This window comes from Camellia sinensis, chromosome 2 (assembly GCF_055761805.1).
Source record: "Camellia sinensis isolate YWXY chromosome 2, ASM5576180v1, whole genome shotgun sequence".
Taxonomy (NCBI): Eukaryota; Viridiplantae; Streptophyta; class Magnoliopsida; order Ericales; family Theaceae; genus Camellia; species Camellia sinensis.
In genome coordinates, this window is record NC_138962.1 from 113,393,015 (window position 1) to 113,465,103 (window position 72,089).

The 72,089-nt window shown below is 36.4% G+C and overlaps 1 protein-coding gene and 1 pseudogene across 5 annotated transcripts; both read right to left on the minus strand.

The window, feature by feature from the left end:
• Nucleotides 1-14,580: 14,580 nt before the first annotated feature.
• PNG1 (peptide-N-glycanase 1) lies at nt 14,581-59,530 on the minus strand. 4 transcript variants are annotated; one of them, XR_014361542.1, is made up of 18 exons: nt 59,205-59,518; nt 59,062-59,115; nt 58,774-58,935; nt 58,578-58,676; nt 57,852-57,938; nt 57,034-57,116; nt 53,500-53,613; nt 46,339-46,393; nt 46,175-46,261; nt 43,124-43,179; nt 42,977-43,036; nt 42,766-42,853; nt 41,913-42,674; nt 41,713-41,773; nt 32,085-32,187; nt 21,978-22,581; nt 15,038-15,172; nt 14,581-14,941 (listed from the first exon to the last, which is right to left on the minus strand). XR_014361542.1 is itself a non-coding variant. In XM_028263342.2 (17 exons), exons 1-17 carry the CDS (start codon nt 59,280-59,282, stop codon nt 14,860-14,862), a joined length of 2,166 nt encoding a protein of 721 aa, XP_028119143.2. In that variant the 5' UTR covers nt 59,283-59,530; the 3' UTR covers nt 14,581-14,859. The 4 variants fall into 4 exon arrangements, 2 of the variants coding, with proteins under 2 accessions (XP_028119143.2, XP_082771571.1); XM_028263342.2 differs by lacking the exon at nt 21,978-22,581 and having other exon boundaries at nt 59,205-59,530; XR_014361543.1 differs by lacking the exons at nt 21,978-22,581; nt 32,085-32,187.
• On the minus strand, nt 35,159-35,807 carry LOC145820281 (cysteine protease RD19A pseudogene; annotated as a pseudogene). The gene has a single exon (XR_014361544.1). The product of XR_014361544.1 is annotated as a cysteine protease RD19A pseudogene (transcript).
• Nucleotides 59,531-72,089: the final 12,559 nt, after the last annotated feature.

Sequence of the window (72,089 nt, forward strand, 5' to 3'; positions counted from 1 at the left end):
AATTAAAAGAGGAAAAATTCGAATGGTAGTCAACTATAAACGGCTAAATGAAAATTTAGAATTTGATGAATATTTCATTCCAATAAAAAATGTTTTAATAACTTAACCAAAGGCTCAAAAATCTTTAACAAATTTGATTGTAATAGTGGATTTTAGCAAATTCAATTGACTGAAGAGTCAAAAAAATTAACAGCTTTCGATATACCTAGAGAACATTACCACTAGACTATTATGCCTTTTGGTTTAAAAATAGCACCACATGTGTTTTAATGATGGACGGATACAATCTTTAAAGATCTTAAGAATTGTAATGTAGTTTATATTGATGATATATTTATTTTTTCTAAAACCCCGGAGGAGCATAAGAAAAATTTAAATTACTTTGTGAAAAATTCTAAAAACATAGAATTATTTTGTCACCAAAAAAGATTGAACTAGAAAAAAAAAATCAATTGAATTTTTGGAAATAATTTTAGACCAAAAAGGTTTTAAATTATATGAACAGATTTTGTCCAAAGTACGAGATTTTTCTGATACTCTTGAAAATATAACACAATTACGGAGTTTATTAGGGATTTTAAATTATGGATGAAATTTTATCAAAAATCTTTCAAAAATAGAAATTCCTTTGTTAACCAAATTAAGGAAAAATGTTCTTTTTTTAATGAACAACAGAGGATGTTGCTTTAATTAAACAAATTCAAGAAAATGTTAAACTTTACCAAACATTTATCTTCCTAAAACATGTGATAAATTAATTTTAGAAATAGATGCCTCAGAATCATGTTGGGGATGTGTTCTTAAAACAATACCAAGTAAATTATGGCGTGATAAAGAGATATCTTTATCAGAGAATAGGATTAGACCAAGAAAAAATCTAATACCCATAAAATTACAAAAAGAAAAATTAATTTGTGGATATAATTCTGAAACATTTAAACCAAATGATCATAAATATATTATTTTTGAAAAAGAATTACTTACAATAAAGCTGGCAATAAAAAGTTTTCATATTTATTTAATCCTAGAAAATTTTATTGTACGCACTGATAAAAGGGCAGTAAGAGATTTCTTGATCAACAAAAAACCTATTGAGCAAAGAAGAAAATTAGCCTGGTATAATAAAATTTATGAATATACTTTTGAGGTAGAACATCTTAGAGGTACCAACAATTTTCTGGAAGATTTTCTTAGTAGGAATTGCTTTCAGAAAATTAAATTACTGAACAAGTAATTTTAATTTTTGCAGAAGACCTCTGGACCAAAAGGAAAAAATGAACAAGGGTAAACAACCGGCATAAGGAGATTAGGTGACAATTGCTAAAAAAGCAATCCCCCGACAAGAAAAAGTTTATGTTGTGCTTGTAGGAAGACAATCTCAAATTTACACATAATGGAATGATTGCAATAAGCAAGTTTGCTAATTTTCAAGAGCTAGTTATAAATCCTATGATAACATAACTAAAGCTAAAAAAAAGCTTTTCACAGTGCACCAACTATGCTTGATTATCAAAATAATTTTTGTCAAATGAGAACTAACCCAGTTCCAATTAATATTTAGACATTTAAACCAGATGAATCTGAAATAAATGATTTTTTCAACCTTAGTATATCCAGAGAAATTTATACAAAACTCAATGGAGTTTGGAAAACTCACATTGTAGAAAACAAAGTGAAATTTCGAAAACATTTGGGAGTTTTTGCCAACAAATTAGCTGAGCAGACAGCTAACTTAAAAGATTTACAAAAATTTTGTTTCAATATGCTTAAACAAATGAATTGGAATGAAGATTTTAATTTAAAAAAAATAAACAATTTTCTTCAGCTATCAGATCTTATATCAGATGAGTTTTTTGATCTAGTTTTTGAACAAATAAAAAGAATTTGTCTTTTTGAAAAAGTAAGAACTTTGCTTTCAAAATAAAATTTTCTTTTAATAAAAAATCAAGTTGAGGATCATCGTGATAAGATTAGACAAATCTTGGAACGATCCAATGATAAACCATGGCTCAACAAAGTTGTCATTCATAGTCACAGATAGTAGAATACTATTTGTAACTCATTTTCCCATAACATATCAAATGTCTCCTACATAAATTAATAAGACTCTTGACATGTTATTAAGTCTCAAAAAGAGAAATAATTTGGATCTTCCGTTGGAACTAGCCAAGGCCGCGAATGATATAGAACAATTTCGAAATGAGCAATACAACCAGGATCCTGATTACCCTCCATCAGAGACTGATGAAGAGTATCACAATCTCATAAACAGGCTAGAAGTATAGTGGACCCCACTATCACATGCAATTATCTCATAATCGACTCCAACCTTATCCGGGACACGTGGAGCAACCTGCATTATTAGGCGGAAAGTGGTCAGACAAATCCTATACACAACAAATAAGATCCACCAAATCTTATCAATATTAGTCTACCTCTTTGAACCACGGGGAGGGTAGATAGTAGCTTGTCAGAAGATGACAAATAATTGTAGCTTTTTATTTATGCTTCTAAAGACTTTTTTGTCTTTGTATTTATTAGCTTGTAGACTTTTTTGTTTATAGACTTCAAAGGTTGGGGAAAGCCTACGGTAGAAAACTTTTGCTTTTAGCTTTTTGTTTGTATCTACAAGATGTATTCAATAAATTGACATTCAAGCCAACAAATAAAGCAGTGTAAATTCTCACCACCACTTCTCTTCATTGCCTAACTTCTCTTCACTCCATAAAATAATAGAATCAAAATAGTAGAAAGGTCCTTTCTTCTCTCTCTCTCTCTTTTTTTTTTTTTTTTTTTTTTTGTAAATGGTATCAGAGCTTGGTGAAGAGCTTTTGAAAGCAAGATCAAGCTAGGTAAATATTTTTATCTATGTACTAAGTTTATGTATATATATATATATATATATAAGTGTATAGTATGCTTAATGATTTAAAGAAGTGTTTAGAATCAAATATATATATATATATATATATTATCCACTCTTACGATTGAATTTGCTAAAGATTGAAGGGTCATCAATGGAAAGGGAAGAGCAATTCAGACAAAACCTCTAAGCAGAGAGCTACAGAGAGGACATGGAAATCTTTTTTCATGTTAAGATGGATAAACACACACACACACACACACACATATAAATATCAAATCAAATGGGGTCCGACTATGGTACCCAAAAATGGTATTTGGGTACCATACATGAAAATAATTTTGAAACATTAGATTTGAATCTTTAAATCTTAGCCATCCAAAATCAAAACAAATTAGTTTAAAATAAAAAATAAAAAGCAACCGGTGGTGTACTGTTCATCTTGTACTCTCTTCTCTCTCTACTATGTTATTTTTGTTTACTCTCTTCTTCTCACTCTCTCTATCTACTGTGTTAGGACCCCTCTTCTCTCTCTACTGTGTTCTTTGTTTACTCTATTCTTCTCTCTCTCTATTGTGCGTTAGGGTTTCTATAAACCCTTCTCTCTCACACCCCACTAGCCTCTCACCGCCTCGATACCGTTGTTTTACCACCACCGGCGCAACCTCAGCATTGATTCTCGTCACTTATCGCCCTGAAGATCCTTGGCAAGACCAGAAGCTCTATTAATGGCTTCCTTTGATAGGAGAAAGAATTAAATGGTTTTCTTTCTAAACTTTTTTTTTTCCTTCTGATTTTTACACTCAGTCCATAATTGAGATGCAAACTTCTTTTCATTCAGTTTCATATTTGCCTAGAGTAGTATAATGAGTAGTGAATATGCATATCAAAAAATAAATAAATAAATAAATAATTGCACATACGACAGAGAGAAAGAAAGATAGAATGACTAATGATGGAGATCCTCACCTTCACAAGACCCTCACAAATTTGAACCATTCATGATGTGGACCCCACACTTACATGAAGGGCTAGGATCACTTTGGGGGCGTGGGGGTTATCTCCAAAACAAATCCCAAACATTTTTCGAGATAGAATGGGCATTTTGTATTTGTAGGCTCCACAAAACTACCTGCCTTGTTTCTTGGGTAGGGTTTGGAAATATCAACTTCAATCATGTGGAAAGTGTTCTTTTTTTTTTTTTTTTTGGTTCAAGACTAAAGACAAAAGTAGATGAGTAAATTGGTTTTTTTTTTTTTTTGGGGGGGGGGGGTTTCTCTGGTTTCTAAACCTTTTTTCTTTTCCCTAATTTTTTGTTCAAAATCAAAGGCAAAAGTAGATAGATAAGTTGGCTTTATTTTTTTGGGATGGGAGGGGAGGGGAGGGGGGGAGGGGTATCTCTGCTTTATAAAACCTTTTCTTCTTCTTCTTTTTTGATTTTTTTGTTCGACAAAAGTAGATGGGTTTAGCCCCTTCAAAATTGCAGATTTAGCCCCTTTAAATACTCTTGTCAAACATGAAACATCCTCCACATCCTACTACTAATAAACCAATAATCATATTTTTTTTTACAATTTTTTAAATATTTCACATGGCCTCTTAGATTTTTTTTTTCCAATTTTTTGTTTGTTTTAAACTGGTCTAACCAACTTAGTTTGATTACCAAAACAATATATAATATACTTATTATTATATTAACTTTTCAGAATTATTGAATCAAATCGAACCGAACCAAATCAATTTTTATGGTTCAGTTTTGATTTAGCATTTAATTACGATTTCAATTTTTCTGAAATCGTAGAAACCAGTTTAGTTATTAATTTATTCTAAATTTGAACTAATTTGACGTGTGAACACTCTGAAGCAAAGTGGTTTTTTTTTATTTTTTTTTATTTTTAGAAAATCTTGGATAGGGTAAAAAATCATATATATATATATATTGATTTTTTTAATATTTATGTATGGTATTTTTTTTGGATTTTTAGTATCTGGTTGGAGGTGGGATTTTTTCCCTCAATCCCCAAATCTTTCTAGATTACTAGGTATATGGTTGTCTCATATGCTTTGTTACTTATTTTTTTTAAGTAAGATGGTCCATGGTGGTCCCATTTGTGTTTTTTTTTTTTTCTTTTTTTTCTTTTATCATTTATGCTCTTGTTTGTTTTCAGAATGGAGGGACATGAATGGTTGACAAATTGTCTTATTGGTGGATAATGAGACTTTGACACTTTTTGTTAGACAATAAATAGTTGAGTTTTTTTATTAATTTCTCGTGGTTATGAATTTTTTGTATTGTCTCATGCTTTATTGTTTATATTTTTAAAAGTAATATAGTCTATGGTATTCCCATTTGTGTTTTTTTTTTTTTTTTTTTGGTCTTATTTCTATTATTTTATTTTGAAGTAAGATAGTCCATGGTGGTCACATATGTATTACTAGTTTGCTATGGAGATTGTCTATATGTGGCTATGAATTTTTTGTGTGGTCTCATATGCTTTATTGGTTTTATTTTTCAAAGCAAGATAGTTCATGTGGTCCCATTTGTGATTTTTTTTTTTTTTTTTTTTTTTTTTTTCAAAGCAAGATAGCCCATGATGGCCCCATTTTTATTATTGTTTTTGTTTATAGAAGAATGGAGGGATATGTAGGCTTGATTAATTGTCCTATTAGTGAGTAATTGGGACTTGGGTGCTTTTGCTAGACTTGGGTGAGTAATCTTAAAAGTATATATACCCAATATTTATAGAATGCAATGAAAGAACACTATTAAAAAAATTAATGATATTAATAGTATGGTTTAATTGTAGTGTTTTAATATAGGATTAAATTTTCATAGTATGTTTTGGAATTTAAATTTGGTCTAATGTATTTGTTGTTATTGTGTTTAGCTAACCATGACAACTCGGACAGCATTGAACTCAGTTTATAAGTTAATACAATTGTTTCAACCATTACAAAAAGAAGCTATCAAATCAATTGGTTGTGGAGGTTTATTAGAGCTCAAATGCACGAGATTGCCACGACAACTTTGTGAATGGTTGGTTGGTTGTTTTGATCCTACATCTCGGTGTTTATTCGTGCATGGTAAAAAATTAATGATAACACCATTTGATGTAAGCCACATATTAGGACTTCCTTGTGAGGGATCAATTATAAAAGTAAATGGGAACCACACTGATATTGAATAGTTGTCGAACAAGCATGGTGTTAAGAAGTATGGTTCTATTTCATTAAGCTCTTTAAGGAATAAGTTGTCTAATATGAAAGTAGACAGGGATAATTTTAAGGGAAGATTTGCATTGTACACTCTAGGTTCCCTTCTGTGCCCCACATCGGAGTTGTCAATAAATCGTTGTTTTCTCCATACCTTGAAAGATATGCATGCTTTACATAAGTTAAATTGGTCAAACTCATCTTAGACTTTTTAGTCAATGGTGTGCGAAAGTACAAGGACAACGGAGAAAGAAATGAGCAATGAGAAATTCGAGGTTGCTTGTTTTTTCTCATGATATGTTTCTAAATCACAGTAAACAAATGATTGTCTATTTAGTGCATTCTTGAACTTACTAATCATTACATAACCATATCATGTAGTTATTCTACGTTGAGCATGTGACACATGTTGTGGATTTTGTTAGTCCATGTGCAAGTAGACAAGCACCTCGTTTAGTACATTAGACAGATGATGTGATTAAAAAGAGAATCTCTATGTTGGAAAAACTTCAATACCACTCAAATAAGCCTCACTTACTACCACTCAAATAGACTCCACTTACTGCTTTATTACTCTTTGCTTACCATTTCATTCAACTATACTTACTAGTTAATGACACTCCACTCACCACTTAAATAAATCTCACTTACAACTCGACTTAACCCCACTTACTGATGAATGAGACTCATATAATTTAAATGTGACTACTGAAAATGATTGATCATGATATTAGCACATATGACTATTGACCATTCAAATGATTGAGCATGATTGAACATGACACTAGTACATATGACCATTCACATGTGACTACGAACAATGATTAAAATAATACTTCATTACTCTTAACTTACCATTTCATTCAATCATACTTACTTATCAATGAGATTCCACTTACCACTCTTTTACACTTCACTTACCATTCAAATAAACCTCACTTACTACCACTCAAATAGACTCCATTTACTACTCCATTACTCTTTGCTTACCATTTCATTAATCCACACTTACTAGTTAATGACACTCGACTTACCACTTAAATAAATCTCATTTGCAACTCAATTAAACCCCACTTAGTGCTGAATGAGGCTCATATAATTTACATGTGACTACTGAAAATGATTGATCATGACACTAGTACATATGACTATTCACCATTCAAATGATTGAACATGACACTAGTACATATGACTATTCACATGTGACTATTAACAATGATTAAAATAATACTAATAGATCACATGTGACACCCTTATTTAACCTCGCTTGTATACATCACACTTCACTACAAGCCTAAGTACTCGAAATGCCCAAACGAAAATCTGAAAATATTGCATTATCTAGCTCTACATTTAGTCATGGTAGCGATGATGATTTTCAAACACCTCCAACAATAGGTTCCTATACTGATCCATTAGGAAAGACGTGGTATGGAACCAAACGTCACTTCCATAATAAACCTCTTTTCATGCATGATCCATGGCAATCAGATGTGGGTCACATAATTGTCAGTCATGCATACGATCGCCCACCACACGGGGTCAATGTTGATATAAACAACTTGCAATGGAAAGACCTCTTCGAAAAACGTTGTGAACTTTTTTTTTTTTTTTTTGATCGACAAATGTTAGTTGTTAGTTGTTAGATTAGCACCTATGGGAGGAAATCTCCCCACCCTTGGCAAAGCACATAAGTACTTGCACTCCCTTAATTCAACCCCCCTAAGGGGAATTGAACCCATGACCTCCTTGGGACTAAACCCTAAGAAAGGTATGGTGGCCAACTAGGCTAAGCCTAGTGGGTTAAACGTTGTGAACTTAAGATATATTGTCGATGGCATGGGCTGCAAATTCTAAGGGCACGTTCAGCTGAACTATGCAAAAACAAATCATGCGATGATGCAACAGTCATATCAAGGCTACAGAGAGAGAATACACAGATGCAACGAAGATTGGATAGATTTCATTACATTGAATATGCCAAGAAAAAGTCTCATTTTCATTGTGACAGTGCTATCACAACAATCATTGAAAATCCATTGCTAGTTTCTGATCCAGACATTTCAGACTTCTCTAATGAATATGATGATGAATTTGTAAACTATTTGCCAAATAGTTCATATGTTCGTGGAAAACCATTATGTTGTTACGAACATGGTGAATAAAATCATAATGGTAATTATTGTATTGATGAATGGTAAGTAGCATAAGAACAAGTAGTAAGCATTGCCCTATAAATGTAAGTCATGCCACTTTTTTACATTTCACTTACTATTTAAATAAACCTTACTTACTACAACTCAAATAAACTCCACTTACTACTTCATTACTCTTGGTTGACCATTTTATTCAACCATACTTACTAGTCAAGAAGACTCTACTTACCAGTTTGTTGGGCTTAACTTACCACTCAAATAAACCTCACTTACTACCACTTAAAATAGACTCCACTTACTACATTACCTACTATTATGTTGTTATGAACATGGTGAATGAAATCGTAGTGGTAAGTATTGTGTTTGAGCATGGTAAAAGTCTTACACTATCATTTGTCTTATACATGTAAAAAGTCATATGCCTTATAAATATAAATGTCACAAAAAAAATTAAAATATAAGGTTGATTTCTTTGATTGTCTCGAAGATTGCTACAATCACTTTGACAAGTCAATTGTCCCTCCTACGACATGGCCATCAATGTTGTCAGGAGTTTCTGAGCATGTACATACCTACATAATGTAACCAATAATTAATAAATTCTCAAGCATAAATTTTGTAAATAAAAGTTAAATAAAAAATTATTACCACAAAGTTAGGATAGATATTGGAATCGCATCCCATTATATTGTGGTCAGTTTCAGCAAAAGTAGGGTGCCCACTGGAACCACATCCCATTATATTGTAGTCATTATTAGTAAAAATAAGGTCAACATTGAAACCACCTTCTTGGTGCAACATTCTTGCTCCTGATACATAAGTATCTTGTGTAGGAAAAGTATCAACATTCTCATTTTCTATAACCACCATTTTTTAACCTAGTTTGGGGCACTTATTCCTCATATGACCAGTACCTCTTTAACAAAACACATTACACTTAGTATATAAATTTAATTATAATTGAATACACTTACTAGATAAATTAAATTGTTAGATACCTGCAATGACCACATTTTCTTGGCTTTGAAAACTTATCCTTTGCAACAACATAACTCCCCTTCGTCTTTGCAAAGGGAGGATCACCAACACCAAAATGCAAACATGTCCCTTCAACATTACTTTTTCCTTTTGTTCCATTTCCTTCAACATGTTGGGCATACAAATCTTTCATTCGACATAAGTTTGTCACTACATCTCTAGCTTCTTCGTATCCATCGGTTAAGTGCGAAGCATAATAGCACATCTCAGTACATGCACTTCACAATGCACCAAACCGTGTTGTTTGCGTAACCCATTCTGGAAAAGGGGTCTTACCAAGTAAAGTGGAAGACTTGACATTTTTTGTCCACCTTTGTAATATACAGCTATAGGGAATTTCTTTCAAATGGTCCATGTTCATGATTGATACCATATGGGAACATGGTATTCCACATGATTCAAAATGCAAACAAGAACATTTCATGGCATTATCACTTGGCCGATATTGTACATTCCATGTGGATTCTGGATGTGTATACATAGACAAATAGTATACGTGAACATCTTCTACATCAGTCTTTCCCGACATAAATAACACTTGCTCAGATTTTATTTGTTCGCAAAATTTGAAAAATATGGCACGAGTAAATATATCAGCTGCATGTATTTCAATCCTCTTCATACCTGTAAAAAGAATATGAGTGGTATTCTCAGTTTTAGATTGTGCCTTAGCCTCATTATGGCGAAGTCTTGTAAGTGCTCTATCATATGCCCTTACAAGCTCAAAGAGCCTTAGGCTCACCTTTAGGAATCGATTCAAAAATGCATTCATACTCTCACAACGGTGTGTGCTTTTTGCACTAGCAAAGAAATGTCCATGGAGGTATGCATCAGCCCATAAAGTGGTTGCTCACACCTTGCAGTATCACAAAAGGTTTTTTGTACACATTTGTCCAATACGTAGTATCAAACATCAACACATCACCAAAACACAAATAATCTGTTCGAGATCCACCATCAGTCCAAAACAAATTATTTAATCGATTTTCTTCATCTACATCATATTTATAATAAAACATTGGATCTTGCTCTTCTTTACCACATAAGTAAGCCGAAGCACCTTTTGCGTCACCATCGACAACTTGAGCTCTACGCTCAGTCCCAAAAATGGTTGTACATGTCCATCTGTATGAACCCAACATTCTCATAGCCACCTGCTTGTTGTGTAGCAAAGTCCATAATGTGACTTATCCTTATACCAATATGATGCATTGCATTGCCTTGTGCCTCGTCGGAACTCGTAACATTTAGGTGTGAGCGAAGAAATTGAACACCAAGAGGCCCTATCATGGAATGATTGTGCTCTTTGAAAAATTCATTCACTTTATATTTGGAAGTACTCCGATTGTATTTGATACGAAAACAAGCATGACAACCAACTGTAGTTAATTGTTTTGGTTCCCTTTTACGTTCTTCAACCTCAAGGTATTTGGATTGTCTATGTCCTTCTTTTGAACATACCCAATTCCTTGATATAACCATATTATTCTTGTTCTTATACAACTGATCCCTTCGAATACTAAAGCCTTTCACCTTAGCATACGAATTATAAAATCTTTTTCTGTTTTCTTCCGAATCAAATGTCATTTTAAACACATCCGTTTCAGTTAATTCATCTAGACACTTAATATCTCTTTCAGTTAAAATATCATTAGAATTGACGATATCATCTTCATTATGAATTATACTCACCATCATTACTGTCGTCATCATCTAGTTCATATATAATGTTATTCTTGTTTTGCTCAGTGCTGTCTTCCATCTGTAATAAGCATAAACAAATTAATTAAGAAAAAGTAAGTAAAAAATGGTAAGTACAATACTAGGTGGTAAAATGGATGGTAAGTGGTAAGTTAAGTCACAAAGAGTTGCAAGTAGAATGAGAAGGAATGGTAAGTGTTGCAAGTAGAATAAGAAGGAATGGTAAGTGTTGTGTTTTTGAATGGTAATTAAACTCATTTAAACCACACTTACTACTCAATAAGATTGTGCTTGCTACTTTATCAGACTTGACTTATCACTCATTTGAATCACACTTACTACTCAATGAGACTCTACTTACTACTTTATCAAACTTAACTTATCAGTCATTTAAACAACACTTACTACTCAATAAGATTTTATTTACTATTTTATCAGACTTGACTTAACATTCATTTAAACCACATTTACTACTTAATGAAACTGTACTTACTACTTTATTATAATCACACTTACTACGCAATGAGACTCTACTTATTTCTTTATCAAACTTAACTTATTAGCCATTTAAACCACACTTACTAGTCAATGAGATTGTACTTACTATTTTATCATACTTGACTTATCACTCATTTAAACCACACTTACTACTCAATAAGATTGTACTTACTACTTTATCAGACTTGACTTACCACTTATTTGAATCACACTTACTATTCAATGAGACTCTACTTATTACTTTATCAAACTTGACTTGTCAATCATTTAAACAACACTTACTACTCAATAAGACTCTACTTACTATTTTATCATACTTGACTTAAAACTCATTTAAACCACACTTACTACTCAATGAGGTTGTACTGACTACTTTATCAGAATCACACTTGCTACTCAATGAGACTGTACTTACTACTTTATCAAACTTGACTTATCAGCCATTTAAACCACTCTTACTAGTCAATGAGATTGTACTTACTTTTTCATCAGACTTGACTTACTATTCACTTAAATCACACTTACTACTCAGTGAGACTCTCCTTACTACTTTATCAGACTTGACTTACCACTTATTTAAACCACACTTACTATTCAATAAGATTGTACTTGCTCTTTATCAAACATGACTTATCACTCATTTAAACAATACTTACTACTTAATGAGACTCTACTTACTACTTTATTAGACTTGACTTATCAATCATTTAAACTAAACTTAAGACTACATTTACTATTTCATCAAACTTTAATTTTTTTTTTTTCTTACCACTTGAATCTCATAATTTTTCTTTTAACTAGGTGAAATGTTGTTCCAACAAAACATAAAATTTATAAATTCAAAATATAATGGAAGTGAAAGTAAAGAGAGAGAGAGAGAGACTTACCTAAGGAGTTCCAGATCAACAACAATTCTATCTTAAAAATCTTCAAAAGTTTTAGAAATGAACATCAAATTTTGTTTATGGAATCTTCAAATGAATTTGAAATTTTCCTATATTTTGTTAATCAAATTTCTCATTAATTGCATTTATTGTGGTAGATGAAAAATATACTAGTTTCATTTATTCCCATTCATTGCCATTAAGTAGATAATAATAATAAAAAATCATATTCGATGAAATGTAAAAAAATTATAATACTCCCTCCGTCCCAAAATATTAATCCCTTATTCTATTTTTTATTGTCCCAAAATATTAGTCCCTCTTCGAAAATCAAGTACAAAAATAATATAGATTTCTTATTTTGCCATTCTTTTAAATTAATAAACAATATAAAAAATACAATTATGACATTGATATTCCCAAAAAATATACTATCAAAAGGGTAATTTTGGAAAATCAACTTTTTTAAAGTACGATAATTGTATTACTAAAAAAGTTGGATTCCCAAAAAGGACCATTATTTTGGGACAGAGGGAGTAAAATTTATAAATTTCATATTTATTTTGTACAATTTTTTTTTTTTTTTTTTGGTTTACATTTTATTTTATAAATTTTATATTTATTTTAGACGTTAGGTGCATTTTATTAATGTTTGAATGGTAAGTGTAGTTATGTGGAATAGTAAGTACAACCATATTAAGTAGTAAGTGTGTTTAGTTGTTACAGTAAGTTGGAAACCACTCCTTTAAACCATACTTACTATTTTATCATTTAAACTACACTTACTACTCAATGAGACTCTACTTACTACTTTATCAGACTTGACTCATCACTTAAACAATACTTACTACTCAATGGGACTCTACTTACTATTTTAGTAGACTTGATTAATCAATCATTTAAACTAAACTTAAGACTGCATTTACTATTTCATCAAACTTGATTTTTTTTTTTTTTTTCTTACCACTTAAATCTCATAATTTTTCTTTTAACTAGGTGAAATGTTGTTCCAACAAAACATTAAAATTTATAAATTCAAAATATCATGGGAAGTTAAAAAATTTTACATATTCAAAATTTTTAAACTTCAAAAAAAACATAAGATTATAATTAAAAATAAACATAAAATTTTGTTTATGGAATCCTCAAATAAATTTTAAATTTTCCTATATTTTAGTAATCACATCTTCATTAATTGCATTTATTATTTTCAAGTGTTGTAAATGGAAAGGAAACTAGGTTTCATTTATTGCCATTAAGTAGATAAATAAATTTTTAAAAAATTGTATTTCATAAAATGTAATAAATTATAATAAAATGTATAAAATTCACATTTATTTTGTGTATTTTTTTCTTAAATTCTATTTTATAAATTTTATATTTATTTTAGAGGTTTTGAAAATTTATTATAACTTAATTTTTTAAGTTTGCCTGTTACCTGAGTAGCCGGTTAAGTGTATTTTATTAATAATTGAATAGTAAGCATAGTTATTAAAAGTAGTAAGTATGATCATATCAAATAGTAAGTATACTTAGTTATTGTTATAAGTTAAAAACCATTTTTTAGTTTCAAAACCATTGAAAACTACCTTATCTTTTACAAAACAAACTAGATTTCTTAATCTGATTTTAATTATTACCAATCAATAGTTAAATTTATTTTACTTTCAGATCTAATAATCCAAATTATGTCTGGTACATGAAAATCACCTTCATGTATCATAGAAAAATCCAATCAAATGTACCGTATCTGCTTTTGGTTTCTTGCTAAAATAGACAAATAAACTAGAAAAATTAAACATGAAGGGATAAAAGTCAAAGGTTGACAAAAAACATGTCTCCCAAAGGCGGATTAGAGCGACAAGTCGGTTAGAGAAACACTTTGCAGATCCCAAACTGGGTAAAAACATTTGAGAATGTGCAAATAGTGACATGGACACGTGAAAAAAACTAAATGTAATAGAATAAAAAACCAAAATTTGAAATAAAAAAATTTGGACATTTGCATATGGGTAATTTGTGTTTTATATAATAGAATAGATATATAATACAATGTCAGAAGTTGACTACAGGATGCATAAGAAAGAAAAAAATGCTCCTATAAATTTTCGAAAAAAAATAAAAAAATCATATGCATGAGTTTTCAAAGCAGAGACCTTACATAAATTGTAATGTCTGGTCTGGAATCATACTTGCAGCTTGACAAGAATCAGAAATAAATAACCCATTTGAAAAGGAACCAAGAAATCTATTAGTGCATGGTCAGCCACAAGCTCAATACAAACTTAAATGGATATTCCATTGCTTAATTCACAACCTCAGTCCACACGTTCCAGTACCTATGGAATTGGTGAATAACTACTTAAAAAGGCTAATACAGACATTGAGTTATCGGTTCAGTTTAGTTGTTTTCTTTTCAAGTAGACAGGGAAATAATATTAGTGCACAACATAAACAATGGAAAATAATATTCGTTGGTTTTTGATAAACAGATAAACAGTCAACATTAACCGCTTGCATAGAGGTCAATGCTACCCAATTGAAACCGTGAAGTTGCTTGACGATCACGAACTGCCAGAAACCTGAACCTGCAATGGTAATTTTTTTACTTTATATTTTTATAAACTATCTGAAAAAACAAGATTACAAAAGAACGGTTGAGTTCATTCCAAGAGAAGACTTACCTGAATGCATTAGCTAGGAAACCCACTGATCTAATCTTAAATGTCTTCCGCTCGAAACGGTTTTTGAACATCTGAGAACTTTGTTTATCTAAAGCACGCCAACTGGAACCTCCATCATCACTTCCTTCCAAAACCCTGAAAGCATAATATTAATAAAATGTTGAAGATGGTGGCAGTATTTCAATGTAGGACAGTTTGGGAAAGTTTGCAGGGTTAGGTTCTATTATGAAAAATAAATAAATAAATAAAGAAAGAAAGAAGAAAAGAAGAGAGAGAGAGAGAGAGAGAGAGAGAGAGAGAGAGAGAATTGGTGATAAATCTAATTTAGAAAGTGTCTAAGGCATTAGATCCATTGGATTTTCTTAGGATAAATTAAAAATACACCCCTTGAGATTTGCATAAAATACAAATTACCTCTTGTAACGCCCCGACCCTTTACACGTCATCGATATTGTCCGCTTTGGTTCATGCCCGCACGGATTTGTTCTTCCCAGTGGGTCACCCATCCTAGAACTACTCCAGCCTAAGCACGCTTAACTGGGGAGTTCTAATAGGGATTTCACCACTTAGGAAAATGCCTCGATGCTATATAAGGGTCCAGGTTTTTACTTTTATAGCCCAGGAACTCCCCCTCCATTCCCGATGTGGGACACCGGGGCCTTACAATCCACCCCCCATAAGGCTGCACGTCCCCGTGCAGTAGCCTGCCAGCTCGCAAGCCCGCCCATATGCACCGAGAGACGCCAGGGGCCCACACTCGGTACCCCGGAGAGTCGGCTCTGATACCATTTTGTAACGCCCCGACCCTTTACACGTCATCGATATTGTCCGCTTTGGTTCATGCCCGCACAGATTTGTTCTTCCCAGTGGGTCACCCATCCTAGAACTACCCCAGCCTAAGCACGCTTAACTAGGGAGTTCTAATAGGGATTTCACCACTTAGGAAAAGGCCTCGATGCTATATAAGGGTCCAGGTTTTTACTTTTATAGCCCAGGAACTCCCCCTCCATTCCCGATGTGGGACACCGGGGCCTTACACCTCTTGTAGTTTAAAAAATTACAAATACTCCCTTGTTAAAAAAATTTATTTAACAGAATTAACTAAAAAAAAAAAATTTCATAATTACTCTCCTATACAATAATAAAATTACCTAAATTATTAACTGAAATATATTTATAATATCATTAAAAACTGTTAATTGACTTGATGATTTATTAATAAAATGGGAGATTTGTTATGAAATTAGAAACCTCAAGAGGTGGAATGTAATTTCCAGAACCACAGGAGGCAATTTGTATTTTAATCAAACCTCAGGGGATGTATTTGTAATTTACACATTTTTTTATTGGTGACAGGTCCACCTTTTGTAAAATAGTAAGATGAGAAGTCTTTTTGTTGGTTTTGAAGAACAATTTGTTTCCAATTTTACCCCTTGACTTTTTTTCTTTTTTTTTTTCTATTTGTTGACTTTTGTTGACTTTTTGTTCAAATTTTTTTCCTATCTGTTTAATTTTTTTCAATTTTATCTGTTCAATTTTATATCTATCTATTCAATTTTTTACCTAAATTCTATCTATCTGTTCAAATTTATATCTATCTAGTCAATTTTTTCTCCTAAATTCTATACATATGTTCAATTTTTTCTCTAAATTATATTTATATGTTCAATTTTTTTTTCGATATGTTGAAAATCTGTGTAACTTGTTTTTTTATCTGCTGCAATCATTATCAGCAACATCAATTTTTTTCTAGATTTGTCTCATACATGCACACACTCACAGATATACATACATACACTCATAGATATACATACACCAATACCTATCTGTTGCAATCCAAACCAAACCAAAGCACATCTATTCTAAACCCTATCATCATCATCATCATCATACCACAAATCAAGCACTATTTTTTTCTTTTTTGATCTGTTGTATTTTTTGAACCTATCTGTTCAATTTTTTTGAACAAATCTCAAATTTTATCTGTATAATTTTTAGCTGCAACAACAAACTACAGAAAAAAAAAATTATTTGTTCAACACAAAAACAAAAACGAAAACGAAAACGAAAACGAAAACAAAAACAAAAACAAAAACAAAAACAAAAACAAAAATTCTCCTAATCAAACAAAGAGAATCCCATATCTCCTAATTTTTTTTGAACAGATCTACCTTTTATATGTTCATTTTCATCATCTCTTCAAATCTCCCATAGTTACAGATCTAATTCTACAAATTCAAATACCATTGAAGCACCTACAGATCTATTTCATCATCATCAACAACAACATTTATCACCATCAACAACAAAAAACAAAAACAAGATCAACAATAACAACAAAATTCAAAGCCAAGATCTATTCAATCTTAATAGATCCGTTACAAGAAGGAAAAAAAAAAAATCAAAGCTAAAAGTATATAATCTATCAAGAGACCAGATCAGATATCGAAACCCTAGAGAAACGATGAAGAGAGAGAGAGAGAGAGAGAGAGAGAAATGATGGTTTGAGACATCAGTGCTCAACGTTGGCATACAGAGATATCTCTGATGGCTTTAAAACTGACAAAGATCTAGAAAACAACCTCACCAGCTCCAGATCTAAAACATGTTGTTAGAGATCTGCAACCGACGTACGGTTGAATGCGAAAAGTGGTAGAAGCGCCTCACCATCTATGAAGGTGAGAGGAGAATAAAGAGAGAAGCCGCGACAGAGGAGAGACACAGCAACGGAGTAAAGACGCAACGGCGGTCTGCGGCGGAGGAGAGAGAGAGAAAGGCGGTAGAGGGAGGCAAAGAAGAGAGTGAGTGAGAGGGAAGAGAAAGAGTGAGAGAGGCTTGTTAGGGTTTTGACCGTATGGAGAGATATACATAAGAAGGGTATTTTGGTCCTTTTGCTTCAGCTTGTCCTTATGAACAAACTATTTTTGCGCTTGGGCTTTTGGCCCCAGTGCCCCAAAAAAAACAAAAAAAAAAAAAACCCTTAAAGACGTTCTAGATGAGAAGGGTTGAAAGTAGCTTGAATTCACGAAAAGCTTGTTGATGGAGTCACCAGCAACTAATTTAGTGTTTTATTGATTAAATTGAATGTAATAGAGGAGGAAGAGTTTAGGGTTAATTAGGGCTTGATTGCACAGGGTACTGAAAACAAGGTTTGCAGCTAGAGAGAGAGAATGTTCAATATGGGTTGCTCTCTGCAAGAAAAAAGGGAAACAATATTGTTTCTGAGTTTAAATGCTAGTCCTTGAACTTAGCTTTACTTGCTATCTCTGACGCTTGAGGGGGAAAAAGGAACTGATTTAGCTATCAGATAATAAGTTCCCTAGTTATTTATTTGTCAAGGTTTCAAGGAAACAAAACAGAGAATGACAGTTTTATCAGCAAATAATGGGATAATTGTAGGAAAAATAGTCTGTAATTTCTTTTCTTCAAAGAAGTTATTGCAGAGATGGTGTTGATCCAGCAGTGGGAGAAGGCAATGACGGAAGGGAGAGAAAGGGAATTTGATTGAGAAAAAGAGACGTACAAATGAGATAGAAAGAGGGGTAATATGTGTGTGTGTGTGTGTGTGTGTGTGTGAGAGAGAGAGAGAGAGAGAGAATTGATGAGAGAAAAGAGGGATGATGTGGTGGGTTTATTAGATGCATCTTCCCAAGTTCAATCCATTTCAACATTTATGACAGTTACCAATCATAGTTGGGGATAGTCATCATCTCAATTTTTATTTTATTTTTTTTAGCATCAACAAAATTTTATTAAAAAAGAAAAGAGAGAGGACAAAAAGTCCTCACACAAAGAAAGAGAAAGAGCACAACAGAAGCACAAAACTCCTAAGCCTAGAGATGGCAAACATCCCTAGAGATCAAAAACAAAGGGACTCCTTTAAAAGGAGGTGATACAAATGCCCAAAATGAAGCCAAATATTCCACCCTATCCCACAAAGCCTCTACACTTGATTCCTTGCCATCAAAGATCCTTGCATTTCTCTTCAACCATCCTTGCATTTCTCTTCAACCATATAGCCTAGAATACAGCAAAAACAATGCATGTCCACATTATTTTGGCTCTCATGGTGCTCCCAAACCCTTTGAACCTAATAAGAAGCATACGAATGCAGTCCTGCGGAGCAATCCACTGATCATCACATAAGCCGAATTCCTCCGAATTCGGGCAATGAAGGAATAAATGATCCGCTACCTCCGAATTCTTCTTGTACATCACACACCATTGAGGACAAAGAGAGTGATTAGGCCTTCTCCTCTGAAAAACATCATATTAGTTGTGACAACCTTTTGAACCAAAGACCACATGAAGAACTTCATTTTATGAGGGACACCCGTTTTCCAAATTTTCTTATAAAAAGGAAACAAGGGAACAAATGGATTATCAATGAGCTTATCAAAAAAAGATTTACAGGAAAAGACCCCAGAAGAAACAAGATTCCAAACCCTAATGTCACGAGAGGAAGAAAGAGAAACCCCCTTGGATATATTCCCATTGGCAACCAAGCAACAAAATGGGAATGAGCATTCCATTCCACCTTGCATTCCATTCTCAGTTCATTCCTTTCCTGTGTACCAAACATAGCCTGAGGGTATTATTATTGAGTTAAAGAAATGCCTCACCTCTTATTACTGGAAGGCCATTATCATTTGCAAAAATATGTAAAGTATACCTATTACTTTTGTCAAACTCACCTCAACAAAGCCTTATTCTAACCATTTTCATTCAGTTTCTCTGACTTTACATGCCTTCATGTCATTTCTTACTGGATGACATTTTTCATATGCTACCTTCTCCTTATATTACATGTACTACATCAAATCTGAATCGTATGTAACCACTGGTCTTTGTTGCACTTCACTAGATCATCTCAACCAATTCTCTCATCTAGACCTCAAATAATGTTTTCCATAACTAACACATTCACTTTTTTATTAATTGTTATCTTGCCACTCATCAAATTCAAAACTGCTCATCAAATTCTACCTAGTTAAATAGAATAGAAAAATCCTTAGTATTACCATAAAGTGGCTTCATGACCTATCATAATCATAAATTCACAGGAATCCTGAATACTATAACAGTGCAGCTGTACATACAAACTCTACCCATTTCACAAACATAATTCTATAATTTATAACTCCTTGGTTTTAATTGTACCTTTCTAGAAGACTAAGTCCTTTCATCCAAACATTTCAATATAACATACTAGAAGATTATTACCCAACAATTATCCCCTTGTTTGCCTGCCCAATACTTTGCTCTTAATTGTCTTAGTTGTTTAGTTTGGTTATTGACAATTTCCACTTTTTTGCTTCCCAGCACCCTACTCCAAATTTTCTAACTAGTATAGCTTGATTATTACATGAATATTAACTACTGTGTTGTCTTGTCCCATTCACTCTCTCTCTCAATTAAAAATAGGAAAATTTGGCTATAAACCCCCTTTACCTTCCTTTCATTATTAAAAGGACTAAGAAAAAAATTATACTTTCTAAACCCTCTCATAATTATAAAATCTTGCATAAAGGACAAAATTTATTATTTAAATATTTTATTAGACTATTATACCCTCAACTAAATCTTCCCACCTTCTCCACCCACTCTCTCCCCACCTTTTCTGTCTCTCTCCTCCCCCTCTAAACACAGCTTCTCTTCTTTGTTCTTCAAATTCTGAATCGTTCAAATTACCAACACACTCACTGCCGGAGCCCCATTACAATAGCTCCTCTACCCCATGCCAAAGAGAAACAACCGCTGCCAGAACAAAGAAATAGAGTAGTTACAACGCTCTTCTTGATGGCGAGGAAAGTCTCCGGCGAGCTATCATGATCGAGAAATTGATGGAGAGTGAGAAATGGACTCGAACTGAAGTTGCTCGAAGTTCTAGATTGTACAATATGACTTCAAGCTCCTTCGATTCTAGCTATAGATGGCGGTTCTTGAGTTTCAAACTCAATTTTTCCTAGGGTTTCAAGTCCTAGGGTTTCGAGTCCTACGGTTTGGAGGTTTGTAGTTCAAATTTTGTTTTGTTTTTTTTTTGATTTTTTGAATTAGTAGTTTTATTTGGATTTGATGTTAGATCGATTGAATCAGTTGTCGGATTTGAAGATTCAACGATTTGGTGAGTAGTTTGATGTGTTGATTGCTTGATTTCTCTATTGATTTAATTATTTTATTGAGATGTTTTTGTTGAGTTTTTTATCTGTGTTTTGTGGTTATATATCCTTGTAATGTAGATTTGTGTTTTTACTGGTTTTTGAATTGATCTGTTCATACTCAGCTTGTTCAATGGATGATCGATCTATTAAAATGGATGATCTATTAAATTTCTCTCTCTCTCTCTCTCTCTCTCTCTCTCTCTCTGTGATAAGAATCTCTCTAATAAGAATTTCACACAGAAATTTTACTCTGAATCAAATAAAGTTTACTATGATTCAAAGTAAAATTTTACTCTGGTTAAAATGTTGATTTGCTTAGCAATATAAAATTTTACTTTGAATCATAGTAAACAGAGTAAAATTTTACTTTGAATCAGAGTAAACTATGATTCAAAGTAAAATTTTACTCTGAGATTTTACTTTAGTTAAAAACATGTTGATTTGCTTAACAATATAAAATTTTACTTTGAATCATAGTAAACTTTACTCTCTGAATTTTACTCTGAATCAGAGTAAAGTTTACTGTGATTCAAAGTAAAATTTTACTCTGAAATACACTGTGAAGATGACTTAATAAGAGAGCTGATAGATATGAGGATAATATAGTAAAAGAAACAAGTTTTAAAATATTAGGGGGTTTTGAAAGTATCTCTATAATTCTTGTTCTTTTGAAAGACAAATTAGAGAGTGAGGGGTCTATCACCAAATCCCCCTTAAAAATAAGATAGATGAGAGAGAGAGAGAGAGAGAGAGAGAGAGAGAGAGATGCAATATTTTACCTTTTTCAGGGTCTACAATTGCTCCAATGTTGAACAAACCTTGAAGCAAAGAGAGCTTGTCTGGTGAACAAACCTCAGTGGGAAGGGGTTGTTAACTGAATGTGGTAGTGATTTGGGCAAAAACACAAAAACAAAGAGATACAAAACATGACATGACAAGAAGGCTGCCTGCAATCAATTATCAGTGGGCTCTAGTTTCAGGTTCTAGAGTAATGAAACTGGTAGATTATGTTGTGGGCCACAAATGGAATGAATAATGATCAAGTTGGAAATGCTTTAGGTAAAATTGCCAAACAAATAAGACTAATAAACCAGATACCGACGCTAAAACGGAGTAGAAGTAAGGTTAGAGTTTACAATAAAAGGAGTAGGATATAAGGATGAAAATACAGTCAAATCATAGCTCATTATAGTCTAAAGATGTCTGCTCTGCACCAGCTCCGGAAAGAAAAGAAAGAAGAAGAACGACAAAAAGCCAATAACCTTTCAAAGCTCGACAGGGCCTTGTAGGTGGAAAAGCTTATGAATTACCACCGGTAGTGCCATAATGAGGCCTAATCTTTCATTGATTAGTTTTGTCAACTTGCCTCCAACAGGCTTGCTTCTACAGAGAAACAATTACTCAATTAAACTGGAATTTCTAGCAGATAAAGGCTCTCTAAATAGTAAAAACTAAACAAGATCAACAAATCCCCATTGTTTAACAAGACTAAGTAGTGATAACACTCAACAAAAACTCACCCTACTTGCACAAATAGAAATAAGCAAAACTCCTAAAAGTACTCTTACGAGAGCAACAGGTGTGTTTAGTTATGATACATTCAGTGGTTGTGTTAATTCTGACACACTTTTAACTTGAAACATGTATTGCAGATTAATCTCAAAACAAAGATATCCTCCAACAATTTCAGGTACAAATCTTCTTGTACTTGATGTGAATGGACTGCTTGCTTATATTGGTCCATTGGATGAAGCACTTAAAGGTTCTAAACCAGACACAATTATATCTCATAAAGCAGGTGAGACTGAGGAAATGATTCTAAGATATCTAATAATGTTAAAATTTTGTTGTATGCTCTCCAACAACTTTGCTCTAACTAGAAATAATACTGTTAAAATTTTGTTGTATGCTCTCCAACAACTTTGCTCTAACTAGACTATCATTTCTGTATTACTTTTTAAGAGGCCATTCTGCAATGATTTCTAAAGTTTTGCTTTAGCCGATTTCATGTTGCCGTTTGGTCATCAAGAGCAGAGTACTCTTCTAATTCTAGCTGACGAACTTTAGTTTTTCCTTCTTTCTTATTCGTTCGAATTGTTGTTCTTTCATATATCATTGTTTTATTATTATTATTATTATTATTATTATTATTATTGTCTCCTTTTGGAATTATTTAGTGATTGAATTGTTCATTTCTTGAATTGTTCATTGAAGAAATATTGAATCTCTCTTGTTGAAAAAGTGAAGAATTACAATGTACAGAGATAGTTATAGAAACTTATACAACCAACACAACTATCCTAACCGTCTCACTGTAACTAACTACCACTTGAACAGCTGTAACTAACTGACTTAGTTAGCACAATTAGGCTAGCATACTGCTGCAACATGTGAACCCAAATACACCTGCATTTGATCAATGATAAGCTTGAGATGAGCTGCTAGTCTAGCTACTGGAACTGTTAATTGCGTACACTTATCATTCCCCCCACAAGAAAATGGGGAAGGAAGACCCCGTTAGCTTGAATTTAAGAAACTGAAAACGAGAAGTGGAGAGAGGCTACGTAAAAATGTTTGCTAGCTGATCTGCAGTAGGAATGTACTGGAGGGTAAGCTTCTTAGCAGCAACTCTTTCCCTTACAAAATGACAATCTACTTCAATATATGCTTAGAACGACTATGAAAGACGGTCAGAAGCAAGAGAAATAGAGGAGAGGTTGTCACACCATAGAACGGGAAGAGAAGAAGAGGAAATACAAAGATCAGAGAGAAGCATCTGCAACCAGCCAAATGCAACAGCAGTATGAGCAAGAGAGAGAAACTCTGCATCAGTAGATGAACAAGAGACTGTGGGCTGCTTGTTAGCAGACCCAGGAAAGACACAGTGCAATGACCTAGGTTGGAGTTTATTAGAAGAATAAGGCCTAAGCCAGTGAAAACACTGACAACCAAAGACTTTAAGAAGAGTAATTAATAGGAGCACTGGGTAATCGATTAATAAGGTAAGTGGCTGCAGCTATAGCATCCAACCAACAGGCTAAAGGAATAGAAGTTTGATGGAGCAGAGTAATAGCAGTCTTAGTAATATGTCTGTGTTTTCTCTCTGCTACCTTATTCTGGGACGGAGAGATGCATTTTCTTATTGACATACTCAGTGCCACCATAAGTTGTAAGAGTTTTGAGATGAAAACCAAACTGCTTTGCTTCTCAGCAAATGCCTTAAAATCCAAGAACTTTGGAAAACCTCACTCTTATAATGCAATGGATACAAACCAAGTGCATTTGCAAAAATCATCAACAAAGAGAATATAAAATTCGATGAAACGGACTTGACTAGGGAACAATTGATCAGGCAATTGCAACATGGCTTGAAAGGCCTTTTGATGAAACGGAAATTTGAGAGGCACTCTTTGATTGTGAGAGAGATAACGCTCCAAGTCCGGATGGTTTTTCCATGGCTGTCTTTGAAGACTGTTGGGAGGTGGTGAAAGGGGATTTGTTGAGAGTGTTTTTGGAATTTCATGAGTCGAGAGTTGTTAATTTGAGCTCAAATGCCACATTCATCTGTTTAACTCCTAAGAAAGTGAATGCTGTAAGAATTGGAGATTTTAGGCCTATCAATTTGATAACATCACTCTATAAGATTTTGGAGAAGGTTTTATCAAAACGACTAAGGATGTCTTTGGGGGATACTGTGTGTAGGGTGCAAGGGGCTTTTGTGAAAGGAAGACAAATCTTAGATGTCGCCTTAGTGGCAAATGAAGTAGAGGAGGAATATAAAAGTTCAGGGAGGGAGGGACTTATTTTTAAGGTAGATTTTGAGAAGGCATATGACCATGTGGATTAGCAGTTTTGGATTTTGTAATGGACAAGAAGGGATATGGTGGGCAGTGGAGATCTTGGATTAGGGGATATTTGTCGACTTGCAATATGTCAGTCGTAGTTAATGGTAAACCAGGGCATTGCTTTAGGGCTTCGCAGGGGCTATGACAAGGGTACCCACTATCTCCTTTTCTTTTTATTTTGGTGGCTGATATACTGGGAAGGATGGTCGATAGAGCTAAACAAGCAGGCTTTTTTGTGGGGTTGGAGGTGGGGAGGGATAGAGATAGTGTGACACATTTATAATATGCAAATGATATCATACTTTTCTCTTCGGGTGATGAAAGTCAAATAGTTAATCTTCATTCGATTTTGAGACTTTTTGGGATTATCTCAGGGCTTAAGGTTAATTTGGGAAAAAGTAGTGTGGTGGGCATTAATATGCAACAAGATCAGCTTCAGAACAAGGCGACACTTTTAGGATGTGGTATGGAGTTACTTCCTTTTAAGTATTTGGGCCTTCCATTGGGAAGGTAATCCTAGGAGTGAAGTTATTTGGAATCCAGTTGTGGTAAAGATTGGCAAGAGATTGGACGTGTAGAGTAAGGCTTTATTATCACTTGAGGGTAGATACACTTTGGTTAAGACTATTTTGAGTGGTATTCCTATTTATTATTTATTATTTATCTTTGTTCAAGATTCCGGTTAAGGTGGCAAAGTCACTAGAAAAGTTGCTGATGGATTTTCTTTGGGAAGGCAAGGATGACGAGAAAAAGGATCACTTGGTGAATTGGGAGTTAGTGTCGCTACCTAAGGAGAAAGGGGGTTTGACTATCGGTGATATTTAGGCTAGGAACATGGCCCTTCTTGACAAGTGGTTATGGAAATTTCCACTTGAAACTGATTCACTATAGCATTCGGTTATAAGAAGCAAATATGGGACTCATGACAATGGTAGGGATTCACGGGTGGTTTTGAGGGGTAACTGTCGTGCTCCTTGGAAGTCAATTTCTCAAATTTTCACATGTTGGTCTCATCATCTTTTTGTAAGGATAGAACTTGTTCGATTTTGGAAGGATGTTTGGATGGGTCAATCTTCTTTTGCTGCTTATTTCCCACATCTATATAGAGTGGCTCGATCTCATAATTCTTTTTTTGCTTCCATGGCTTGTTCACTTTTGGCTCCAATTTCCAGAAATTTTGATTTTTCCAGGAATCTTAATGATAGGAAGGCTTCACAGTTGACTTCTTTATTATCCAGAATTGATCATTTTTCTTTATCTCCTCTTTTGGAGGACAAGAGGGTTTGGGCTCTTCATTCGTCCGGAATATTTTCTTGTAAGTCTTTTTTGGATTACATCGTTGATAATCCTCATGTTCCTCAGTTTCTTTTTTTGCAAAAAAATTTGGAAGGCTTATGCTCCCCTGAAGGTAAAGGTGTTCATGTGGGCCTTGGTTCATGGAGGCCTTTTGACAAATGATATATTGCAGAAACGGAGACCTAATCATTTTCTAAATCCTCAGTGGTGCATTCTGTGTTGTAAGAATAGGGAATCCGTGGATCATTTATTCTTGCATTGTCCAATCGCTTTGAATTTATGGCACAGATTGTTTTCTTTGGGAAATGTTATGTGGGTAGCCCCCAAAAAGGAATGTGCATATGCTCCTAGTTGATTTTCGCACATTCGGAAGATCAAAGAGAGCCAAAATGCTATGGTCTCGTGCTGTCTTCGCAACTTTTTGGGTTCTATGGATGGAGAGAAATGTGAGGTTGTTTGAAGATAAGTTCCGGGAGATAGGCTGTTTGTGAGATAATGTTTGTCACTTAACTTCTTTTTGGGTGTCGGGGAGCTCTTTATTTAAAGGAGTCCCACTTTTTTTGTTAACTAGAGATTGGTTGGCGGTGTGTAATATGTAGGCTTTTGCTTGTGATTAGCTTGTTAGAGGTTTCATTTTTTGTATTCTCATTGTCCTTTTGTAAGAGGATGCCTCATCCTTGCTTCATTTTTTTGATTGATCAATAAAGTTTTTTGTTGTTGATCAAAAAAAAAATTTGTAGCCAGGAATAGAGGAGCAAAGGATCCCAAACATCACTACGTATCAAACATAAAGGCTGATTAACAGTTGTAGAAGGTGCAAATGGTAGCCCCATGACTTTTAGCAACACAGCAATGTGTGCAAGGAGGAACAAAACAGTTCTTATTGGAGAAAGATACATTTTCAGAAATTTTGTAAGATGTTGAATTTTCAAAGGAAAAGGGAGACCTAGTCTTTGATGCCATAGGAGAAGCTGATGCTTAACCTGGGGATGAGGAATGAGTACTCAGAAGAGCATGCAGTGAAGAAGCAGTAGAAGACAAAGGGAACTGGTATAGACCATGGACATTGGAACCTTTATCTCTATAGAGGATTTCCTTTGTTTGTTTGTCCTGAACAAAGAAGGAAGTATCATCAAATGTAAAAGTACAGTTGGTATCTATGATTCTTAGGTTCCAAGAACCTCCTACTAGGGGTGACAAATCAACTCAAAAACCACGATCCAGAGCAAGAATTAAGTAATAACCGCATTCCCATGTTCCTGGTTGGGATGGAATCTCTGGAATATATGAATACCAAAGAAACACAAACAAAATTACCAAGCAAGAGAAAGTATGTAGAAAGCTAGCAGCCATCATATTATAAGAAAAAAAATTAATTCTAGTACCTCATACTTACATAATATTTAATTATATTTACAAAAAACAATTTGCAGTTGATGCCTAAGAATCACAAACACTTCCTCATAAGGTGACATGTCCACATTAGACACTCAATCCAAACATGTCCTATGCTATTATTTTTAAAATGTTATAGACATGGACACGATTCAGGTACTTAGGGGACACACGTATCCATCACATAGACATACAAGAAACACATCAGTTTGAACATAATAACGTAGGATACAATCATAAAAGAAAAGAAAGTTTAAATTTACACTTATTAATCCCCCCCTCCTTTGAACTTTAGGTACAAAACAGTATTTTTTGGGTGTATCCTTGTGTGTTGGTCCTACATTGTTTTGAAATTTGTTGTGTCTACGTGTCTGTGCCATTTTGCATGTTTGTTTCCGTGCTCCTTAGGTTGACACTAATCTCCAATATTTATTCATATTTTAACATATATTGGCAGTGTTTGGGAAGTTTGTTTTTTGATTTTTTTTCACTAAAAGACAAATTGGTTACAAAACCAAAAAAACAAATCCAAACAAAATATCACATCAAACCCCATAATCATTTCACTTTTTCTCTCACAAACATCACATCCAACCACAAAAAAAACCCAACTATCTTCCCAAACACAAACAAATTTTTCTCCAATAATATCCTACAACTAAAAAAACCTACAAAAAAACCCACTTTCCAAACACCTACATTATTTCTTACAATATATTTTATATATATAATATACAAAAGCTACTATAGGCCCTCCCAACCTTAAACTCCTCTATGTGCCCTCACTCCTCGCCCTGCCCCCTCTGCTGTTTTGTGCAACTAAGATTTCTGTTAAAATCCACCTACTCTTCACCACTTCACCACACACTCCACTTCACCTAACCCACTATCACCTCCACTACACCTACTACCACATTTTCTTCTATATATAGATTGTATAGGAATTGTAATTAATCAATCAACATATCAATCAATAATACATAAATTGTTACATGGTATCAGAGCAGGTTTAGAACCTAATATTTTCGCTTCCCCGGCGGGCGGCAACCTCACCTTAGCCGCCCGCTGGACCTCAATCTATTCCGCTTATTTTCTACACATACCTTCCCATCATTGTCCAAATCTTCTCTCTCTCTACAGCTGGGAAAAGTGCCAAAGCTTCTTCATCGTCATCTTCATGTCCATGTCTAGAGTAATCATCGGATTTGCACCTCTTTGATGATGCACATTTTTTGTCTTCTTGCAAGGTTACCTTAAGGAAATCGGATTCTTGCACTGCATCTGCATCTGTGGCTGTGGGTATTGGAGGTGCTGCTGCTGCTTCGTGGGTCTGCCATCTGGAAAGGACTGCTGCTGTACATGAAGTGAGAATCTGATTCTTCATTTTCAATGGGCTTTGAAGATGGATGGTCACTCTTCATGCCAAAGCTTCTTCTCATCTCACTGAACCTGAAAATTCACCGGAGATCGCCTCAAGTTTCAGAGCTGTTGAGTATTTTCCGGCGAAATTTGCCGGCGAAATGTGCAAATTCGGATCACTCGTCTTCCTCTTACTTCTTTGCTCTGCGGCTCTAGCTTCTGCTCAGGGATCTAAGAACAGAACCACCATGAGTGGTGTCACTTGTTGCCTTCGGTTTCCTGGTCAGCTCAACTCTGATCTCCGACAACTTGCAGTCAACCTCATCCCATTCCCAAGGCTCCACTTCTTCATGGTTGGCTTTGCACCCACTTTCATCACTTTCCCCTTGTTCCCCCTGTTCTGGATCTGGATCTGGCCAGATCAAACTCAAGGAGGGCAATCTCTCTCTCTCTCTCTCCATGGACCCAACATCATCATCATGCATCCACTCAATCTCCCTCTCTCTGGGTCTCGGTTGGAGGAGGAAAACATGGGGGACACCGATTGGTGCTCTTGATACACACTTGTTCCCCACTTTCTTTATTTTATATATATATATATATATCTCTTTTTATTATATTATATTATATTTTAAAAAAAAAAAAAAAAAAAAAAAAATCAACTCTCCTCCGTTTGATTTCAAACTCCATTATTTTTATTTATTTTCTTCAAACCACTTTCCTTATTTCCCCCATCTTTCATTTTTTGATTTCAAATATATTTTTATTATTTCTTTCTTTATTTTTCTTTCACATTATTTTTAATCTTTTTTCCAATTCCATTCATACCATATAGCTTTGCACACCAAACCATATTTTATTCATCTCAGGGATCAATCCCGATCAACATTTTACACACAAAAAAAAAAAAAAAAAAAAAAAAAAAAAAAAAAAAACAACAACAACAACAACAACAACAAAAAACAAACACCCAAAGATTTGTTTTCTTTTCTGCAGGCGGCACCCACCGACCTCACTTCTTCGCCTATTCCGCGGGTCTCTTCTTTTTGCCTCCGTCCTGGGCGGTCCTTGACGGTGTTGCCTCCGTGTTTCCCACTCCACCGAGCACGTTCACTCCACCCTGCTCCTCCACTACAGCATATGGTGGACCTCCAAATCGGAACATCACGGTAGCCTTCCGCTTCAGCTCCTTGTTTTCCGCCTTCAGCACACTTATCTCTGCTCGCGCATCCTTATACATGCGCTGGAGCAGAGCCAGTTGGCCGTTTAAATGCTGCACCTCATTTGTCCTACTCTGCAGCCGGTGCGACAAGTTTGTGACTGCCGTCATCGTCTCCACACAGGACTTCAAAGTATACTGATTGGCTTCAATATCAGTTTGTACTGCCATTTTTTGCTCCACAGACCGCATAGGAAAGTTCAACGGAGCAAACCCTGGGGCGCTTGGTTGAGGTTCACTGGCCCCCGCACCAGTTATCTCTCTTGTTGACTCGTTAAGGTCTGGAAAGAGAGTGAGCAGACCACGGGAAGACGAAGCCATTTTCTGGACAACAGAGTGTTACAGAGTGTCTATCTCAGAAATCTCTCTCAGAAAACAGAGTGTTACAGAGTATCTCTCTCAGAAATCACTCTCAGAAAACAGAGACAACAGAGTGTTACAGAGTCTCTCTCAGAAACGAAAGAGTTTTTCAAAGGATTTTCGCAGGATTTTTGTCTCTGCCTAAGCCTCAGCCTCCGTCTTGGTTAAATAGCCGAGGCAGCCACGCGTATCGCGCGCCACTTGACGCCAGACGACAAACGGGCGCGCCAGCCAAGGGACTCACGTGCCTCGCCATCATATCTGGCACGCCTTTTTATGGATTGGGCACGCCTTTTTATGACACGCCTTTTGAAAGATTGGGCGCACCTTTTGAGGGTGCGACTTTTTAAGGGGTCCGACAAGACTCTGTAAACTGTCCCGACATTGATTCCGGTTAGCTCCTTTATGGGTCCGACAAGACTCTATAAACTGTCCCGACATAGATTCCGGTTAGTTTCTACAAGGGTCCGACAAGACTCTGTAAACTGTCCCGACATTGATTCCGGTTAGTTTCTACAAGGGTCCAGCAAGACTCCGTAAACTGTCACAACAACTGTCACAACATTGTCTGCTACAACGGTCCGACATGACCCCATAAACTATCTTCTACAACGGTCCGACATGACCCCATAAACTGTCTTCTACATCGGTCTGACACCGCCATCCAGTGTCCTCTACACCGTTATGACACCCCCATACAGTGTCCTCTACAACGTTATGACACCACCATACAGTGTCCTCTACAACGTTATGACACCACCATCCAGTGTCTTCACAAATGGTCTGACACGACCATACAGTGTCTCCTATCCTTTTTTATTTTTATGTATTTTCTTGTTTTGTTACTCTCTCCAAACTCAAGTTGGTTAGTTCCTATCCCCCTTGAGTTTGCGGGGGGCTGTTAAAATCCACCTACTCTTCACCACTTCACCACACACTCCACTTCACCTAACCCACTATCACCTCCACTACACCTACTACCACATTTTCTTCTATATATAGATTGTATAGGAATTGTAATTAATCAATCAACATATCAATCAATAATACATAAATTGTTACAATTTCATACCTCACTAGTACTACATGAAGTGCTCAATTATATGTTACCTATATGGCACCCTAGCCCAAATTGTAGGATTCACATGGGCTTTTCTCCATTTTCGTATGTGACGAGCATAATTTTAAGGGGTTAATCTCCATCAGGTAGAGCAACACATGGTTAAGCCAAAATCAAACAAAGCTCAACCAAGCTAATCATGCCTAAAACAACGGTCAAGTGCACACAAACCCAAGCCTCCCCTGATAGAAAATCCGCAAATAAACTCTACCTGTTGCTTAAATTATGACAAACATGCAACTTTTATTTAGATAGAACGTAAAATCCATTGCCATATTCTAGAACATCATACCAATCCATTGGATCTCTCTCTGGAGCATCATTAGCTGACATCAATTCATATGCGACAAGCTCACGCATCTGGTCATCCAACACTTTGTATATGATCCAACAACCTATAAGAATGAATCAATTATTGATGGACAAGTTAGAATTAGTTAAAATTCAAGTAATTAAGTAACAACAAAGAGAGTTATCTACAATTATGCATACATAGCTGACGCAAGAAGCACACTTAAATAAATAATTTGGTGTTTGGGGGTTTTTCATCATAAGATTACTATAAAGTACAACTTTCCTATACCAAAATTAGATGATATGCAAGATATACTCTCGGCTTCTTGGGCCTTTTTCCCAGATAGACATAAAGAGTGCGTACCACAAAATAAGAATTCAAGTAGGTGTGACTGGAACACAATCTTTAAGAAAAGGTAGGGATTTTCTGAGTGGTCAATTATGCCATTTGGCCATTCAAATGCACCAAGTGTTTTCATGAGATTTATGAACCAAGTGTTGAAACCATTCATTATAAAGTTCATAGTTGTCTCCCTTCAACCAAAAATAAAATAAAAATGGTTCGTAGTTTGCCCACTTTGATGAAGGGTTGTCCTAGATGTTCTAAGGAAAAATTAGTTGTGTATACTTGAGACATGTAGGGTTTTATGGAGGACAAATTGGCGTTTCTAGGGTTTATTGTCTCAGGTGGTGGTTTGGAGGTTGATCCGATCAAGATTGAAAAATTTCTAGTCGGCCTACTGTGAAGATATTGACTGAAATTACAATTCTCATGGCTTTAACTACTTTCGACCCAAGATTCATAAAGATTTTCAGCAACGTCATGTCTCCAATTACAGAATGTCCAAGAGCAAAAAGTTTAGTCGAAGAAGATGAGGAGAGATTCCAAGAAATAGAAAGAGGATGATGCAAGCGCCAATACTAGCTCTACCAAATTTTGAATGCCAATTGTGATGTATCTAAGGTTGGCATTGGTTGTGCTTTACCCCAAGGGGGGCAGTTCATTGCATGCTTAAGTGAGAAATTCATAGAAACTCGACAAATTTCTCCACCTACAATATTGAGTTCTATTCCATTGTTCAAGGCTTGAAGTTTTAGCTACATTACTTGATTCAAAGGAAGTTTATCTTGCATTCAGACCATGAAGTCTTGCAGTCTATCAACTCCTAATGGAAGTTAAACGAAAGACAAGCAAAATGGGTGGCTTCTCTCTGAAGCATACATACATTCTTCCTATAAGTCTATGACACAAGGCTGGTTTGCAAATAAAGTTGCTAATGGCTACCAGTAGAATGGTCCATATGTTGAAATATGTCACTAGGTTGTTGGATTGGATGTGATCAAAGAACAATAAAAGGAGGTTCCTTAATTTTTATAATTCTTTGAGAAACACCAATCACAAGTGTTTCCAATAGGCGTGCCAAAAATTTGTACACACAAATTTTGAGTCCTACAATAAAGAACACTGATTAAAATGGTAAACCTCTTATTCAATATCTTGATTTAGTCACGATCCAACAAATGTAGAAGCTTGTTGTCGAATTGAACCACTAGATGAATTTCTTCAAGTCCTCAAAACTAAGAAGACTGAAGAGAGGGGCTTGTTTGAGGGCTTGATCTCAAACAAAGTTCAAACTACTCTATCCAAAAGAAGATACCAGATTGCAAGCTCCACGATTCTTGAGATGTAGAGTGTCCTGAACTTCATAGCATGTGAAAGAATCGGCAAGTTGTGGAAGAATTTGTTGATCTTCCATGAGAGCTTTAAAGAGAGCCATCAAGAGAACATTAGACAGCGCCTTGAGGAATGCTTAAGAACTCTTGGCCACAGGTCCATTCTCCATGAATAAGACCCTCTCTCTCTATATATATATGCTCAATTGTTGAAGTGCATGAGTGTTAATTTGGAAATTCCCTAAATTTGAATTTGTGAATTAATTAATTTTACAAAATGAGAGTTCTCTATCATTATCATAGATCATGGAAACAAATTTAAGTTTAAATTAGAATTGCCCAATTTTTGACTTATTTGGAGATTTTGACCTATGTCATTGAGCGATACATCCTTCGGTACATTCAACTAATTGACCCATATTGTCAAAATTGGACCCTTTTCTTTAAGCATGACACATATTTACGGTTAAGTCCTGTGATTTTGGTGCGACTCACATTTCTTGTAAATTTGACTTTGATCAATCAAGAAAGATTAGTTTGTCTCAACTAATCAGACAGTAGATAGACTCATTAACAATGTTTTGTTAGTGATAGAAAGATTAGTTTATCTTGACTAATCAAATCATAGATAGACTCATTAACAATGTTTTGTTAATGATAGACTCATTAACGATGTTTCTTGCTATTGGAAACATTGTGGCTAGGAATATTGCCCTTCTTGGAAAGTGGTTATGGAGATTTCCCATTGAGAATAAATCATTTGGCATGCCATTGTTAAGAGCAAGTACAGGGTTCAATCTAATGGGAGAGATTTTGATGTGGCTAGTCAGGGCAATAATTGATCTCCATGGAAATCCATTTCTCATATCCTTCCGTTTGTGTCTAGATTTCTTTTTTTGAAAGTGGGCAATGATGAGAATGTTCAATTTTGGGAGGATGTGTGGGTGGATGATTCTTCTTTTGATTTGTTATTTCCAAACTTGTGCTTGGCAGCCCGGTCTCAAGTTGCTCTTGTTGCTTCTATGGCATTGTCTTTTGTGGCACCAATATCTTGGGACCTAAACTTGTTAGAATTTCCCATCTTTACTTTCACCTACTCCACTACACACTCCACTTCACCTACCTCCACTTCACCACACACTCCACTTCACCTAACCCACTATCACCTCCACTACACCTACTACCACATTTTCTTCTATATATAAATTGTATAGGAATTGTAATCAATCAATCTTGTAATATATCAATCAATACATTAATCAATAATACATCAATTTTAACTTGGTATCAGAGCGAGGTTAACAACCTAGTCATTCTACTTCACCGGCGGGCGGCAGTCTCGCCTTGGCCGCCCGCCGGACCTCTACACATACCTTCACTCGGCTGTATCTTCCAACAAGATCCTCTGTGTGTTCAGATCTTTGTATCCATGACACTAAAGTTAGCTACTGAAGCAGCAATCTTGGTCTTGTCAAATTTGCAGGTTCCACGATCAGTACCGGTGTAAGGATAGTCCTCTTCTCGCATAAGTCCACCAGCTTTGAGTGTGTACTCAAAGGCACTATTCATCAGCCCACCATTGCAACCAGAGTCGCAAGAATCAGCTTCCTCTGGATCACACTCCTGGTCACAATCCACAAGTTGTTGCTCGCTAAGGCTCACAAGCTTCCTTGTTGCAAGGAAATTCGCACCCTCCAAGGCCCCAGTGGCACTAAACGACCAGCATGATCCACAAGAACCCTGATTCTTTACGGGCGCGACGGCTCCGTGATCTCTCCAATCGAAATCTGTCGGGAGATCATTTGTCGGAAGGATCGGAGCCTTGTTAGCGTCGGATGGAAGCTTGAGGCGCCTCCTCAAGCCGAGGTGTTGCTGGCGAAACTCCGCCGGAGACAGATCGGAGAACTGAGTGACGCCGTGGACCGCCGTGGACCGCCGTGGGGTCGAGCTGCTGGTAGCGGCGAACCCGGCGTAGGTTAGACTTGAAGATCGAGAACCTGTGATCGTGCTCCTCCATGGTGGCGCCGTCCATCTCTCTCTCTCTCTCTCGGACATTGTCTCTCTCTCCCTTCCTTGTAAAAGTCTACAGAAGTCTTGAGATCATACTCGCATTCTCTCTTCTCCAGATACTCCATTGCTGCCTTTTGCTTCTTTCCTTTCTTTTTCTTTTACTATTTACATCCACTTTTGTCCCCCACTTTCTCTCTGCCTTTTTGTTTTTAAAAATAATTTCCAACCCACCGCGCCACATGCACTTTATTATTCCTTATTCCACCCATTTTTTTTTATTCCACCCACCAGCGCATGCTTTTCCATTAATACCTTTTTCTTATTATTTTTTTTATTATTCTTATTATTCTTCCCACCACCAAAAAAAAAAAAAAAAAAAAAAAAAAAAAAAAAAAAACCTCAAACATTTCAAATTTGCACAACAACCAATATTTTATTCATCTCAGGGATCACCCCGAGCACAATTTTACAAAAAAAAAAAAAAAAAAAAAAAAAAAAAAAACAACCACAACAACCAACCACAAAAGTGGCATTTTTTCTTCTCTACTCTGCTGCAGGTCTCTTCTTCTTGCCTCCGTCCTGGACGGCCCTTGCCGGTGTTGCCTCCGGATTTCCCACGCCACCGAGCACATTTACTCCCTGCTCCTCCACTACAGCATATGGCGGCCCTCCAAATCGGAACATCACGGTGGCCTTCCGCTTCAGTTCCTTATTTTCTGCCCTTAGCACGCTTATCTCTGCTCGCGCATCCTTATACATGCGTTGGAGCAGAGCCAGCTGGGAGTTTAAATGCTGCACCTCATTTGTCCTACTCTGCAGCCGGTTCGAGCCATCATGTCCGGCACACCTTTTGATGAATTGGGCACGCCTTTTGATGGCACGCCTTTTGATAAAGTGGGCACGCCTTTTGATGGCACGCCTTTTGATGAATTGGGCACGCCTTTTGATGGCACGCCTTTTGACAAAATTGGGCACACCTTTTGAGGGTGCGACTCTTCAAGGGTCCGACAAGACTCAGTAAACTGTCCCGACATTTGATACCGGTTAGCTTTTTCAAGGGTCCGACAAGACTCTGTAAACTGTCCCGACATTGATTCCGGTTAGTTTCTACAAGGGTCCGACAAGACTCTGTAAACTGTCCCGACATTGATTCCGGTTAGTTTCTACAAGGGTCCAGCAAGACTCCGTAAACTGTCACAACATTGTCTTCTACAACGGTCCGACATGACCCCATAAACTGTCTTCTACAACGGTCCGATATGACCCCATAAACTGTCTTCTACAACGGTCCGACATGACCCCATAAACTGTCTTCTACATCGGTCTGACACCACCATACAGTGTCCTCTACAACGTTATGACACCCCATACAGTGTCTTCACCAACGGTCTGACACGACCATACAGTGTCTCCTATCCTTTTTTATTTTTATGTATTTTCTTGTTTATTTTTATGTATTTTCTTGTTTTGTTCCTCTCTCCAAACTCAAGTTGGTTAGTTCCTATCCTCCTTGAGTTTGCGGGGGGCTGTTAGAATTTCCCATCTTTACTTTCACCTACTCCACTACACACTCCACTTCACCTACCTCCACTTCACCACACACTCCACTTCACCTAACCCACTATCACCTCCACTACACCTACTACCACATTTTCTTCTATATATAAATTGTATAGGAATTGTAATCAATCAATCTTGTAATATATCAATCAATACATTAATCAATAATACATCAATTTTAACTAAACTTTTCTAGAACCCTTAATGATCGGGAAAATCTGGAGTGGGCGTCTTTGTTGTCTTTACTTGAGGGGATTTCTCTATTTCCAAATGAGATTGATAAGCAAGTTTCACACATTCATTCTTCCGGTGTTTTTTCATGCAAGTCTTTCTTTGAAAAGATCATTGATGAGCCTAATTTTCATTCTTTTCCATTCTATAAAGGAATTTGGGAAGCTATTGTGCCTCAAAAAGTGCAGATCTTTATGCGGTCCTTGGTTCATGAGAACATTTTGACTAATGAGACTTATCAAACAAGGAGGCCTAATCACCACCTTATCGGTGCATTTTATGTAGGGGAAATGGGGAATCTCTGGATCATCTTTTCTTACATTGTCCAGTAGCTTTGCATATTTGGTAATGTTGTTTTCTTTAGCCGCCATACATTAGGTGGCCCCAGGGAAGTGTTATTAAATGCTTATTATTGAATTTTGAGGTTTTGGTTTGAAGAAGCGAGCAACAGTAGGGATGCAACTCGGGTGGATTTGGACAGGTTGAGAGATTGTCCAAGCCCAGCCCAAGTTATGCTAAGACCTACCTAGGCTCACCTAGGCCCGAATTGTAATCCGAGGTTGTCTGCCCAAGCCCAAGCCGAGTTAAATCTGAATAGCTGAAGTTGTCCGAATTGCACATAAATTTCATTTTTTTTTTCCAGCTAAATTATTAATATGTTAAAATTAGATTTTGTTTACATTTTTTTTTTTTAAAGAAAATCATTAATAACATGAAAACATATAATTTATATAATGTAAGAGAAATGCTGTTATGGTAGTCTTTACAATTTATGAGTGAGAATAAAAAAAAATCAGATTTTGTGTTGTGTTTATGTAACTTATGTATATAATATATAATATATATTTGATATGATTTAACGATCTAAATTACTTTAATATTATCTAATGGCTAATAATTTATACGTATATTAAATATTTTTATATATAATTCAAGCTTCGGGTTGTTTGATATCTTTATCCAAACCCATCCAAATTGAATTTGGGCTTCTGAATTTTTGCTCAAACCCATACCGAATTTAAAAATTTCTCGCCCAAGCCTCAAAAAAATTCAGGCTGGGCTCGAGTTGCTTGGGTTGAGCCTACTCAAGTTGCACCCCTAACCAAAAGTGTTGTGGAGATGTGTCACATTTGTAATTTTTTGGGTTTTATAGTTGAAAGAAATGAAAGGATCTTTGAGAACAAGTTTGGGGATGTCGAGTTAATATGCGATGAAGTGTGTCATGTGGCATCATTTTGGGCGTCTATTTCTCTTGGAGTTCCACTTTTTTTTAATTTCTAGAAATTGGAAAGTGGTTTGTGATGTACAGATGTATTTTTGTTCCTTTCCTTTTTTCTTGATGTAATGGTTGTGTTCAACAAAGAGGACCTCTTGTCCTCTTTTGTTGTCGTCTTTTTTATTAATAAAATTACCTTTGCTACTAATCCCAAAAAATAATGAAGAAGAAGAAGAAGACTTTGGATGCAACCCACGCGAAAAATCTTTTCTTTTGAGAAATGGTTAAACGACATGGGGTATCGATGGTTACCACATTTGACCATATATGAGATTTCTTAGCCATAATTGGAAGACTTTTTGAAAATTACAGCCAAGTGGACTGCAATATAGCAGTTCATATCACCCCCAAAAAAGATGGTCAAATGGAAGTGGTAAACCGGGGCTTGGGGAATTTGTTTAGGTGCCTTGCAAAGGACAACATCTGACATTGGATCTGACCTTGGCACAAGCTGAATTTGCTTACAACAGCAACACAAATAGGACTACTGAGAAGAGCCCTTTTGAAATTGTGCATGGGTGAAGTCCAAATCAGATTGTCGATTTTGTGGATATCTTGGATCAGCCACAAATTTGTGATGATGGTATTGCATATGCAGAAAATTTGAAAAATAAAAATAATGAAATCCGGGACCAGATCCGGTGAAAGTTACCAGAACCGAACTAACACTATCAATAAAGATGTGGATCGCCATCAGAGGTTCAGATAATACCAAGTGGAAGTTTTGGTCAAGCATCATGATTTTTCTTCAGAAAGAGAGATTTTCAGCAGGCACTTATCATAAGTTAAAGAGCAAGAAGATAGGCCCATGCAAAATATAGAACATTTGAGGAGAATGCTCATGAAGTAAAACTTCCAGGTGGCCTGCAAATATGCTTTCTAAGGCTCTCTTTTTCTCTGGACCCTTCTCCCCATCTCCACAGTTAGCTGCCAACCTAGATGCCAACAACCAACAAATCACAAAGCTTGTCAAAGCAATCTAATATCACCAAACTAAGAACTCTTCACCAGCACCAATACAAAGGTGGCCTCGGATTCTCTTGTGAGTGTATTTACTGTTGTGAGGCATAGGCATGAGCTATGTTACATAGACTCGGTTATGAGTATCAGGCATGGGTGAGACCTTCATAAATTTAAATCTTACGATATCGGGATATGTAACCAAAAGTAGCATATGGGTATGGGGACTCATTATGGACACTTGCATAAGTTGCATATTATATAATCTTCATATCAAAGATGTGAATTATGTAAAAATGGACTTGAAACTAAATAGGATTTAGGAAAAATATAAATTTTCTATCTCTCATCTATGCTAGAGATTATAAATGTTTCTTTTCTAACAAATTTGAGTTTTTTATTCTTCAAACATTGTAAAAAGTTGGAAGATCCAATTGTCTAAATTGGATACAGACACATCGCACTCCCTTACTCTTGTCATATCTGGTGGACACGGGTACTTTGGGGAAAATAGAAGAGTCCAAGAAACATAAGGTATGAGTGAGAAGCACATATGGAGCAGTGTGCTGGGCACACATTTGTTGTGGATGCGAAGCTCCTTTGGGTGTTACTTTGATACATGAATTATGAGCTCTTTGGTCTAAGCTTTTACATGCTTTGCTTTTAAACTTGAAGACCGATATATATATGAACCTGATAAATTGATATATATACACACATATACGTAGAATTTATATAAACATGCTATATTAGATCTCTATAGAGAGAAATTTTAAGAAATCAATTCAAAATATCACCATGTAATATATATTACATATATATCTCCATATATGTATGCAAGAGTTCTAAGATTTTATACCCGAAAGGGTCAACATGTCTCGATTTTTAATTTGAGGGGTTAAGTGAAAACGGGTCAAAGTTGAAAGGAGAGGTGGTGAAAATTTTGACATGGGCAATGTGGATCTGAAGAAACAATTGGAATGAAGTAAAGATTGCAAAACAACACAAGGAGAAGTTTGAGGCAGCTCCTATATACTCACCAAGATATCAGACACACAATAGACCATAACAAAACTACAAAAAAATATTGCCATGTTGGACAAAGAGAACATAATAGCTGGTTCAAGGGCTCTCGAGCTATGCAATAAACAAGTTGCCCTTTGATTGCATGTGGCAGGTAATTTGATGACAACATTGAAGATTCCTAGAGGATGAGCAGAAGAGTTTAGTTGATAATAGTAGCCAGTGAGTGTAAGAACTAAGGTGGAAATGAGGTTCAGAAGACATGTTTGTTGATTATCATGTTTTTTGCATCCGAGTGCTGAAATTTCAAGGTTGGATGCTTAGAAAGTATGGCCAGAAAATGCGCTACCATGTTAAACAAGAATGTTTAAAGATCCTTCCTATTTGTATTTCTTTTCCTTTCTCTATATCTTTCCCAAAACAATCAAAATAAAGAAATGATTTCTTAGAATGCATTCTACTTTCTTTCCAATATTTCCTGTACAACCAAACAGCCAAAGGTATTTTCTTGTCCTTTCCCTCATTGAACCTGTGAACAAAATACATTGTTAAAACTCCAATTATTTATGAATTTGCAAAATGACCCCGACTAAAATTAAACACCATAATATGATGTGCATGGCAGCCTCCTATGCACTCCAGATCAACAATCATGAGGAAAGCCAATAGATTTTCCTTGACTTCTGGCATTACGTTGCTAGCCTACTGAATATGATAGTGTGCTCAGGTAGTATATTGCATAGACATAGTGCGAAAACTAGCTTTCTTAAATATTATCACATATGATATATATATACACAAATATATATTCATTTTCAATTTCCACCCTCTTTTGTTACATGGCATATTTATGACTCGTAAGAGATAAAACATGTTATTCGGTTCAGAGTACCTCTGGCACCATTTGGTTCTTCCCACTTTGACATTCGAGTTCCGTCAAATGCAGATGTGACCTGAAATTGGTTGACAGCAATGCCTTTAAAAGAATTTCATTATCAACAATGGGATCATAAAGAAATCTACAAGACACGTGTCATATATTAATTATCAATAAAATTGAACTAATAGCATGAATTGGTCAATGCAACTTACAATTCCAAAAGGAAGCTCCTCCCCACTAGCAAGGACCAAACCGGAGTATATTCTGTTTAATTTTTGAAGTGGCCAAGAGAGAGAATTTTTATTGAAGTTGTTGCATATATTGACATTATGGATCACATCATCCAGAGCATGGAACAAAACAGGTAATGCTATGGAGGTTCTAACAGGATCAGCAGCCAAATAAATGTCAACCCTTCCACTGGCATCTAGCTCACTCTTCAGGGAAAGGGCATCAAACAATTGACCAAAAGAAGGCAGCATCTGAAGGAAAAGATGCTGTGCACCATTTGAAACAGGGTTTATAGAAGTTCTCCTCGTTCTAAAAGGGGAATTCTTGAGATTGATTAACATTTGTTTAAAAAACAGAAGGACTTCAACAGCTCTAGATTTAGAACAAGATTTCTCGACGAACTGAGAAATGATTGGACAAAATGCATTGTAGATCTTTGTCACATGCTCATCAATGCATTTACGGGCTGGACAACAACAAGAACTTGGAAAGCAAATCTCGTCAGAACCAAATTCTGATCTTGACATGCGCCATTCCTTGTCACCACTTTGTCTTCCAGGTAACGAGATTGAAGCATCATCTTTAGAATGCAACTCTCTCTCAAGTGCTTCAGCTTCATTCCTGTCTTGTTCCTCTAGGGCAGAAATCACTTGAGATGTAAAATTCTGTCGACATTCTCTTCTTATGTTCGAGAGAATAATAGACAGGATGGGATCCGTAGTAATGTTTCTCCGAGACAGAACCTTTAACATGAAAATATTATTGCACAGTCAAAACTCACATAATCGCATATTTTTTAATGTGAAGTGATCATTTAAATATTTATAAGACTACCTCATGCCACTTTCTGGTGTAACGTTTAGTGACGTCATACACTCCATCTTTTGCAAAAGCAATTACATAATTCAAATTCTTTTTCCACCTTCAAAGAAAAAAAACATTTGCAAACAATATAGATGAAAGTCAAAAAGTTGATTCAACTATGAAGCATCAGGATGAAAAAAACAATTCCAAAACTATATAGATTATGTGTAGGTGAAAGTACCCTTTCTCATATAGCAGAGGATTGTCGTATATTCCTTCACAGGGATCAAGATGCATCCATCTATGAAATTTGAACCCACCATAAGAATTTGTGGATGCACATATAGAACATAACAAATAGCAGCAGCTGCCTGAATAAAATATTTACCTTCCTAGAACAGGTGACATGCACTCTGTCCAAACATGATCTGTGAAATCCATAACCTGGAACAAATAGAAAGTGCATCAATGAAAACATTTTTCTCTCAACCTCAGATTCTAATTTCTGGAAATTACATGAAGTTTAGTTTTTTTAATTTTTTTAAACATCAACTAAATCTACTCTTGTAGAGAAACTTAAACGAGCATTACCTGGTGAGATTTAATACTCAATTTTAACATAGAACCATTAATTGCATTGTTTCTGATATATATATACATAAATTTCATAGAGTTGGCAACAATAGAGTTCAAATTCTTCAACTATTATTCTTTCCTATTTTCCACTGGACTTGTGATTACCTTAATATTTGGGATATACATTTATATATAGCTACTCATCAGTAAGTTTGTCTCATAATTTTACTATTAACCCAACACCCAACCTTAACGTTACTCTCCTGGCAAGAAATTCCAGCAATTTGCATGCTAAGGACCAATTTTTTCACTGCAACTGTCTCAGACAACTAAAATTATTAATTTTTGAAAGGAAAGAATAAATTTCTTAAAAGAAGAGCATCAAGATGATGCTAACAAATATATCCACCAACCAGCGACACCCAACAACTAAACAAAAAGAGCATCTATGAAATCCACCAAAGAATATAAATCCAGAGCCACTTTTCCTGAGACCCAACCATACAAAATCACAAAGAATCTATTTTTGAAAAAAGGTACCAGGACCACCACCCCTTGGAAAATTCATCTGTTACGCTCTCCAACCAAATCAACCACAATGACGCCAAATCCAAAGCCTTTGGACACCTTTTCCCAACTATGAAGAACATCCACCTCTCACCCCTGTTGAACTCAAACCATGCCAAACACCGAAAAAATCAACCCCCAAAGCTGATGCACCACACGGCAATGAAGTAAAAGATGAGACGTGGATTCCCCGCCCCTACAACACATACAACACCAATTAATCAAAATTTGCCGACGCTGAATGAGATTGTCGAACGCTATCTAGCACCGCCATCCCACAAAGAATGCCACTTTGGATGGAGCTCCAGCAACCCACACACTCCGCCACGGATAAGTCAAGTCCCCACCATCCACCAAAGCTCGAATAAAATGAAGAAACTGAAAAGACACTTTTAGAACCGATGCACCGCCAAACCAAATAGTCCTCCCCCTCCCCCACACCACCAACCCCATGCAGAAAAACCAACAAATCCACTAACTATCCAACTTCCCAATCATGGACTTGCCGTTGAACCCTCACATCCCACACCAACCGCCCAACATCTAATAGCAAATAAGAAGTGACCACAACATCCTTATCTACCGCAATCCAATATATGAACGAAAATTGAGATGCAAAGGTCCAATAGCCACACCACCTATCTGTCCAAAACCACTCGGTCCCCTTCCCCAGCAGAAAACTAATCCACCTCCTAAAATCCCCCCACCCTAACAAAATACCTTTCCACAAACCCCTCCGACAAGTGACCACCATATCCCCTGAACTCCACTCCCCCCACCAAATTCCATACATAGCCACCACCACCACCTAAAGCCAAAAATGCTCCTCTCGTACAAACCTCCAGAGCTACTTCCCGATTAACACCCTGTTGAAAACTACTAGCTTTCGCAATCCCATCCCACCCACCTACTTCAGGTGACACACCCTATTCCAATCCACCAAAAGGAACTCATCTCCCCACCCTCCTCAAAGAAAATATGTTTGTAGCTTCTCCAAAAAACGAGCAACCAACACTAGAATAACATGAATTGATATAAAATAAGTCGAAATGCTAGCCAAAGTACTCTTAATCAACGTCAACTTCGCTCCTTTTGAAAAAATTTGCCTCTTCCACCCTATCAAACACCGTTGAACCCATTCCACCACCCCATCCCACACCATAGTTGCTTGAAAAGTAGACCCAAAAGGCAAACCCAAATACCTAACCAATAATGAAGCCACCTTACAACTGGGAACAGCCGCCAATATGGACAAATTCATCACCTCCCCAACCTAAATTCACCAATAGCCCTGAAACTACCTCAAAACACAAAAGGACACAGTGCAAGTTGCCTAGTTGGACTGTCTCAGCATCACAAAAAATCAAGGCGTCATTAGCATACAACTAGTAGGACACAACCAATAGCCCTACCTACTCCATGCCCACGGTAAAACCCTTCAGCAAACCACCTTGCACCACCCGAGATAACAGCCTGCTCAGTGCCTCCATAACAAAAACAAACAACAACGGCGAGAGAGGATCTCCTTGACGCAAATAACAATAAGTTTGGAAAAACTCACCGGTGAGCCATTTACCAAAACTAAGAGCCTCACCATGGTAACACAAAACCGAATCCATCTCATCCACCACTCTTCATAACCCATTCTCTCCAAAACATAAAACAAGAACTCCCAACTAACATTGTCAAAGGCCTTCTCAATGTCTAATTTACAAATAATTCCTGGACGACCCGCTCAGACATAGGAGTCGACACATTCATTGGCTACCAAAATAGCATCTAGAATTTGACGCCTTACCACAAAAGCATTATGAGAATCTGAAATAACTGCATCAAAAGTACCCTTAAGCCTCCTTGCCAAAATCTTAGCCAATAGTTTATACACACTCCCAAGCAAGCTGATTGCCCTAAAATCCCAAATGTTCCTTCCCCCCCCCCCCCCTCTTTCCCCTTTTCTTGGGACACACATTAGAACTCCTCTCAAAACACCCTATCTCAAAAAACTGAGTCAATTTGGCTAGAACATATCTTTTTACCACCTCCCAACACTGCTAAAAAAAAGCTAATGTGAAACTAGCTAGACCTGGGGCCCTATCACCATTAAGCTTACGCAATGCCCCCATCACCTAATCCTTTGTAATTTCAAAAAAGAATCAGTTTCCCAGCCATAAGAGCGAATAAGCTTTTGTGGATAACTACATCTTTAGAGGTTTTCATTTTTATACTAAATTGGCAATAGAAATAATAGAAGTTTTACGAGCAAATCCTACAATATTATTTCCAGAATTTTGCTTACAAGACGAGATTCATAACCAAAAGCTCGACAATACAGTGTAAAGCAATTGGCCCACTCCCCACAACGTCCCCTCCGTGTTTCCAGAAGCTGCATAAAATATATCAAGGAAAAATTCATCAAATGAGAACTTCTCAGCCATAGGGATGAAATAAAAAATATATTACCTTTAATGGATCATTATACCGAGGGAAACGAGTGATTGTTGAGCAACTATTGCAGCTGAGGAAGTTAAAGAATTCAGTGAGAAAAATCAAACATAAGTGATATCAGTGTGCAAAGACTAAATTGTCAATTCATACAATTAAGAGAACTATTACTTACAAACCAACTAAAAAGGCTTTGAACCCTCGCAACAGCAAAATAATGAGAAGAACTTAAACTATTCACACTTCGTAATTACAAAATCCGCTTAGATGTCACATTTGTCAATAATTTAGTTTCACAATCCACTTTAGATGACATTTATCAACACTTCCCTTGACAAAAGGTTGATTAAGCAACAGGCTGAAGGCATCAAAATATTGGAAAAAAACATAAAACTCTACCCAGATTTCGAAATTAGGTTTCTAATATAAAGAGTATTTTTCAAATACATAGTAAGAGAAGATCCTCTTTGAATGTCGATCATAGAACAATGCAAGGGTGACAAGCAAGAGAGATCTTCGATGGGAAACTTCAGCCACAAAATATTCATATATAGAAACATCAGTATACTAGAATAGAAAATAACAAATAAATAAACTAGCAAGCATTGTCCTTCCAGATGTCGCCAGTGGCTGCAAATCATTTCTAACAAATATAGGACAACCTGAAGGAGAGTTAATGAACACAAACAAAAAAAAAAATGTGCTATCTATTAAACTTTAGCTTTGTGTTTTTCCTTGGTTGGTTATTTACTTTATTTTTTTATGGAATATAATTATAAAAGTTCTTTTTTATGTCTAAACCATATATTAAGCTAAGTTTAATAACAGTCCAAGATGAGCCCCCCATATGCATGCTGCTCATATACTTATGCACAAAAGACAAACGAGATTCACATGCGGCACAAATCTTAATGATGAACAATCTTTGGGTTGCCAAGAAATCAAAGCGCTGGTGTGTTTTGCATCTCTCTCTCTCTATATATATTTATATATACATACACGTTTTGCCTTAAGTGAGTCTATCTATATATATCTATTACAATGGATCTCTTAGTTGGGCGTTTGGTAAAGGCTTCAACATAGGCCAAAGGGGAAAAAAAAAGTGCATGAGATAGAAAGACAAGCATGAAGATTCCTTCCATTGTGTCACAAGGATCTCTGAATGATTGGTTCATATAAGCACTCTCCAAACTTGGAAGTTGTGTGACTTCACTAGATTTCTTCAATTCAATTCCAAATAATTTGATATTGGTTTTTTTTTTTTTTTTTTTTAATTTATGCTTATTTCGAGAGAGGAGGAGGGGGGGGGCGCTTTGGGTTATATGTATTTTCTTTTAGGGGAGAAGTATAGAGAGATAAAGCACATATTTGCTTGGCTAGAAGAATTTTCATACATACGAGCTGATATTCAAAGACCCATTAAAAGTTTGCGTAGTTAGAATTCAGTTTGTCTTTCATGGGTTTTTGATATTGAATTTATATATTAAAATTGAAAATTTTTGGAAGTGGATTTTGGTTGTTGAAAGCATAAATTCACAGACTAATTTCTATACAGAGCTTTTGAGGGTTCCTACTGATAACTAAATATAGGATTCTTTGTAAAAATTCATAGTTAGGGATGATGGTAGTGACCAGCGGTAGCTGGTGGTGGTTTGTTGTGGGGATGATGGTCTTTGGTGGTGTGTTTGGTTAAAGGTATTATTTAAATAAGGAATATAGGTATTAGGTCATTGGGCTGTTTGGATACAAGGATAATGAAGGGTAAAACAAGCATTTTACTGTAAAATAACAATGACATCATTCTTTTACATCCATAGGATTAACAGATAACTAACTGTATGGGACAAAGTGCTGTGCAAATTATACATGAAGGGAGCACAATTTGCACAATTTATTATGTTAAACTTGTGGAACTCGCCGTACTTTTTCCAAACCTCAAGGGAAGTCAATGTAGTTTACCCTTGAAAAAACTGTTTTTTGGACCAACTTATGATGAACCCTATATTGCCAATGCACAATGCACACAACTGAGAAACCTTGAGAATATAGCCACTCGTAAATATTTCTTATAAATAAATAAATAAAATAAAAAGACTCTAAGAAGATATTAACTATTGGGGATTCCTTAATTTTTTTTCCGAGTTTCATTATTAATCAATATTGATGTTAACTATTAGGGATCCCTCAAGGTGTATAGGCTGTATTGACGATTTGTGAGAGCTTTGTGTGAATCCTCCACCAATTAAGACTTCCTTTGAGTCTTTGTAAGAAGCTTGGAGGCAAACCTCTAAGCCTGTTTTATCAAACTACAACAGATGCATAACCTCTAAAAAATCAAGCAAAGCATGAATCTGACAAGTTTTGTTTGTATTATTGAACAACTTAATCATCAAAATACTAGTCCACATATTTATGTATACTGCATAATTTCCACATGGTTTCAATCATGACGGGACCACATTCCTTGAAGCTAACCTAGTAGAATACATACCACATCATGGAATATAATAGAACCAAAAGCAGTGTTGTACTAATTGGAAAACAATACAAAATGTAAAGTCTGGTTAGCATTGTTCGGATGGAGCCAAAAAAGTATCTAGATTTGACACTTGTGACTAAGAAAATTAAGGAAAAGGATAAAACAAAATATTATAAAGAAAATTGAATTAGCTGAGTTCTTATCTGATATGTAGTTAATAGAATACAAACCAACCTTCTTCAAGTTTATTAGGAGACATAGTGATGGTAGATGGGGTAATCCGAGAAATTGATCCATCAAGGGTTTTGTTATCAATATCTTGCTAGAAGGACAAATACATCAATGTAAACATTAGATTATCTTCCAGTGAAAGGGGGTAAAGGCTTTGGTTCGTTTCATCCATAAGGCTCCACAAACTGGTAGCAACCCTAGTTTTCTATCACAGGAAAATAGAATCTCAATTAGTCTGGCAGGTTAATTCCTCACTTCCGAAGTTATTCAGCTATTGAATTTTGACAAGGGACCAAATCTGTATGACGCCTACCATTGAAAGATGACCCCTGCAATAGGATTTGTCTAGATCGCATCTTTAGGCTTGCACAAACTTCATTTTTCATTGCATTTATTGCTGTTTTGGTGCTTGGCAAACCAACACACACACACAAACACACAGAGACCAACTATAATGTCAGGTAAACTTTTCCCTTAATTAAGTAACTAATTTGCATTAATTGCCCATGTATCTCACTAATTAAGATTAATTGGCACTAGTACTTTACTTAATTAATTTAGTAGGCTCCGTAATTACATTTATTTTAAATTAAATTGATACTAATTGGATGATTAATTGATTGGGCTTTGTGGACCCACTTTGAAATTAAGCAACTTTGGGTATTGAGTCCACAACTTGAAAATATTTTTTTGGGCTTGTTTATTGTTGGTAGAATTTATTTGGACTATTTATGGATGGGTATTTGACCCAATACCCATGACCCACTCAATTAGGGCTTGGATATTTTACTAGTCAACATGGATTAAAGTTTTGGAGGGAGTTCCTAAAAAAACAAAAGAGAGCCCTAAGGTTGCTGGCACCCCCCTCCCCTTTTTTATTCATTTTGTTTGTTTGTATACTTTGTCAAATACATTGATACATGAGTCGATTGGTAAGTATCCTTTGACGACTTTTTTTTTCTTCTTTTCTTTATACACTTGGTCAAAGAGAGGAAAGGACAACATAAAGCCACCAGCAACCACCCCATAGCTGCCAAACTGTGTCACATCCCCCACCCTCAAAATAAGATTAGGAGACGTGGCCGGCCAATAACTGTGGTTACCAAGACCTCAAAACAAAACCAGGTATGATTATACAAAAACATGCATTATATTAATATACTTCAAAAAAACAAAAAAAGGGGTAAGGTCCAAGAGTTTAGTACATTCCTATCATTGGAGCTAGTGCCTATATGCAAAGTCCGGCAAAAAAACTGCGTTTATAACACGTTCATTGGCCGTCAAAATACATAACAGTGGAAATGCTTGTTTGAGGTCCCTCACGCCATTACCCATTATCCCCTCTTGCTACCTTAACCATTCTTGGAGGTTTGGAAGAAGTTTTTGTTGTTCAAAGTTCTCTTGGAAAGTTGGGGGAAAGCTATGTTATTAGTGACATCTCTCACATATCCATCTCTCTTTCTATCCATTTCGTATATTAGGGTAGGATTTTCATTTATTCACTTGAAAGGTTTAGAAAGCAAGCTAAAGTTTATGATTTTATGCAACTAGTTTGTTATATTCCATGATTTGTCCATGATTCTCCATGTTAGTATATTATCCATGCCTACATTATTTGATTTGGTGTTTTTGAATATAATCATGTATATAGTAGCTTAGCTCCATGATTCCCAGGTCACTAGTTTTAAGAATATAGGGGCTTTGTATGATTTAATTTTATCTCGAGAAATAAAGTTCACAAAAATGAAATTAGTGGGCACTACTGATAAAGAAAGTGATATGTATCTAGGTATGCCTTTGAATTTCAAATGGATTAGTATATAGTAATTTCTGGGGAAAGTTTACTTATTAGTTTAATATGAATGATTTGAGCTTATATTCATTGAATTTGTGTGAGTTTTGATATTGTTATTAGTTTAGAAAGGATGAGTAGATTATTTATGGCTACTAGCTTCTTGAGTTTCTAATATAAGTTGTATCATGGTTTAGGGTGTTAATGAGAATGTATCAGACATATAATTAACTTAGTTAAAAGATAGGTGTGGTAAAAGTTTATAATTTGGCCTAATTAAAGAGTTCTTGAAATTTTAGTAAACTTGAAAATTAAACTTCTTAAGAAGGCAAGTATTTTTATGGAAATAAAAGGTGAATATTTGAAATAAAATGTTTTGTAAAAGAAAAGAGAATTTTTATAAGTGTTGAGAAACTTTGAGATTGATTTCAGAGGAGTTGGGATGGATTTTGAAGTGTTGATTTAGCTTTGGACTTGAATGCTTTGTTTGTAGGCGGTTCATTTGGTTAGTTATGTGACTTGGAGCAAGGATAGGTATTGCGTCATTCCTTGGAGCAAGGATAGGTATTGCGTCATTCCATCAGTGAGAGCCCATAAACATGCACTTGGTTGGTTTCCCCGTAGTCAATTGGTCTGGTGAACCATGAATATGGAATTAGAGACTCGAGTAGTTGCTTAGATTAAGCTGACAACTTGTGGTTCAGTTCAGTTAGACTCAATGGGGTTTGACTATGTTGTTGAAGGGTAGTTTTCCTTGATTTTGAGTCGGTATTAATTTTATCCTTGATTTCAGATTATTTGAGAAATTGGTTATTGTATATATATTATGGCAACATTCTCATTATAACAAATACAAAGACTAAAAACAAGATAATATAATATTTGCATGTAATTTACTCATTTCAAATGTCATAGATGATTATTCGGTGAGCTGTTGCTTTTCTCACCCTCTACATTTACAAGTACTACACCACTGGCGCCATAGAGTTGGGCAGTTGTGCCCTAGGTCACCTAATTCATCTAGATGGAGCGGCGAATCACGAACTAGAGTGCAAATTAGCAAATTTGCAGGGAATTCATGATCAATCCACAGATTTGTCATCATCAGTTCGTGGTTTCAACTTTTTGACCAACATTTACGCAACAAATCACCATTACATCGTGTACCACGCACACACGAGAGTCTACCTTTCTGTAGGCACTGATTCCATGAATGTAATAAAACAACATTTGAAAGAAGGGACTCGTACATGTAAAATGCACCAGCGCAACATTAGGTATCAACAGCAACTACCATCATGCCATCTCATTGTCATAAAATTTCTGGTGCTATTTTATTATTAAAAACCTCAAAAACTTATATACACATCAAAATAGTAAAAACGCATAAATGGTTAGTATTAAACTACATAAATCATATATTTATAGTTCAAAATCTTATATATACTTTACAAATAGAAATATTTAATAATATTAAAATAAAACAAAAGTAATGATACAATATTTGTCATAATATATATTTTATAGAATATACATATATATATAATATAATATAACATAGATGCTCTCAAGGCGCTCTCGATCCTATAAATTAGAAAGTTGACGCTCTTGCTCTTGCTCGTGCTCCCGCTCTGCAAACTGGAGACTTAGGTTGTGCCTTATATTTATTTCTTTTGTGGACTTATACATGTACACCCATGCTTAATTGTATCGATGCCCTCTTTGAGTTTTGTTGGTATTTTGGGCACGGACATATAAACCAAACAAGTTTGTTTTTATTTCTTTTGTGGACTCATACATGCATACTCATGCATATTGATGCCCTCTTTGAGTTTTGTTGTTATTTTGCGTACGGACATATAAACCTAACTAGTTTGTTTTCAGACTTGTAAAATTAGTTAATTAGCATGCTTATTATGTATTTCATGTATTTGGGTTGTGGGCACACTTTGGTTTTTCAAAGCCTAACACTATAATGCTATCCTTTTAATTTAACTCAAACTATTCTTGATGCCTTTGCAATCCACTCAAATATTTAGTATACAATTCAACTCATTCAGATATTGGGAATTGGAGAAAAATAACTCTTTATTTAAATCTATCCCAAATCATTTTTTTTTTTTTTTATCATTAATTAAATAGTCTTGGAGTTGTTTGACTCCCTCAAATTACCAATTTATCAAAAAAAAAAATTACCAATTTTCTCAAATTGAAGTTCTACCTAGAGTCCTTTAAATTGTAGAGTTGACAAGGACTTCTTTACAAGCTTATTTGGACAATTTTTTGCCTATAATTAAAACCAAGCGGATTTGTAATGGAAATGGGATTTATTATACTTAATTCATGTTTTCAATCCAAATGAATGAGATTTTAAGGCAATCAGAATTGGAATAATTAAATGATTGGCATACTGACTGACCTAATGTAATTTAATGTAATTAATTGAGAACCAAACCTAATTGGGTTAAACAACCATCATTGTACACTTAGTGATAATCCACAGGGTTTAGATACCAGGGTGTGACACCAACAGTGATAAAATCAATAAAAATCTATGAGAAAGAAACCATGTAGAAAACTAGGGGAAAAACATACAACTCAAAAAAGATCGGGAATCAATAAACCTTCAAAGTTCAAACACAAACAAACTGAAAATAAAAATATTCTCTGCTCATACCGATAAAGTTCAACTCGTGAAGCTCCATAGAGAGTTTCTGAAGAAAGTGCAATGCCCATGCCATTACCAGTGGTTTCACCGCCGCAACCATCACAAGAAGGTGCATTTACCCACCTATATCAGAAAATGTGTAACACCATGTACAATTAGATAAATTTTCTCAGTAAGGAAATATGAATAAACATAAACATGAAAGATAGAGCCTATTAGCAACGATGATAAAGAAGAACAAAATTATAGCTAGAAGGAAATGCATTATAATGTAAACTCTAGGCAGCGAACGAGGCAATCAAAATCAGGCATGACCCCTTGATTAAATGTGATTCACACAATTAAAGCAAACCAAACCAAACCAAACCAAACCAAACTAAACTAAGCCTTGTGTCCCGCTCAAGTGGGTTCGGCTATATAAATCCTTTCTCACCAATTTGCTCTGTCAAGAGCTATAAGCAATTAGATTAAACAAGTTTATATGTTTTTTCTAATACCATATCCCATGCAAAGTTACCAGAGAGAATGATGTTAATAGCAGCCACAAAAATTCTTTGAACCCCTACCTCAAAATTTTGAAATTTCTTTCTTTTCTTTGGGCCCCCGCCTTCTTCCCAACTCTACCATCACAACTAACATTGGAAATCCTACCCTAGACCCACCTCCACTTTGGACAACCCATTTCCCACCTATCCTTATCACCCCTAGCCCCAGACGCACCTTCCTCCACCCCTCTCTACCATCGTGCATCCTCATCCCCATCTCCACCCTCCCCCACCCCTCCACAGCCTCTCCGTCTCCTTCCCCATTAGTCCTAGACTCAACCAGTGTGATAAGAACTCGTCAACAAGACCTCATGGATGAATAATGGTTTAGAGTTAGGACCATTTACATTTTACGTTACAAAACAACAATATACTTTTATAGGAGTATTAGTACTTGGATTATTTTGGGTTTGTCCTTGGTTATGGGTTATTTGTTCCTTAGACTTAATGATTGTTCATGGATAAGGGGTTGTATCCCCAACTAGTTTTGATGAGATCATTGAGTTACATACTTTTATCTTCAATTGTTTAGCTCACATGTAATGATTTATCACTATTACGCTTGCATGTACCTTTGGGCTGAACCCCACGTGATCCACAGCCGGTCATGCCCATTTTGGGGTGTGATAGTTTGGGTGAGGAATTTAAATACCTGAGTGTGGTCAAGGTGTGCATTCCCTTGGAAGATGTCGGCTTGGGCATTTGTCATTTTTCGTTTGTTTAATCATACCTTATTGGATAAGTTGATTTGGTGGTATGAAGAAGAAGAAGAAGAAGAAGAAGAAGAAAAGGAAGAAGAAGTAGAAGAAGAAAAGGAAAAAGAGGAAGAAGAAGAAGGCCATCTTCTTTGGAATAGGGTGATTGATTGCAAATTTAAGGTCAATCAGAGCAGATGGGTTTCGAAGGAAGTTTAGGACCCCTACGGTATGGAAAGGCATTAGGAGAGTGTCTCAGAATTTGCTAAGCATGTGAGGTTTGTTTTAGGCTATGGTTGTAAAATTTAGTTTTGGCAAGATGTTTGGTGTTGGGACATCCCATTATTGGCGGCATTCAAAAAGCTCATTCGTATTGCTTGGAGTGCCAACAAAAGTGGTGTGTTTTCTTTGGACAATAACTCTAAACTCCATTCTTACTATTTGATAACTTGATGAAGAGGGGACTACACTTGTTAGATGAAACTACTTGTGACGTAGCAAAGGAGATAGTTGATCATTTGTGGATTGATACAACTCCATGTGAGTGGATTGATACAACTCCACTGCACTCCATTACTTGTACACGCAAAGACCTTGTGTGTTGCACTTTTTGCATGCACTAGTCTTGCCAGTTTATAGACAGCTTTTTTTCCTTTTGCCATTCAATGGTCTATCTCGAGATGAGATAACCCTCCTCTCCTAGTCCATAGCTAAGGCTACCATCATAATGCCTCAAGATCTTAGAGTGGAGTATCCAACTCACAGACTAAAAGGTGCCGTTGTACATGGTTCATGTGTTTGTGATCGTTCGTATAGGCTCTTAATCCAAGCAAAGCATTTGGGTTTTAGTTAAATTACTTCCAGTTGAGGTATTTTGTATACCTATCTTTAGTCTTTAACATTGGTGTAAGGGTCATAGTCGCTTTCCTTTGCCTCTTCATCATAATGCCATGATGTGTGCATCTGAATATATGAGCCATTTAATATGTATATATATATTGTTCATTGAATTTAGCAGGATTTAGAATGCATGTTCCTCATAATGTCAAAAATTTGCACCAAATGGACCTAATCATGGGATGGAGAAAAAGTTTTTTGAAACCTTAGTTTTGAAAAACACCTTTTTGTATGAAACTTCATGCTTAAAATAGATACACACATAAAATTTCATTTCTGTAAATTAAATTTATGTTGTCAGAAAGTGCTCAGCATAAGGTTTCCATCAACATAAAATGGACCTAATTTGGACTAAAAATGAGAGATTTTTTGAAGATTTACAGTTAAATCTGCAATTTCTATTTCTGGGAATTCTAGGGAAGAAGACAAACCAGTGAACCAAAGCTTGTAGCTGGTAGCATGCCAGCCAGTCCAATCTTTTATTGGAGACTAGTTTGTGATCTTACCCAACATGTGTGAGTTGGACACATTGGTCAACACAAATGGGTAAATTGACACAAGAATATCACACTCTTTTTTACTTGTACACACAAAGACCTTGTATGTTGCATACTCAAAAAGATTGAGTATAAGCCAAATAGTTCTGTGAAAACTTACTGGTAAGGCTTCGGAAAACTTACTGTGTCTTAACTAGCCTATAATCACCACATAACCAAATAGTCAATCTCTTCCTATAGTTCTGTGATCCAAAATCTTCCTATAGTTCTGTGTCAAACTTTTTATAAATCACTAGCGGAGCCCTTAGCTTGATGCCTCCCGACATCAACTGAGTTTTCGTGGTAAGGCTTCATTCAAAAAACTCACAAGAAAGGTGGTATGTATCTTAACCTAGGCTAATGTTGTTCATTTTTGTAGTTGCTTTCCCCCAAAACTCTCTCCTCTTGTTGTAGGAGGGATCTCTTGTACAATTATTTCCTTCTGCAATGAAACCCCTCAGTATAACAAATGGAAAATAATAAAAAGGAAAGAAAAAAAAAATGATCTCATTGCAGCTGCATTGGTTAAATTTCAAAAGAGGTAAATGATAGTGATGCTACAAAGTAATGGATATTGAGGCCCTTTTTTCTCCTTTTTTAATTAAATGTAGAAGGAAAGTATGTCAGATGAAAGAAGAAAAGACTGAAGTCTTTTTCTGAAGGAAGAAGAGAATAAAAGTCAAAACATAAACAATCAAAGATCCATAAATCTGCATTTTTTCACTTGCACCACTGTAGATTGTGGCCCTCCCTATTTTTGTTTGTGTTTTACAAAGAAGCAGAAATGTATGATATAATTTAAAAAATATAATAAAACAACAATATACTAAATCTTTTTCAAAACCCAAAGTAAAGAGAAAAGAAACAAACCTGAATGATTGTTTGAACCAAAAAAGCAGCTGCAGCAGGAAAGCATGATCTTGTTCACTTTTTGTTGGTTTAAAGTTTCCCTCCTAAAGCAGAGATAGGTAAGTTATTAGACATGTTTTTTTCCCTCAAATTAGTTTGTGGAATTTTTAGAAGTGTGACAATTTACAAGTAATGAAATACTGCTCAACCACCACAACAATAACTCAGAGACTTGTTGTCTGGCCTACTATAAAGTACATCCAGCAAGAATACACGTCTCTTGAAGAGAAGACAATTGACGGAGTGATCAAGAAAATACGTAAATTTGCATTGTCAAATAATCATGCAACTTATAAAGTTCCCAAAATAAATTCTACCATTGAATTAGAATAGCATAACCAAAAAACAACCCAAACAATTTTTGGACTTCAAAGTCATTTGAAATGTAAGGACTAATATAGCCTTCTTTCGGTTTGATAAGATCTGGGAGCATTGTCCTCTTTTCTTCATGGTATATGATGCTTTTTCTTTTTAAACAAACCCTTTATCTACCACAAAATGAGGCTTTTTCTGGCCATATCATTTAAATAATATATGGCTTCATGCATATATGAGTTTCTAACTTGAAATGCATCATAGAGGCCATCAACAGATGAATCAAGGAAAAATCTTATCCAAAGTACATCCCTTTCAAAATTTTGTGATGCACAATATGATGATATCCAGTAGTTTCTAGGTGAGTATAATGGCATTTGTCTACACACAAATGAGTACAAGACCTATTCTTATGGCTATAGATACAAATGAAAATGTACATCAAAGGCATCAAAGCCCCCCACCTTGGCCAATGCAACCAACGCTTTCTCCTCAAGCCTCTCCACAGGCACTGTCTTCCTAGCAGAGTCCTGGCGATTTGGGTCTTCGTACTATATCAACAGCAGGTAAAATTAATATAAATAATTTTATTGAAAAAAAAAAAAAAGAAGAAGAAGAAGAATTCAAGACCAAAGAGAAAAGAAACAAAAAAGAAGAATTATGCTCCGTTTGGTTGCCATTAACTGCTTAAAGAAGCCAGATTAATTTCTTGATATAGTAAATTTCATTATGCAACACCAAAAGAACTACACCACCATCCAGTCATCTTATTCAACTGCTTGGCTTAGTAAGCTAAGTTTGTCAACTTCTCAAAAACTATAATAACAAATCACATAAGATTTTGGTGACCTCTTCGGTATCCTTTATAAAAACTGTTTTCTATGTTGAAAATTTAAAATGTGAAAACAAAACAGAAAATTATTCGGTGGAACATTTTTTTTGCTAACTGTTTCTAGGAGAAAATGAGTCTTTTGTAGAAAGCCCTGATTCAAGAAATCATTTTTGAAGTTTTCAAAAGCTCAGACCTAGTATAGATCATTGAATTTACTGTCAATGAGGAAAATGAATTCAACATCTTTACTCTTTTTCTTTTTCTCTGCATTATCACCAGCCAAAAAGGGAGAGTAAAAACAAGATAAAATAAAATAAATGCACAGAATTAGAAAGAAATGAAGCAATTTCACAATTACCATTAGAACCTGACTGACGTAAGGCCGTATCATGGTCTCAATTTGTGAGTTATCCTCAGTGGCAACATATTGCTGCAACATAAGTGCTTCTTCCTCTGCCTAAACAACAACAACAACAAAATTGCTTTCGAAAATTCAATCAATTCATTAATAATAACAAAAGCATTACAAAATTCAACCAAATTTGGTGAAGAACCTGCAACATCCGAGCAAATTCTTCATCAGATTTGACCAATTCAGCATTTTGATCCACCGATTTTCCTTCTTCGTCGTTGACAGATAACAATCGAAGTCTATCGGAAATCGAGAGGAGATCAGAGTCGTCCGACACGAGCCGATCATCATCACCTCCGAATATCTTATGAAGAAATCAAAACAGTCGCATTAAATACATACATATGTATATAGGGATAGAGAGAGAGAGAGAGAGAGTGTGTGTGTGTGTGTGTGTGAGAGAGAGAGAGAGAGAGAGAGAGAGATTTACCTTTTGTTCATCGGGAGGAATTGAAGTGAGAGAGAAGAGCTGGAATTTCAAAACCTGTAAATGAAGAGCAATAACAAAGAATTCAGAGAGAGAAAAATAGGGAAAACAGCTTCTTAGAGAGAGAGAGAGAGACAGAGAGAGACTTCGAAGCCGTCGTCTGTGTCGTAGTCGATGTCGAAGTCGGAGTCGTTGTGGCGAACGAGGAACTTCCGAGCCACCATCTTCGAAGGCGTGGTCTGTACCCTATCTTTCTCGGCTCTCTTACAGACAGACAGACAGTTCGCTTTGGAAACTATGACAGAAAAGTATGGAAGATCCTTTTCTTTTCCACCAGCATATCACCACGGAATGGAATGTACTTCACATTTCACCATCCATGGCCGACGACGACCGACTTCCAAGTCAATAAATTTTTCTTTTAAATTCAAGAAAATAAAACAAAAAAATAAAAATGTAGGTGGCGTTTGGTAACATTTGGGTGCTGTTTGGTAACACTTACATTTTTAATTTTCTGTTTATATTTATAAAAATTTTAAAAATTTAAATAAAAACTTGTTTGATAAAATTTTTTATTTATAAATCAGTGGTCTCAATTTATAAATTTGGCCAAAAAATGAAAACACAAAAAATGTATTTCCATTTTGAGTTTTCATTTTTTTTTTTTTTACCACCCAACACTAGCCACCACTCGCCACCATTTTCCACCACCACCTGCCACCACCACTCACCACCCACCACTTACCACTACCTACCATCCACTCGCCGCCACCACCTGCCATCCACTCGCCGCCACCACCTACCCCTTGCCACTACTACAACCACCACCACCACCCACCTGCCATCCACCACCCACCACCCGCCACTACCATCCACCGACCACCACTACCACCACCCGCCACCTACTTGCCATCACCACTTACCACCCACCTGCTACCACCAGCCACCCATCACCACCAGCCACCTGTCACCCACCCACTCGCCACCTACCTACTACCACTACTCACCACCACCCACTCGCTACCACCTACCACCCGCCACCGTCACCCACCCACCCACCACCACCACCACCCCCAGCCACCTACCCGCTACCACCCACCACCACCCGCCATCCGCCACCCACTTGCCGCCATCCGCCACTCACCACCCGCCGCCGCCGCCACCACTACTACCCACTCGCTACTACCCACCACCCGCCACCGTCACCCACCCAACCACCATCACCACCTACCACCCATCCGTCACCACCCACTACCACCCGTCATCCGCCACCCACCTGCCACCACCACCCACCACCCGCCACCACCACCACCCACCACCGTCACCCACCCACCCACTACTACCACCTACCATCTACCCGCCATCCGCCATCCACCTGCCACCACCAGCCACCACCCGCCACCGCTACTGCCGCCACCACCACCACCACCCACTCGCTACCACCCACCACCAGTTACCCATCACCCACCGTCACTACTTTTCACCACCGTCTTTCGCCGCCACTTGCCATCACTTGCCATTTTTCACTCTTTTTTATATTTTTAAAATTTTTTAAACATTTTGTCAATTACCAAACGCGTTTGTAGTATATGTTTTTCTAAAAATAAACAAAAAATAAACAAAAATCAGTTTATAAAATTTTTGTAAATATAAACTGAAAACGTAAACGTTACCAAGCACACCCTTAGGTTTTCTGTTTTCTGTTTATATTTATAAAAATTTTAAAAATTGAAATAAAACTTGTTTGGTAAAATTTTTGATTTATAAATCAGTGGTCTCAGTTTATAAATTTGGCCAAAAAATAAAAACAAAAAAAATATGTTTCTATTTTGAGTTTTCAGTTTTTTTTTTACCACCCAACACTAGCCACCACCCACCACCATTTTCCGCCACCGTCTTCCGCCGCCACCCCCCACCATCCACTTCCCACCACTACTTACCACCACTACTCACCACTCACCTGCCACCATCCGCCGCCACCACCCCCACCACCCACTCGCCACCACCATCCACCCATCGCAGCCACCACCCACCACCCACCTGCCATCCATCCGCCACCACCCACCACTACCATCCACCGTCCGCCGCCACCACCACCCGCCATCTACTTGCCACTACCACTCACCACCCACCTGCCACCACTAGCCACTCACCACCACCAGCCACCTGCCACTCAGCCGCCACAGCACCCACCCGCCACCCATCTGCCACCACCCACCACCACCCACTCGCTACCACCTACCACCCGTCACCGTCACCCACCCACCCACCCACCCACCAACCACCACCACCACCACCCGCCACCACCCGCCACCTGCCACCACCACCAACCACCACCCGCCACCTGCCACTACCACCACCCACCACTTGCCACCGTAACCCACCCACCCACCACCCGCCACCACCACCCATTCGCTACCACCCACCACCCGCCACCGTCACCCACCTACCCACCCACCCACCACCACCTGCCATCTGCCACCCACTTGCCACCGCCACCACCACCACCACCACCCACTCGCTACCACCCAACACCCGCCACCGTCACCTACCCACCCACTACCACCACCACCCACCCGCCACCACCCACCACCACCTGCTACCCACCACCCACCGTCACTACTTTCCACCACCGTCTTCCGCTGCCACTTGCCATTTCTTACTCTTTTTTATATTTTAAATTTTTTTAAACATTTTGTCAATTACCAAACGCATTTGTAGTTTATGTTTTTCTAAAAACAAACAAAAAATAAACAAAAACCAGTTTATAAAATTTTTGTAAATATAAACTGAAAACGTAAACGTTACCAAACACACCCGTAGCGTTCGGTTTGATTTTAAAAACTCGATCAGCTGGCTTGTTTTTTCTTTTCAGAAAACACTTGTAAAAAAAATTTATTTTTTTATTTTTTATATTTTTTATTTTTATTATATTTTTTTAATATTTTAAGTAACTTTTTTTATTTTTTAGATATAAATACATCTAAAAAATAAAAAATTATAAAAAAAATCTTTCAAAAATTCACTAAATACCAAAAATACAAAAAAATACAATAATTTAATACATTTTTTGTATTTTTATGTATTTATTAATTTTTTAAAATATTTTTTCACATATTTTTTACTTTTTTAGATAAACCTTAGTATCTAAAAAAGTAAAAAAAATGTTTAAAATTTAAAAAATATTCACTAAAAACAAAAGAATACGAAAATCAAAAAACTCAATTTTCAAAATTTTAATTCAGAAAACTCAAAGCAAACACAGTGAATACTATTGTCGAATCATGATTTGAATTAACATTTATAATTAAATAAATTTTTAAAGTATAATTTAAAATTATTTTTAAAATTTATTTCTTCTCTTTTTTTTATTATTATTAAGTAATCAATTAATCATTTTTTCTCTCTTCTCATATTTTATACATCAATCAATTAAAAAAAAAAATTCAAATCATCCCAAAATTATTTTCAAAACTCATAATCAAACAAATTTTCTCTTTTCAAATCATAATTCAAAAACTCAAAACTCAAAATACAACTCTACGCTCAAATTATAGTTCTAAAATAAACTAAACATATAACGATTTTGGTTTAGACATGACCCATTTATTATTTTGGATCTAGATTCCTTATTTTATCTGGTTGTTCATATCCTTGTTCATCTTATTCCTTATTGAATTGGGTTGTTTAAGTATTGTGATTGCATTTGAAACAGGTTGAGAGTTTCTTTTTCAATAAAACTGTTGCCCAAATTTTGGTCAATTCACTCGAGTGGTACTTTGGTTGCTTTAGTGGTCTTTAAGAACTTCCAGTATATTTGCAAATATACTGGGAGGGTGTTTTTTTCGTTTGAGCGGTGTTTATTGCACTCGAGTGGTCTTTGGGAATTCTGAGTACTTTTGCAAGCCTGCAAAAGTACTGAAGGGTGGTGTTTTTCACTCGAGCGGCCTCACTTATTGTATTTGGTCGCTCGAGTAGTATTTTGATCACTCGAGCGATCTGCACGTATATTAGTTCGTAAAACTTACTTTTTGAGTTACTTTTTCATATCTCTCTCTTTAAACATTTCAAAACCCTAAATCTAGACCTTTTCTCTCTAAAACTCATCTTCAACCTCCAAATACTCTCAATCTATTGATCTCTACACCTTAGTCCTTTTGATAAAAATGTAGAGCTCACCTAAAACTTCATTTTAATCGAAACAAAGTTGGTTTTCGACTTCATCAAGGGTTCTCCACTCGCTTCCTTGTCTTCTAGCTTTGAGGTAGAGATTTCTCCACACTTTTATATTTTTTTTAACTTAGTTATTTGATTTTCTAAACAACATTGTGATTTGGAGATTTTGAACAAAATCTAGGGTTTTAGTTTTGAATCAATAGAGGGGTTTCTTGGAAATGATTTCTTGGAAATGATTGTGGGTTTGTAAATGTGGTTGAGTTATAATAAAATGGTGGATTTTTATCATTGGAATTGATTTATAAAGAAAATGGGATTTTGCGCCCTAAAATGTAAATACTTGAGTTTGTAAAGAAGAAACGGAAATGATGTTAGGTTTTATAAAATTGGAATGATGATGATAATGATGGAAGTTTTGGATATGTCTTATCACTCCCATCTTAAAATTTTGGAAAGTTTATCTTTATGGGAAATTATCTATCTGTTTAGATATATTTATTTTGGGCTATCGGTAGAAAACAGCTATGATTATTATAAAAATTACATGAGAATTAGGAGAATTAAAACTAATTTTTCCTCCATTTGCATTGAGTATTGTTGCATACTTAACGCATTGAAAATGTATATTGTTTTGAGAAAAATGGGTAAATACCTTCGTGAATCTGGGTAGGGGGTGTGGTTATGGTATTATTATTGGCCTATGTGTCATTGTGAAAGTCCAGAAACCTACGCGGTTAGGTGCTGAGCCTTTCGGTTAGTACCTTTAAAAATGACAAATTGTAGTGCTTGTACAGCCTACTTGCAAACCCGTATCTAGAGATTTACAGTGTTATATCCACGGCCCTGTTTTCTATTAAAAATGAAATAATTTCATGAATTGTGATATAAACCTGGCATTGTATGGTTTTGGAAAGAGATATAAGATGTTTTGGCACGCGCATTGTATATGCATTCACCTTATAACTTCGTTAAGATTCATATATTGTGTTAGAGTATCTTTACGGGGTTTCGGCTCATCCTACGTAGAAAATCATTTCCAGGTGCTAGTGATATGCCTTCGTCAAGGCCATAGCTTGGGAGGACTTGAAGCTAAGAGCTTTTTTTTGTTATTGTTGTAATTATTTTTGTACAAGCCTAGGGCTTTATTTATATTGAATTTCAAACTCACTTTTGTTGTAACCAAGCATCGTCTTGGAAAGTTGTAGCCAATTAGGCATTACTTTATTGGTTTTAACCTTTATTTTGTATAGTTTACTTGTGGCACATGCTATAAATTCAGGGTTAGGACTTATGAATGTATAACTGCATGTGTTACCTTTTGTACAATGATATCATATGAATGGAAGGATATTATATTCAGAACTGTGTTGTTATTTAATTAATATCGTGGGATAAATTATGGTTATTATTTTCGGGATGCTACAAAATGGGCCCAAACTTACTGCATCCAACATTAAAAACAACAACATTACTACCTTCACATCACCCATTCCCCCTAATACCCTCTAATATATTTTCGATTTTATTTAATGGACCCAATTTTCAACCAACAGCCGGTCTAAGGCGAGGAGATCCATTGTCGCCCTATATTTTTTGGCTTGTTATGCAAGCCTTATCAGATGGCTTTGATCATCTTGCAACCCAGGACATCTGAAAAAGGGATAGCTATTAGTCGCACATCTCCACCTATAAACCATTTGTTATTTGCAGACGGTTGTTTCATATTCCAAAATTTGGACGTGTCCCATATTTGGTGTTTACAATGGTTTTTAAGTGCGTTTTGCTCTCAGACTGGTTTGCATATTAATTGCCAAAAATTTGAACTTTATCCTAGTCCCAATATGCCCACAAATGTTAGGCAGTGGCTTTAATCAATGTTGAGAGTTAAGGTGGTGTCTAAACCAGGTCTATACCTAGGGGCAAATCTGGGGTTCTCGGGTAGGGCTAAAGGGGATATTTTCAAATCAATTATGGACAAAATTCAAATTACGCTCCAAGGTTGGAAATGCAATCTTTTGAATTTTGCTGGTAGGGGTGTGTTGGTTAAGCATGTGTTGTATTCTATTTCGGTTTATTTAATGTCTTTGTTCCAAATGCCAACTATTTTTTTGGAAAAACTCACAGCAATGGTCAAGAACTTTCTTTGTAATTCTAACCAAGACAAAAGAATTTCCTAGAAAAAATGGACTCATTTATGATTTCCGAAAGAATAAGGGGATTTGGGATTCAAGGATCTTAGATGTTTTAATCAAGCTTTGTTAGCCAAACAAGCATGTCAGTTGGTAACAAATCCGAATGCTTTGTTATCCCAAGTTTTGATAGGTAAGTATTGTACTAATCAATCTTTCTTGAAAGTGGGTAAGGGAACTTATTCTTCGTGGGGCTGGCGTAGTATTTTATGGGGTAAGGATTTGTTAAATTTGGGTTTACACTAGGTAGTGGGGAATGGGATACAAATATTGCCTTTCAAGGATCAATGGATTCCTGCAATATCCAATCCATTCAGGGAAAGGGGGCTTCACAGATTTTTTCCTCAAATGCAGATAGAGCATTTTATTTATATGGAGTCGGGTTGTTGGAGAGAAAATTTGGTTCGGTACTTCTTTCTGGAAGAATGTAGAAGGAATATGCTAGTAATTCACATTCCCAATCCTTCTTGTGAGGATAAATTAGTCTGGAGTTCTATAAAAAATAAGGTTTATATAGTTAAATCTAGTTACAAACAAGTCTTGCTTTGTTATTACCCTTTGATGAATGGGAATGAATTTGAAAAAACGATATGGATAAAGTTGTGGCAATTAAGGATACCTCCGAAGTGGGCTTTATTTATTTGGAAATATCTCCATCGAATCCTGCCAATCCAATGTGAATTAAAGAAGCAAGGATTTCCAATCACTACGCGATGTACTCAATGTAATAATCGTGATAAGACATTAGAACATGTATTCTTTGACTGTCATTGGGCGCAAAAGGTGTGGAGAGGGTCTACATTGGGGCTAGATTTCAATATAGGCTCACCGGTGTCTTTCTTTCAATGGTTTAAGGAGCGGGTGGAACAAGTTATAGATGATGAAATTCTCATTCACTCCGTGGCCATTCTTTGGGCCTTATGGCAGCAAAGGAATAACTTTGTGTTCAATAAACGATTTCAATCTATTGACAGCACGATTGAGGAAGCAAAGACATTATCTGTACTAGTTATTAAAAATGCACATCATGGGTCATCTATACACATTGATAATGTATTTACAATTGAGGATAATCAATCTAATTTGTGTGTTTTGCAGAATATACAAGCACTTGGGAACGCAAGGGAATCATGAACATTCATCATTGATGGCTCATGGAAGTCATCTAATCAAAGTGTGGGGATTGTGTGGATTTGCTTAAACAATAAGAACAAACCAATTACTCAAAAAGCACTAGTACTGAATCCACTCTAATCTCCATTGGCGGTAGAAGCAACAGCATGCTTGGAAGCTATTAGATGGGCAGTAAACCAGGCTAAAATGTGTAAGAATTCAAACGGATTGCCAAGTTTCTAGTGAGAATGCTACAATAGGAAAACACCAAGATATACTGGAAGATTGCTACTATTATTAATGATATTATACATTATGCTACCGATTTGGACTACTATTGTATTAGAAATGTAGCAAAAAATGTAATTCAACTAGCACACGAACTGATAACTTGTGTACTTAAATTTTAAGTAATATAGTACTATTTTGAGTCCTCTTAAAAAATAAAAAAATAAAAAAATAAAAAAATAAAAAAATAAAAAAATAAAAAAATAAAAATTTTCCCTCTAATATATTTTTGGGGTTTCAATAATGGTTAAAATTTTAATTTTTTTGGTCAAAGATTCAAGTGTAAAATTATTATGTTTATAAGGACATGTGTCAATAAAATGATTAAATTACCTATATATACATTATACATGTTTCTTTCTCGCTCAAACCCCACACACTCTATCTCTAACAAATGAAACGCCCTTTCTCTCTCTCTCATTGCTACAAAAATAGTTAAAGATCACACTTTGACAAATAAAAATATCTCACTTTTATTAAAAGTGTGATAAAAAAAATTAGATTGATATTTTAATCACACTTGATTTGCTTAAGTGTGATAATATTTATTTTTTATCTCACTTTTCAAGTAAGTGTGATTATATATATATTTTTTAATCATACCTTCTAATTAACATGTGATTAAAAATCACATAAGAAAAATTATAAATATCTCACTTTTATTAAAAGTGTGATTAAAAAAATCAAAATAATTTTTTAATCACAATTAATTTAATAAGTGAGATAATATTTTTTTTTAATCACATATTTTAAATTAGTGTGATTATATATATTTAAAAAATACACTCTGTTTCTATAACTCTCTAATGAGGTTGCCTGTCTCTCAGTCTGTGACTGTCTCTCTCTCTCACGCCTCTACCCTCTCTTTGTCTTTCTGTCTCTCTTTCCCTAATTTCATCGTCTAGGGTTTTCTTCTTCCTTTCTTGAACAGAGTTTCGGTTCTTCTTCTTTTGCTTCATCGTAGCTTTGATTCTTCTTCTTCTTCAACATAGCTTCGACTTGCAGCCCTAACAGGTTAGTTTTGACTTTTCTTCTTCTTCTTCTTTTTCTCTATTTTTCGATCCTTCTATGTTCTTCGATTCTTTTTTTCGAGTTTGAAATTCAAAGTTTTTATGCGAGTATTCTTGCAATTTGTCCTCAAAACCCAAAATCAAGTGCGATTTATATACTTGTAATTTGAAAATATTGCTACAAAGTTCAGTTTTCATTATTTATTTGTTTATTATTATTGTCATTATTGAGTTCAAACATGTGTTGTTGATGAATTTCACTTATCTTTCTGCATTTTTTTTAGTTTTATTTATTAATCTAACATTGTGGTATGAATTACTTTTGACAAATTTGGTCAGATTTGTTAAGTTGATCCCAGTCCTACTGGATGAATCAGTATTGAAATTGAAGCTGGTGATCTATTCTACTAGTTTCCTCTTTTTTTTTTTTTTTTTTTTGCAAGTTACATACACCAGTATAATTCATTGGATTCTGTGGGGACATAACTTTTGAATGACGACACGTGGTCAAGGTGACACCGAAGTGTCAGCCGAGGTGCCACGTGTCCTGGTCATGACGCCGAAGTAATCTCGGCTAGGCCGAGGTTATCTACAAGAATACCGGAATCCGGGATAAGCGAATAAGGGACAAGAGTCCCATATTGGGAGAGGACTTTAGTTTGGATAAATATGAGACTCTTAGAGAGTTTATCCCAATCCTGCTAGGAGTCCAAGATTAGCAGTAATCCAAAGTCCATTGGAACTAGGCTTCTATTGGGACTAAGTTTGTGTTGGCTATAAAAGGGAGGCACCCTTATGGGTCTAAGGTACACTTTTTATATCCTGAATAGTGAGTTAAGTACTTTTGCTATCTTTGAGAGATAACTAACTTGATCGTCGGAGTGCTCCCAAGTGGACGAACCACCGCCGGAATCTCTTCTTTCTGTGACAAGTCATTCGGGCTTAATCTATTCTGTCGGTGCTCTCCAGCTAAGTACTAGTTTGGCAGTGTGGTCAGAAATCGACTCACATAATTTGGCGCCGTCTGTGGGAAAGAAAGGAGAATAAATGGCCAATAACGGACAGAAAGAGAAGATTGGGGACGACACTCCTACTGGAAGTGGCAAACCTATTGACCTTGACGTTAAAGAAGACAACTGCAACAAAGAAACTCGTGATAAGAATCACGGAGAAAAGCACGTCGGCCAGGAGGGCAACGTACCAAAGAAATTAGACAGAGGCAGGTATTATAACGAAGACGACCTCCAGGTATGGAAAGATAGATGCCTGCGGAGGGACGATGAGATGAAGGAACTGGTAAACAAATTGGCAGACCTACAACCGGTCGTCAATTTCATGATGCAGAACAACGTTATGCAACCACCGTTTCCATTACAAGATACGCCGATTCTAGTGGCCAAAAAAGAAGCCCAGACAGGGGGGTAGAGGACAATTCCTGCGACTCCTCAGCACGATAGAACCAAGAAACACTCTCACCGGCCTTCAAGGGAGGTCGGGCGAAGAGAATCAAGGAGGAGAGATTCACGGAGGACGCATCACACCAAGGAAGCCGATCCCAAAGAACATCGGCATGTTCAGGGGAAGGAGCTGTGTTTCAACGCAACTAATGGAGAGAGGTCCAAAAGGACTCACAATGATACTAGGAGTAGCACACCAAAAAGGCTGAAATCCGTTGATAGCCGAGCTCCTGGACGGACCAAGGAGGATTTGAGGGGTTACTTTTAGAGGAAACAACAAGATGCCGAGGTAGCCTCTCCGGTCAAGCCGAGAACATCGTTCTCGGTGGAGTTGGAAAAATTTAAGGCCCCGAAAAGGTTCAGTATGCCGAGGTTACAGATATACGATGGTAAGTCAGACCCTAACTTTCACGTCGGCTTGTACCTGAACTCGATTGCATTGTACACTAGGAACGAGCCGTTGCTCTGCAAGGTGTTCCCCTCATCCTTCGGAGAAATTGCATCAGATTGGTTTCACAAGTTGCCGAGAGGAATTGTGAAAACTTGGGAAGCCCTGGCCAAGATGTTTGTGGCCATGTTCGTGACAAACAAACTAAAGCCATTAAGGGTGGATGCCTTGATGGCTCTGAGAATTGGCGAGGACGAAAGCTTGAGAGCCTATGCCAAAAGATATTACGAGGTATTCAACCGAATACCAGGATGCAACCAGGAGGTGGCGGTCGTATCTTTGAAAGTCATTGGCAAAGACATTGCCAAAAAGTATGGAGGAACTTATGGCCAGGATAAAAAAAATATGCCAGGGCCGAGGAGGACACGCCGGGGACAAAAACGTCAAAACAAGAGAAGAAAAACGACTCATCAAAGCGAGGTTGAGGTGACGGAGGATACAATAAGCAAAAGACAGGACTGAGAGCCACACAAGCAGTCACTACCGTATTCCGGATTCCGATCTACAAAGTCCTAGAAAGAATTGGAAACCAACCGTATTATAGGGCACTAGAGAAGGCTCCTGGCGAGTTTATGGGACAAAGCCTGGGAAAGCATTGCGCCTACCATAATGAGAATGGGCATCTGATTCAGGGATGCATAGCCCTAAAGACACATCTAGAAGACCTGGTAAGACAAGGTCATCTAAGGGACCTGGTAGACGAGACCAGGACAAGAGAAGAGCAAGCAAGACTGCCTCATGCACTGGCAGCATCGCCACCCCCAGCACCGCAACCATAGGGAGGCGGACCTCGAGTGATCAATGTGATTCACTCGAAGGTCAATGAAAACGAAATCCGTGGGAAGACCCAGAAGGTAAAGCACTTACAACATGTGTACCAGGTCCGCCAGAAAAGACCTAGGGCAGACAAGTGCTAGGGACCAGTGGTGTCCTTCACAGAAGATGATCTAGAGATGGTGCAGCATCCACACAACAATGCCTTGGTAGTATCTCTCTACATTGGAGAATGCCAAGTGAAGCGCATCTTAATCGACCAGGGCAGCTCTTGTGACATCATATATGTCAGATGTTACAAGGAGCTTGGCCTTCATCAAGAAGATCTGGAGCAATCCAATGGTCCTATGGTCGGGTTTAATGGAATGTCAACATGGCCCTTGGGAGCAGTAAGTTTGGAGGTGCAGGCTGGCACCAAGAAGATTAAAACTGAGTTCACTGTAATTGACACTCCCTCACCTTATAATGCTATCCTGGGAAAGCCATGGCTGCATGCAATGAGGGCTGTTCCCTCAATATTGCACCAGCTATTGTGGTTCCCAACAGAGCATGAAATTGAGGAGGTCAGGAGGGATCAACTACAGGAAAAGAATTGCTCCATGGTAGCAATGAAATCTACCTGTAACATAAGAGAAGCAGAAATTGCAGAGATCGAGGATGAGGACATGAAAGTCCTGGATGATGTCAGCAAAGAGCCAGCCGAGAAGAGTGAGGAAGCCCTGAAGAAAATCCTTGTCTAGCAAGAAGATGAAGAACGTTTCTTCCTTCTCGGCTTGGGCTTGGTCGAGGAAGAGAAAAAAGAGCTAGAGGCATTCTTGAGAGCAAATCTAGAGGTGTTTGCATGGACGCCATACGAGATGCCTGGCATTGACCCCGAGGTCACTTGCCATAAACTGAATATGGACAGGTCAGCCAAACCTGTAATCCAGCGAGCAAGGAGGCCGACATTAATACATGTGGAGGCAGTAGAAGAGGAAGTAGATAGACTTCTGGAGGCCAAAGCCATTCGAGAGGTAAATTACCCGACATGGTTATCAAACACAGTAGTGGTAGAGAAAAAGAATGGGAAGTGGAGGGTCTGGGTGGACTTTACTAGCCTGAACAGGTTTGTCCCAAAGACAGCTTCCCATTACCTAAAATTGACCAACTGATAGATGCCACTTCAGGGCATGGAAGAATGAGCTTCCTGGATGCCTACAGGGGGTACTATCAGATAGTCATGTACCCCCCAGATGAGGAAAAGACTGCATTTATCACCCCAAAGGGGTTCTACTGTTACAGAGTGATGCCTTTTGGATTGAAAAATGCAGGAGCGCCTTACTAGAGATTGGTGACAAAGATGTTCGGACGTCTAATTGAAAAAACTGTGGAAGTGTACATAAATGACATGGTCGTGAAGACCAAGGAACCTGAGAGCCATCTGGAAGACTTAAAGGCAGTCTTTGACATCCTTACAACATATCGGCTCTGACTCAATGCATCGAAGTGTGCATTTGGAGTTGGGTCTGGTAAGTTCTTAGGATATTTGGTTACCAGAAGGGGCATTGAGGCTAGCCCGGATTAGATTAAGGCCATC

Excerpts from the sequence above, each read along its gene's own strand:
- PNG1 (XM_028263342.2), bottom strand. The coding sequence starts at position 59,282 with ATGGTGGCTCGGAAGTTCCTCGTTCGCCACAACGACTCCGACTTCGAC. Across the intron at positions 57,939-58,577 it reads ACGTCAGTCAGGTTCTAATG|TACGAAGACCCAAATCGCCA; the intron begins GTAATTGTGAAA and ends CTGTTGATATAG. Across the intron at positions 53,614-57,033 it reads TGGTTCAAACAATCATTCAG|GTGGGTAAATGCACCTTCTT; the intron begins GTTTGTTTCTTT and ends TTTCTGATATAG.